Here is a 72,089-nt window from a genome sequence, read left to right on the forward strand (position 1 = left end):
GTAGTTCACTAAAACAAATATTTAAAAATCATGTCATTTTTCTATTTTGGGTGTATGGTTAGGTACATTAGCATATTTACTCACAAACATAAAACCTTCCAAAGAATACAAGCTTTGAACATGTTGCAATATAAAAAATTGGGAAATCGGTAAATAAAAAATTAAAAAAAAACTTGCAATGACGTGGGTGCAGATCAGACAACCATAGAGTAGATTCAATTCTTAGTTTTAGGTTAACTTCAGTTCTCAGTTTCAGGTCAATTTCAGTTATCAGTTTTAGGTGCAATCCTGGACTCCTGGTAGTTATCCCAACAATGAAGACTTTAATGGGTTAAAGACCTATCTAACAAGTGTCTAAACTATCAAGTTGCAATAAAATTTCAGAGTTCGGACAAAAATTCAGAGTTTGAGCTTTATTCATCTGTTATCAGTGCGAAAGAGAAAGAAATCATTGGTGGGGGAGATGGATGGCAATGGGCTTTGGTTCTGCATGAATACTTGGTGGCAAAGTTGGCCCCCGAATCATAGAATTAAGAATAGTAATCACATACCTCACAGCAGGTGATGGCAACGTCGCTGTTGCGCTGGCCCCCGCTGGTCGTGGCTGAGGAACTGAGGCGTCGCAGTGGCGGCGGCTGGGTGAGGTCGTCCGACGGCTTTGCGGTCGCAGGCGCAGGGACCGTAGGTGCCGCGTCGCGTCTGGTAGTGGCCCGTTCGACGGCGGCAGCGGCTTTGCGTGGTCATCCTCGGTCGTCCGATGGCTTCGTGGTCACGGGCGTAGGGGTCGCAGGCGCCTTGTCGCGTCCGACAGTGCCCCGTCTGATGGCGGCAGCGGCTTGGCGAGGTCGCCCGGTGGCTTCACGGTCTCGGGCGTAGGGATCGCAGGCGTAGCGGACGGTGGCGGCAGGGCGGGGCAAGGAGCGACGTAGGGAGGACCGGGGAGCGACGGTGGGGCAAGGGAGGCCGGCGGTGGCTGGGGGCATGGGGCGACGGCCAGGGGCACGAGGCATAGCGTGGGACGGCGGCGGCGTGGCGTGGCGCAGGCACGGGAGGGCGTGGCGTGGCGGGCATGGGACAGCGGCGGCATGGCGTGTATGTGCGGGCACGGCTGTGTGTGTGAGTGTGTGCGTTTGTGTGCGGCCGAGGGTTGTTATGAGGGAAGTTTGCCGAGTGCTAGATCGCGGGCACTCGGCAAACCTGTTTTGGTTTTTTTCATTTTCAAACCCTAAACTTCTGCGCATATGTGGGGCCCGATGAAATGGTTTGCCGAGTCTCCCAGGTTTTACACTCGGCAAACCCAGGTTTGTCGAGTGCCAAATCAGGGGCACTCGGCAAACTTTTTTTTCCATTTTTCCTTCTTTTCCATACGTGTTTTCCTTAATTTGTTCTGATGTACTTTGAAAATAACTTCGCAAATTCACTCAACAATATATATTTAATTTTTCTAGAAATATTATTCTATTATTTTATGCAGTTATAGCTCAAATTCAATTTATATCAATTAAAATTATATAATTGCACTTAATAAATTAAAATTATCAAACGGATCTAAAAATTTACCAAAATTTCACATGAAACAATCTTTGTTCTCTATTGCCTATACAAAAAGTGTTGAAGTCAAACCCCAATTCGACCGTTACTTTGACTCCAAATCTTATCGAATCCTTCTCAACGCTACGATTCTTCTTCTAAGATACTTCGATTTGTAAACATCGTACATGATAGATTGTGCGAAACATTCTTAATTTTTTACCACAGCCTCCATGTATGATATCATGAGATCTGGACAAATTTCATGATTTTCATATTTCATTTGTTTTTTTAGAATTTAAAAATCATTCGGCCACACATTCGTGGTCGTGTTTACTGAACAAGATGTTCGAAATTTCTTTTTATTTCCCGGGTAAGGCCTCACACTGGACTCAATAACATGAATATCATTTTTCTACTCATTTTATTCTATTATTTGAATCACTTGCGGTTCAAATTTGACTTATACCAAAAAATTTCTTGAAATGCAATAAATTAATTAAATATAGCAAACAGATCCAGAAATATACCAAATCTTAACATGGAGTAACATATGTTGTATGTGGAGAGTAGAAAAAGTTTCAAGGTCAGAAGAGAAAAAAACTTATTATTTTATGTAGTTATAGCTCAAATTCAATTTATATCAATTAAAATTCTATAATTGCACTTAATAAATTAAAATTGTCAAACAGATCCAAAAAATTACCAAAATTACATATGAATCAATCTATGTTCTCTATTGCCTATACAAAAAGTTTTGAAGTCAAACCCCAATTCGACCATTCACTTTGACTCCAAATCTTACCGAATCATTCTCAACGCTACGATTCTTCTTCTGAGATACTTCGGTTTGTAAATATCTCGTACACGACAGATTGTGCAAAATCTTGTCAATTTTTTACCACAGCCTCCACGTATGATATCATGAGGTCTTGACAAATCTCATGATTTTCAGACTTCGTTTGCTTTTTTTAGAATTTAAAAACCATTCGGCCACACGTTCGTGGTCGTGTTTCCTGAACGAGATGTTTGAAATTTCTTTTCATTTCCCGGATAAGGCCTCACACTGGACTCAATAATATGAATATCATTTTTCTACTCATTTTATTCTATTATTTGAATCACTTGCAGTTCAAATTTGGCTTATACCAAAAAATCCTTGAAATATAATAAATTAATTAAATATAGCAAACAGATCCAGAAATATATCAAATCTTAACATGGAGTAACACATGTTGTATGTGGAGAGTAGAAAAAGTTTCAAGGTCAGAAGAGAAAAAAACTTATTTATTTGCCGAGTGCCAAAAAAAAATACTCGGCAAACTTATTCCTTTGCCGAGTGCAAAAAAACACTCGGCAAACTTACTTCTTTGCCGAGTGCCACTAACGGACACTCGGCAAACTCCTAACGGTCGGCACACTAACTGACGGATGTCCATGTGGCGGTTTGTTGCCGAGTGTCTCTATTTTGCCGAATATTTTTTTCTAGTTTGCTGGGTGTTTTTTTCAGCACTCGGCAAAGAGTTTGTTTGCCGAGTGCCATTATTTTGTCGAGTGTGTTGTTTCAGCACTCGGCAAAGATCTTGTTTGCCGAGCGCCCGATAGAATGCACTCGGCAAATCTGTTGTTTCCGGTAGTGGTGGGGATTAGCTTTATAAGAGATATAGATATAGATATGTGATATACAATATATAGGGGGAAACAAATGTTTCAAAAAACTACAGTGGGAAATAATTATTAATAATTTATGGAAACTTTCAATTCTGAAACCAATTTTTGAGGTGGTCTTAACCTAGGTACGTCTGAAAATCAATTTGTAAAGACTATTTTCTTATCAGTATCCTCTAAAAATATATATATTTCCACCCATCATGTATTGTCATGACAACTCACCTCTAGAAATCTGTTTTCAAATTAAGATTGCGTGGCTGGCTGTTCAAATTTTCCATTTCTATAGGTATTTTGTTAGATGAGAGATTGTGCCCGCCATACATGAAATGTTATTTCAGCCGCGTAAAAACATTTTTCAGTAGCGGTACGTAGTTGAATAATTAATTTAAAACAAGCATATGATTAGTGACGTACGTCAGTCAGCATCACCGCCGTCCGGCATGTCTGAAATAAAAAAGAGAGCCAGCTGCTCTTAATTTGGAGGATCACCTCCATCTCTTTTTTTTAATAAGTAAACAAAGTTCTAGTCTGTACCATCCGATCTCCATTTCATATTCATTACCTATAGAAAAGAAAAAGGATATATTTTTTGCAACCAGGTCCAGTACTGATGAGCAGTACGAGTTAGCACTTCCTTAAATACACTAGTGAGGGAAGGCACCAGTACGTGTAGACTACTGCGTACGTACCAACAATTCAGCAGTAGATATATACTAGTTCTTCACTTCATAACTCAAGCATGCCTTGTTCAACCCACGCTATGTTCATCCCCTACCCGGCGCAGGGCCACGTCCTTCCACTGCTCGAGCTCGCGCACCGCTTCGCCGACCATGGCTTCGCCGTCACTTTCGTCAACACGGACCACATCCACGGCCAGCTCGTAGCCGCGTCGCCAGAGCTGGTGGCAGCAGGACAAGATGATGGAGCGCCACCACCTGAATCAGGCCAGGTGCGCTTTGTCTCCGTCTCCGACGGCTTCCCATCGGACGGCGACCGTAACGACCTCGGCACGCTAACCAGCGCGCTGATGAGCTCCCTGCCGGCGGCCGTCGAGCACATGATCCAAAACGGCCAGTTTCGCTGCATGGTCGTTGACTACGGCCTGGCGTGGGTGCTCGGCGTCGCCAAGAAGGCTGGCATGCGCACGGCGACGCTCTGGCCGTCGTGCGCTGCGGTGATGGCCGCAGGGTTAGACTTGCCGGAGCTGATCGCTGATGGCATGCTCGACAAGGATGGTAGGAACTATGTATAGAAACATTAATAAGATTTTTGATTTGTTCAAAATTATTGGTAGCAGATCCAAGCTAATTAAATCCTCTGGTGTTGCAGGTTTACCGACGGGCAAACAGATACCCCCGGTAGGCGACCTGCAGATGAACCTGGCACCGCTCGCATGGAACGCCGCCGGCACGGAGGAGGCGCAGAAGCAGATATTCCGGTGCCTCAACAACATCCTCAAGGCGCTAGGGCAGGGCACTGTCGACCTCCTGCTGTGCAACACGGCCAAGGAGCTCGAGGAAGGCATCCTGTCCCTGCACCGCAGCATCCTCCCCATCGGGCCATTGCCGACAGGTCTCCGTCAGGGAAAGCCCGTCGGGAATTTCTGGGCAGAGGACTACAGCTGCCTGTCGTGGCTGGACGCACAACCCGACAGGTCAGTTGTCTACGTGGCCTTCGGTAGCATCGCTGTGCTTGACGAGGAACAATTTCATGTGCTCGCTCGTGGGCTGGAGCTGTCAGGGAGACCATTCCTTTGGGTTGTCCGTCCTGGCCTGGCCAATACCGCCAATTTCCCTGACGGTTTCCTCGAAACCGTCGAGAAAACGGGCAAGGTTGTGACATGGTCACCTCAGCACAGGGTTCTCGCCCACCCCGCCGTCGCCTGCTTCGTGTCGCACTGCGGGTGGAACTCGGTGATGGAGGGGGTTAGGAACGGGCTGCCGTTCCTGACCTGGCCGTACTTCGCTGACCAGTTCATCAACGAGAGCTACATCTGCGACGTGTGGAAGACCGGCCTGCGTCTGGTGAAGGACGCCACCGGCGGCCTGGTGACGAGCGAGCACATCGCTGCGCGCATAGAGAACCTGCTGAACGATCCGGCGACCGTGTCTAGGGCGTTGGAGTTGCAGAAGGTTGCATCCAGGAGCATCGGCAACGATGGCACGTCGTTCAACAATCTGACGGCCGTTATTAAGGCCATGAAAGGCTGATGAGACTAGATGCACTCATCATCACCCCGTAGCAATGCCGCGTCAAAAGGCTGAAAATGAAAGAGCCTTTCATTCGCCAAAAGAAAGGCTACGATCAGTTTCCTATATATCCAGCAATATACAGTATTGTTTTGCTCGGAACACAAGCAACAGTAACGACTGCATATCCGTCAGTTTCATGGCATTCGTCATTCGAATTCTTAAACCATTTTTCTCTCAACAACTGATATGAGAGTACAAATATGATGACTCACGAACTAAACTTAGTTTTCAAAGTCACTAAGATTCCAAATGATTTGCACAATGAAACGTAAACCAATTAGGAAAGTGGCATCATGAAATTATTGTGTGGTTATCAGACTGTTTAACCCCTATAGTACAACTTAATATATAATCTTCACCCATGTTTCATCACAAGTCATATTATTAAATCTATAACTTCATAAATAATTTATATAGAAGTAGGTGTGTTCCACCAGACCACCATCAATGATTTTGCATGGTCTGCATGCATTGCTCTTATATTTGGCAGGCAGCACGACTTCGATATATAGAGTCACGGAATAAATTATCTGCTTGTTCCTTCAATCACTTTTTAAATTTTGGAAAACCTCAGTGAAAAATATGTTAACATATAAAAGTTCAAATGAACTGAACTACAAAGAGATATTACATGTATAGTCAATTTGATATTGTACACAATGTCAATGCATTTTTTATAAATGGCATGAAAATAAAAAAGTTTTTACTTAAACAATGCTAAAGTGACATAAAATTAATTTCGATCGGAAGGAGTATATGTATCACTGGTGTTTGGTGTTAGAGCAACTCTAAGAGACTCTCTATATCTTTTCTATAGGAATATAGATTTTATGAAGAAAAAAAATCATTTTTGACTAAATATTTTATGAAGATCATTTTTATGTAACCATTTCTGAAGATCATTTTTGACCGTGAGTAAAAACCTTTTCTATACTAGTGCTAATTACTAGGAATAGAGATTTTATGAAAAAATACACTCCAACAACTTCTTTATCTAGTTATTCAAATATAGTCATCTTCTATTCTAGATTTCTTGCTAGCCAAAGATAGAAAATGAGAATGGCTCTCTAGAGTGCACACAAGATATAAAAAAGCTGTTGGACAGCGGAAAGATATAGAAAATTTGGTTGGGAGGATTTCCAGAGTGAGGATTGTATGGACCTATTTTTCGTGGTGTTTGGTTCACAAACTCCTGGAGTCAAGGACATCTCACTTGGGATATTTCTTGAAGATTCTGTGACTCTACGTCCCTCTTTTTTGAGCAGACAGAGTCATCCCCAGGTGGGATGGGTGGCCCAACAGGAGTAGTGTGAGCAAGAAGGGGAGAGGTTATCGGCGTTGAGGAAGAAGGGAGAGCCGTGCGAGCTTGGGGTCCAGCATACCACCGCCGTGCAACCTCTGGGTCCGGCCCTGCCGCCATTTCACTCATGCGAGCTCTAGGTCCTGCCCTGCCGCCGCGCGGAGGAGGCGCCATGCGCAAAGGAGGCGTCGGGCGGCGCACGGCCAGGCTCGCCGACAGAGGAGAAGGGGGCAACGCGCGGCCGAGCTCGCTGGCGTGCGGCAGTGTGCGGCGGATGAGGCGCGAGGCGACGCGCGGACAGGCTCGCCAATGGAAGAAACGGCTCCGTAGTGCGAGCGCTTTGTTGTGTTGGGTAGCTGGGGAAGAAAGAGACAAGGAGAAGAGAAAGGAAAAGAAAAAACATAAAAAATTGATAAATGGGCCCCACCCATAAGTGGCTGGTTCCACTTTTGATGTCTTTACACCAAACAGAAAATGGGTTGGTCCCATCTCTCCCCAACCAAACAGAAAATAGAGTCGTCCCGTTCTACGAACCAGAGACAGGACCATCCTACTCCACATTGTCTCACAACCAAACACTACCTTACAAAGTTTTTTGGAGATGCTCTTAGTATAATCAAAATACATAGTACATATTCAAATAACGTCCTTTTTTGCCACTTCATGTGAGCACATCCCTACCACAATATGATTTAAATATTTGTACCAATATGTTCGTTGTGACAATGACACATTCACCACTTAGTTTCTACGATCCGAGCTTTGTTTTTAATTTGCCGCTCGATAGATGACCCATGCACATGATAAAAAGCTTTGTTTTCTCCACAAATGTAACCATAACGCGAACGCGCCGACTATCACTGCTACAACTAGCATTTTTAAAGGCGGCTGTAGATAATTCGTAGATGTGGTTGTTCCAGCCACCTCTAGAATGATTTCTAGATGCGAGCTACAGAGGCTACCCGGCTCAAGAAATTGATTTTAGAGGCAAACTCAATCTCAAACGTCTTTATAAATTGATTTTTAGAATTTGCAAAATGGGCCAAAAAACAGCAAAAAAAACAAAGAGAAGCCCACCCAATAGCCTCACTATGGCAAGTCACAAGCCATGCAATTCTTCATACGTATTCGGTTGTGGGGTTGGAACTTAAGACCTCGCCCTCACTTGTTGCTTCCTTAGGCACTACATCTCAAAGTTACTTGTAACTAAATAATTGATACAGCCCTTTTAATATTCAATTTAGTCAATATTGTAATACATATTTAAATTTTTAAGTGAATTCAAAATAAAGACTTTGCTACAACTTTGGTTTCCATCTGACATTATTTAAAAATTCAGAAAATGTAAGAGTAAAATATGTTGGCGGTCCCTAAACTTTAGATAGGTCCCATTTTTTTATTTCTAGGTCCCTAAACTTGTCCCGGCCTTTAGTACTGGTCCAAACGGGTTTCAACCCGCTCCATACGCTGACGTGACATGCAGACTTAATTAACGCTCATGTGGGTCTGACATGTTTGGTCTAGTATCTAACTTGCACGGCTTTGCCACCTAGGTCCTAAACTTACAACATTGCATATCTAGATACTCAAACTTGCTGAACTGGACGTAGTAGATATCTAAACTTGCACGATAGTGCCATCGAGGTCCCTAACTTCCAAAACTATAGTCTAAATCCCCAAACTTGCAAATCAAGCGAGGTCCGAATTACTATTGTTTGCGATAAGTTGTCTACGTGGCTGCTAATTGTGCACCGGGCATGTGGGGCCCATATGTCATCTCTCCCTCATCTTCTTCCCCACTCCCTCCTATGTGCACGCCCACATGTCATCCCTCGATCTCCCATCTTCTTCCCTCCCTAATGTCTCTGTTCAGACAGGGACAACACTCCCTGCCCTTGATCCAAGGGCGAGGAGTCTCGACTTGCCCATGACCGGCCACCATTGGACCTTGGGCATGGCCCATGGACAAGCTCGGCAAGTGTGTTGGAACGGTGACACGACTTGCTGCTTTTGTAGTAAGCCAGAAACCATCCACCACCTCTTTCTTCGAGTGTTAAGTTCCTGTGGAGAGCAGTTCATATGGTGCAAGGTCTTAGTCCACCTCTGAATGTCCAAAACTATTTTGATGATAGGTATCCCACCAGGGGTAAATCTTTTCGATCCTTTTTATTGACAAGATCATCCATGATTTGTTGGTTTATTTGGCTAACCAGGAACGAAGTTATATTTGACAAATGTCGACCAAATGCTCTTATGTAGCATGTCCTCTTCAAGGGAACACATTGGCTTCGATCTTGGGTCCAATTGCAACTATCTGAGGAGCAGAATAAAATGATATTACAGGCGTGCCGCCAGCTAGGGAATTTGTATGTGTTTTTTCGTGTTAGGCCTTGTTTAGTTCCTCACTCTAAAATTTACTCTATATCCCATCGAATGTTTGACACATGCATAGAGTATTAAATATATACTAAAAATAATTAATTGCACAGTTTGCGACTAATTTGCGACACGAATCTTTTAAACCTAATTAGTCCACGATTTGACAATGTGGTGCTAGAGTAACACATGTGCTAATGATGGATTAATTATGCTTAATAAATTCGTCCTGCGGATTACTGACGAATTCTATAATTTATTTTTTTATTAGTATCCGAACACCCCATGCGACCACCGATGTGACACCTCAAAACTTTACCCCCTAAATTTAAACAAGGTCTTATTTGGATTGCCTTTTATGTCAAGAATTGAGTTATGAGTTGACTTTTGTTATGCAAACTCGTTCCGGTCGTTATGACGTGAGTCTTGTAATAAGATGATCCGATTCCTTTTTTTTTAGAGGATGAAGCTGGATATTTTCCCATTATAAAAAAACGGATAATGTCGCGGTTACGCGCAGTTGTTTTCTAGAGATCAACGTGTTATGGACCATGGACGTACGGAGTATGGTACCAACTTCAATCGGTCACAGTAATAAGCTATGCAGCAAGCAAGGTGGAGTCCAGCTGGTACATCGCGACGATCAAGGTCCACTCACTTGGGGCTCGTGAAGTCAGCAATCTTCATTTCTGACTTTGCTTTGTCAAAGACTCAAAGTCAGATACAGTGCATTATATATATTTTTATTGGCACGTCCTTCTTTCCATGAAGCTGCGAGAAACCATGTTCGCTTATCATGGAATTTTGGCTTATGTTGATGCTATGCTGATTTGTTGTGAAAGAAAAACGCGATTTGTTGGACGGAAAAGCAGTTCAAGCGAACAGGGCTCCGTATCCCTTGTTGGTAGTTGATTCTTTTGTCACTGTTCTTGGCAGGGCCTTGCAGCATCGTTGCTCACAGAATGCAACTCCTCCAACTCTGACGACGAGGTTGACAGTGGCTAGAGCAAGGCCAGATCCGCACTACATGCTTGTTTTCTAGCTTACCCAATGTTCAGGTACACCATTGCAGCTCACGGTTTGTTCAATGTTAGTTCCAAATAAAGTTTCCATTGATTACCTGAAACAAACTCTGAATATTTAGTTGGTTTGTCAGGTTTAGCTTTGGTGGTCACGGTCTTGCTTACACTTTATCACTCTAAGAACTCAAGCAAGCGCACGCAACGCAACCACCATGGCTGAGGCTGTTGTCGGGGCACTGATTGGCAAGCTAGGTGCAGCCGTGGCGAAAGAAGCAGCAACCTATGGTGCATCCCTGCTTTACAAGGATGCCTCTGCCCTCAAGGGTCTTTTTGGCGAGATCTGCAGAGCTTTGAGGGAGTTGGAGAGCATGAAGACCTACTTGCGTGAGTCAGAGAAATTCATGGATACTGATGAGACCATGGGCATCTTCATCAAGACTATCCGGGAACTATCTTTCCGGATAGAGGATGTTGTTGACGAGTTCATGTACAAGCTTCATGGCAATAAACATGGAGGATTTGCAGCCAGGATAAAGAAGAAGGTAAAACAAGTCAAGGTTTGGCGCCGCCTATCTCGCCAACTTTGTGATATCAATATCGAGCTTGAAGACACTGTGAAAAGGAGGGACCGTTATGTAACTCCTATAATGGGGAGACATACTGGAAGCGCCCATCATTTTGCAAGGGAAGATACCAATCAAGCTTCGTGTTTTGCAAGGGAAGAGGAACTAGTGGGTATTGAAGATGATGCAGCGAAGCTCATGGAGTGGCTAGTCCATGATTTGGAACAAACACTGGTAGAGAACCGAGCTTTACTCCCGGTGGGGAACCCCCTCTAGTCCCGGTTCCCCACCCGGGAGCAAGCATCCGGGACTAAAGGGGGGGTCCTTTAGTCCCGGGTCAGGAACCGAGACTAAAGGAGGACCTTTAGTCCCGGTGGGTAACACCAACCGGGACTAAAGGTGCCTCCTGACATGCCACGATGGCCGGCACCTTTAGTCCCGGTTGGTAATACGAACCGGGACTAAAGGTTTTTTTTCTTTTTTCTTTTCTTTTCATTTTTTTGTTTTCTTTTCAAAATAGGTTTTCGAAGTCGTATTGTACGCTGCTAATTATACATTTATACGCGCATATAGTATGTTTCGGTTCAAGCACAATGAACGTATTAAATCACACAATTCAAGCATAGAAATATATATATATATATATATATATATATATATATATGCATATGTGTATTTTACATTATATTATTTCATGTGCATATATTACAAAAGATTGCATTATAGTTGTTGTGACATAACAAGTTTCTTCTCATCCTCTAGCTTGGCTTCAATGGCAGTGTTGGGTCGAAGTAGAACTCGCCCTTGGAATCGATGACCTGCTCATTAAAAAATCCGGCTATAGACTCTTGAATTGCTTTGATTTGGTCTTGCCGTATGACCTTTTCCTCCAATCATCGAGTCTACAGGTTTGAATTAAAGGAAAATAAATTAATATATGTACATATATATATATAAAGACATAGTAACACAATCAATAATAATAATTAAATGAATATATAGTGTATTTTTAACGTACTTTGAGTCTCTCTGTAGGAGTTCTTTGGGAGAGCACCTTGATAAACTTGCAAACATAGTAACCACAGTAGTTGTTCCCCTGTTCCTGCCTCAGACACCACTTTACGAGAAAAAGATTTGTCATCCAATCTGGTGATCCGGTGAAAGCTATATGTTTAATTAATAAAGATGATGCGATTCAGGGAACTTACTTTCAATGGGATTACATTCAGTGGCGCTTTGCATTTTTCCATGTGTTGCTTCTCAATAAAGGTTTTCCAAACACTGCCCAATAAAAAATTTGCCACGTCATCAGATATAGTTAATCATCATATTTGTGTGTATATATAGTTGCTAGAGATCCCGAAATTACCTCTGGATAATATCTATCATATCTTGGTAGTCTTGTTGTGGTTTTCTCATCGAGTCATAGATTATCAAGTGACTTTTCACCAGATCGATGTCCATCAATATCCAGTGATTGCTGCATGTGTTTATAGGATATAACGCATAACACTCATTAATTAACTAGAATCAACATATGAGCCATTAAGGCTATGATCGACATGATTAACACTCACTTGAAGTTATAGGGAAAGAGTATATCCTTCTTGTGGCGTTGGTTCACTAAGAAGTTCATGATGTTACTCTCTGACTCAGACTTCCAATTAGTCATTAGAGTAATTGGGTCTTTGAATACTATATGGGGATCAACAAAACCAATTTCATTGCAGCCTTCCTTTCTGAGCTCTGTCATTGTAAATCTGCATATATATAGTACTTGTTAGGATAATTTATATGCATATACAAACATATGATGAGTTTAATAATAGATCGAAAGAATTATTACTTACAGGCAATAGCAGCTAATGATAACTTTGTCCAGAGAGGTCAGGTGGCATAGTTGATGAAATTCTGCAAAGTCAACATACATAACATCATCGCCACGGAACCAATGTTCGTCTCTAATTCTGACACCAACGCAGAAGTCTCCACTGGTAGACGCCTGCATGTACCACTTGTTTAGCAGGTACATTTGCGTCCCCAGATCAGATAAGGCTTGAGGGTTGTATAGACTCTGGCCTAGTACAAATTTTTTCTTCCAAATATCAACCTCCGCCGCACTCTCAATGTTTCCATCACCAAACATCTGGTAAAGGTCGAGACCAGTCTCATCAAGAAATTCACCAAGGTGATCCAAATCGACATCCGGAGGTATGTTTGCCTGATGCATTAATCCTAAATTCGAACCATATTCATTACCAACAACTAGCGGGGGGATTGATTGGTGCGCTTGTTGTCCGAGTTGGGCAACTCCTTTCCCTGCCCGCTTCTTTTTCTGTGCCGCCTCAATTGACTTGGTGAGAGTGCGGTCATAGTCTGATAACGTTGATTTGGACGGCTTACGAGATTCCCGCTGTTGTTGCTGGTAAGAAGTCACCTTTTTTCTTAAAATATCCGGAGCTACGAAGAAGTACGGTTTCTCTGGGTTTCTCCTTGCTTCTTGATTCATTTTAAGTTTGTCATAGAATCTAGACATGTCTTTTTTATATGCATCAGTACCTTCTTCCTTCTCTTCAGATATTATTTTGGGAATAGCCCTTGGTTTCACGGTGGCTTTCTTTGCAGGCGGGGACTAGTTCTTCGTTTGAGGGGCTGGCCTCTTGCTAGGCTTCTTGGTAGGCGGGGGCGGGGGAGGCGTTGGAGACCTCCTTGGAGGTGTTGGCAGCGGCGTTGGAGACCTCCTTGGAGGTGGCGGCTGCGGCGTTGGAGACCTCCTTGGAGAGGGTGTGGATGCAGCCTCGTCTTCCAACACAATGTCATCGTACAGAGCACTATGATGATCTGGCGATTGAACAATTGGATTTAGGTTGGGGGAGGATCTGCTACAAAAAAAAGGAATGACATATTATTATGAGCAGATTGTTAATTATTTAAGCCAATACAAATTAATGATGTAGTGTTTTCATCCGCACGTACCTATGGTGAGGTAGTTCAGGAGGAGGTGGAGCCGACATCCCTGGAATGATGATGTAGCGCTTGCGCCATAGAATGAATGTCTTCTCCGCTTCTCCTAGAGTCTTCTCGCCATCACCTCCAGGAATGTCAAGAGGCAAATCACTAAAACCTTTTTCAGCTTTATCTACCGAGATGGTAGCATATCCTTCTTGGATTATATTCCCATGAATCCTTGGTGTCTTGGTTCGGTCGATAGGATTAACAAGACCGATAGCCACCTTGATTGTGGAATTCTCCTTCGGAATGTGTAGCTCACACGTTGTACAAGGTTCAGTGACGTCATCCACAGGGAAGCGCAGTCCTGTGTCCCCTTGATTTGGTATCTCCGTGGAAGCGCAGCTGCTTTTCAACTGAACAGATTGGCTAATGTTGATTCCTGGCTCTGATGCCTGCTTGCTTGCACTCACTGCTATTTGCACTTGCCTTTTGATTTCCTCCTGCATTCTCGCTTCAAGGTTTTTTTCCCGCTCCTGTGCTTCACGCACCGCTTCCTCCAACCTCTGGAGCCGTTGTGCCTCTTCTTCCTTCTTTCTCTGGCGACTTCTGTAGGAAGGTCTGTCCTGAGGGAATCCATGCTCCCACGAGACACTTCCTTTGCCTCTAGTTCGGCCACCATGTTCAATAGTCCCGATGGCGTATGTCAGCTCATCCTTCTCTCTGTTGGGCCTGAACGCACCACTAGCAGTAGCTCTCTGAGCATAAAACAATCTTTCTGCTGCTTCTTGCAGTCTTGCGCCAAAAACGCACTTCCCTGTCTCCTGGTCTAGTGTTCCCCCATGAGCGAAAAACCAATTCTTTGCACGTTCTCCCCACTCGAGTGATTCTGGTCTGATACCCTTGGCAAGAAGGTCTGCTTCCATTTTGTTCCACTTCTTAATGGCAGTCGGGTAGCCACCTGATCCCAAGGTATGGTGGTATGTCTTCTGTTGGGCATTACGTTGGTTCTTTATCACCCGACTCACACCCTCTTCCGAAGTCTTGTACTGTACAAACTCATCCCAATAGGGCCTCTGCTTTGAGATCGGGCCTGGGACAGTAAAATCTGGTGCTATGTTCTTCTTGACATACGTCGTGTATAGGTGTTTCTTCCAAGTCTGAAACTGGGTGGCCATCTTCTTCATTGCCCAATCCCTAACTCGCTCCTTCAATTCATCACCATCTATTATATCATCATAATCATCTGTTTGGAGCGTGAAATGTACCAAGACATCATTCCAAATTAACGTCTTGTCACGATCGGAGACAAAACTGATATGAGGAGCATTGGTCTTCTTCTTCCATTCACGGGTACTAATCGGGAGCCGGTCCCGTACAAGGTAACCACAGTGGTGCACAAATTTCATTTTATTCGGCCCCCCCGGTTCTCCTGTATCCACATTGAACTCCGAGATGATGAAGCGACCCTCCAATGGCTTTTTGGGACCTCGAACATTTTTACTCTTCGTTGTAGTTGTTGATGTCGATCCAGAGGGCTACAAAACATAAACATTATTTTTAATATCATGAGCACACATAAGACATATGATAATATATATATATAGCTAATAATAAAAAATATATACTTGGCCAATATGTTGTTGCTCATTTTGTTCAAGAGCTAAGTACTGACTCCCGTCATCTACATCCTCTTGCACGTTATTTTTAGCACCATCATCGCTGGCAACTTGAGTGCCAGTGTTGATCAAATTCATCATCAACTCCTCCTCATCCATATTTCTCGGGTCGGCCATCTAGCTTCAAAAAACAAAACCAATATATAGTACGTCAAATCTTTGCTTATTACATGCGTAAAATCTACAAACAATATGCATTATTAAATCTTGCCCCTCGATCACGGACGCAATTCGCCACACTAGGACGAACTACGTCGGTACTAGGGCGAATTAGGGCACGAGAAAGGGCGGTGTGACAAGAGTGGCGGTGCTCCACTCCGCCGTATATATGTCTGTACACATGGGTGAACGAGGGCGGCGGTGCTCCGCCGTATACATAGAAACGCATGGACGAAATGCATATGAATACAAATGACGTATATATACGTGTCGGCGCGGTGGCCGGTGTGCTGACGACGATGACGTGAGGCGGGCCGGCGTGCTGACGACGACGACGACGTGAGGCGGGCCGGGGCGGTGTCGGTGCGTGATGTTGTGATCCTATGTACCATGTGAACCATGTAGTCATTCATCATATGAGAAAATTCTATGTTAATAATGTAAGTATAAGTCATTATGAAATGTAAGTATATGTGTCTTATTGCTCATATAACCATTACTATTTCCGAAATGATAAGAATTTATTTTCTTCTTCTACAGGCGATCTCTGATGCTATGATATAAAGTTTGAAGATAGTCTTCCCGGAAAAAAATATGTAATGCTCATATTACTTTAGCAACATTAATATATTATATCTGTATATTCAAAGTTCACAAATGAAGAAACATTGAAGTTTTCCTTCATTTGTCTGTAGCCATGCATGCAAGTCCAATAAAAACTGCTAACATCATCACATGTGATATTTTTGATAAACTCAAAAACGCTTAGTTTACAAACTGGGTATCAAAATTGAGTTCCTATTTGACCATTATATATCCTACAACAAATCCTTCAAAAAAAAGACCCTACATGAATATATTTGGATAAAATTTTGTTAACAAACATTGATCTATGAAGATAGAAAAAATTCTTCTATTGAAACTGCATCTTGAAATAATGGCATATCATATAGTGATGAATATATGGCGGTTGATGGGCTGGATCATTAGCGGATGGTTCGTAGCGTTGTTTCCAAATAATATATAGCGTGTTTATTATACAAGCCATGGATTTACATCGATCTAATTAATTTCTAAAGTAATTTCATTGGTGATCCTTAATTATACTTGTCATGAGTTCAGGTCCCAGTGATCTTAAAATGTATTTTTGTACCATAAAATGCAGTTTTTGACACTCTAATTAAACTTGCTAATTTATCCATATAATATCCAAATATTCAAAACTTGCCTTAAGATATGTTTTTATTTAAAATCATTTAGAGTTCCAAATATTCATTTTTAGTTTCTAGATTTTGTGATTCAAAATTTGGAATTTTCAATCGACCTCGACCGTTGACATGGCTTACACCAAAGTTGTAGTTTTCGACGTGATCTATAACTCGGCAGTGGAGGGCTCGGACGAATGTACAAAGAGATCGATGAATATATCACCTCGATCAAGCTCGGCAGTGTACTGGAGGGCCTCGGGCCGGCGCGGTGGGGCAACGCGCGGTGGAGGGCCTCGGGCGCGGAGGAGGGCGCGGTGGAGGGCCACGGGCAAGCGCGGAGGAGGGGCACGGGCGCGCGCGGTGGAGGCCGCACGAGGAAGAAGACGGCGGCGCCGGTGTCACGGAAGGCGAACGGACGCGGCGCGAGGAAGAAGAGGGCGGCGGTGTTCGACGAGGAAGAAGACGAGCGGATCGATCTGCCAGGCGCTGGAGGTTATATAGCAGAGAGAATTACTCCCGGTGCCAGCCACCAACCGGGAGTAAAAACCCTTTACTCCCGGTGCGTATTACCAACCGGGAGTAAAGGTTCCTTTACTCCCGGTGCGTGTTACCAACCGGGAGTAAAGGTATACCTTTACTCCCGGTTGGTAACACGCACCGGGAGTAAAGGCTTTTTTTGGCGGGCCACGAAACTGCAGCCCACCTTTACTCCCGGGTGGGCTTCCCACCCGGGAGTAAAGGTGGCCTGCAGTTTCGTTTCCCGCCTGTTTTAAGCAATAGTCTTGTTAAATACAATAGAAATGCAATAGTTTTTATTAAATACATAGTAAATTAAATAAAAGGCATAAAATTATTTTGTTAAAAATATGAATTTTATTTTTGTTTATTGCACATAGGAAAAATCGATAACCTAACTTTTTTTATTTTTTGTTAGAATTATAAAACATAATGTAACTAATATTTATTATTTCGTTAATGCAAAAATGTAGTGTTTAATTAAAATTATTAAAATTATTGGTTTTGGACAGAAAATTTGTTTTCACATCATTTTAACGTTAATATTTTAATTTTTCATCACTCAGTATCCTAATTTACCTTTTTGAGAGAGAAATCCCACCAAATCAAACATTGATTTAATTTGAAACATGACATAATAAACATCTGAATTCACAATTATTACATAATATCTCAAACACACACTATATTAAATCACTATATCATCAAGTGGGCACAGCAGTGAACTTCTTCTTTACGTATGTCCCTTGGTTATGATCGCTTCGTAACCATGGAGTGTCCTCATCATTTACCAAGATGCTAGGGTCTTTGTTCACTTTGAAGGGCGGAATTCGATCATCCTTTTCATATTCTTCTGACATGTCCGACTTGTCCTCAATTCCCACGATGACTCTTTTCCCTGAAAGAACTATGTGGCGCTTTGGCTCTTTGGTTGAGTCATTATCGTTTTTCCCTCTTTTTGGTTTGGTAGACATATCATTGACATAGAACACCTGATTCACATCCTTGGCAAGGACGAATGGTTCGTCTTTGTACCCAATATTACTAAGGTCTACTGTTGTCATTCCATACTCGTTGTCTACTGTTACCCCGCCTCCGGTCACCTTGACCCATTGGCACTTGAACAATGGGATCTTCAAAGTAGGTGCATATTCTAGTTCCCATATTTCATCTATGCGTCCATAATATGTCTGCTTATTCCCATTCGGGTCTGTGGCATCTATGCGGACACCACTGTTTTGGTTGGTACTCCTTTTATCTTGGGCTACTGTGTAGAATATGTTCCCATTTATCTCGTACCCTTTGTATGTGACGATATGCCATGATGGTTGCATAGCCAATAAATACAGTTGCTCATGGATGCTCTCATCACCTTGACATTTTTTTCGCAACCAACCGCCGAAAGTTTCCATGTGCTTATGCGTAATCCAAGCTTCAGTCTTCCCTGGAAACTCGGATCATAAGAGATCCTTGTGTGTCTCAATATACGGATCTACCAAAGAGGAGTTCTATAGAACTGTGTAGTGCGCTTTATTGAAATAATCATCATCCGTACCAATATATGTTTTTCTCCCTAGTGTCCCCTTTCCGCTTAGTCTCCCCTCATGTCTCGATTCAGGAACACCAATCGAGTCAAGGTCGGGAATAAAGTCAACACAGAACTCAATGACCTCTTCTGTTCCATAGCCCTTGGCGATGCTTCCTTCTGGGCGAGCACGGTTGTGAACATATTTCTTCAGGACTCCCATGAATCTCTCTAAGGGGAACATGTTGTGTAGGAACACAGGACCGAGAGTGAAAATCTCCTTGACTAGGTGAACTAGGAGGTGTGTCATAATATCAAAGAAGGAAGGAGGGAACACTAACTCAAAGCTGACGAGACATTGAACCACATCATTCTGTAGTTTAGCTAGATCAGTTGGATCAATTGCCTTCTGAGAAATTGCATTGAGGAATGCACATAGCTTTACGGTGGCTAGACGTACATTTGGAGGTAGAATTCCTCTTAATGCAACTGGAAGTAATTGCGTCATGAGAACGTGACAGTCATGGGACTTTAAGTTACAGAATTTCTTCTCTGGCACATTTATAATACCCTTTATATTCGAGGAGAATCCAGATGGTACCTTGATGTTGTTTAAGCATTCAAACATGATTTCCTTCTCCTCTTTGCTTAGAGTGTAGCTAGCAGGACGTAAGTAATGGCGTCCATCATCTGTCTTCTCTGGATGCAGGTTGTCTCTTTCTCTCAAACAACGCAGGTCCTGTCGTGCTTCAAATGTGTCCTTAGGCTTTCCATACACACCCATAAAGCCTAGCAGGTTCACACAAAGATTCTTCGTCAGGTGCATCACGTCGATCGAGCTATGGACCTCCAGGACTTGCCAATAGGGTAGGTCCCAAAATATGGACTTTTTCTTCCACATGGGTGCGTGACCGTTAGCGTCTTTCGGAATAGGTTGGCTTCCATGTCCTTTTCCAAAGACGACTTTCACATCATTGACCATATCGAGTACATCCTCACCGGTTCGGTTGCGAGGCTTGGTCAGGTGGTCTGCCTTCCCTTTAAAATGCTTACCTTTCTTTCTTACGGGGTGATTTGCAGGAAGAAATCGACGATGGCCAAGGTACACGACCTTTCGACATTTTTTCAAGAATACACCTCTAATATCACCGAAGCAGTGTGTGCATGCATTATATCCCTTGTTTGACTGTCCTGAAAGATTACTTAGAGCAGGCCAATCATTGATTGTTACGAACAACAATGCTCGCAGATCAAAGTGTTCCTGTTTGTACTCATCCCACACACGTACACCTTCTTTATTCCACAAAATGAGAAGTTCGTCAATAAGCGGTCTCAGGTACACATCGATGTCATTGCCAGGTTGCTTCGGGCCTTGGATGAGCACAGGCATCATAATGAACTTCCGCTTCATGCATAACCAAGGAGGAATGTTGTAGATACTTAGAGTAACAGGCCAAGTGCTATGACTACTGTTCTGCTCTCCAAAAGGATTGATACCATCTGTACTTAAAGCAAACCTTAAGTTTCTTGCGTCATTTGCAAACTCCGGGAATTCTCTGTCGATTGCTCTCCACTGGGACCCATCAGCAGGGTGTCTCAACATATTGTCTACCTTACGGTCTTCTTTGTGCCATCGTAACAATTTTGCATGTTCTTTGTTTCTGAACAGACGTTTCAAGCGTGGTATTATAGGAGCATACCACATAACCTTGGCAGGGATTTTCTTACGCGGACGTTCGCCCTCAACATCACCAGGGTCATCTCGCCTGATCTTATACCACGACGCATGGCATACCGGGCATGCATCCAATTTCTCGTACTCTTTGCCACGGTATAGGATGCAGTCATTAGGACATGCATGTATCTTCTCTATTTCTAGCCCCATAGGACAGACAACTTGTTTTGCTTCGTAGGTAGTGGCGGGCAATTCATTGTACTTCGGAAGCATCTTCTTTTGGATTTTTAGTAACTCTCCAAATCCCTTGTCAGATACACCATTCTTTGCCTTCCATTGCAGCAATTCTAGTGTGGTTCCCAATTTTTTCTGCCCTGCATCACAAGTTGGGTACAACAATTTCTTGTGATCTTCTAGCATCCGCTCGAACTTGATCTTCTCCTTTTCACTTTCACATTCTCTTTGTGCATCACGAATGACCTGACAAAGATCATCAGCCGGCTCATCTTCTGCGGCTACCTCTTCTTCAGCTTCTCCCATTGCAGTATCATTGAAGCACGCACCATCAGGAATAATATCATTGTCGTCCCATTGTTCTTCTTCACCTTCTTCCATTACAACACCGGTTTCTCCGTGCTTTGCCCAACAAATATAGTTTGGCATGAAACCCGACTTGAACAAGTGTGAATGAAGAGTCCTTGAGCAAGGATATTCCACCGTATTCTTACATATGGCACATGGGCAGCACATGAAACCGTCGCGTTTGTTTGCCTCGGCCGCACGTAACAAAGAATGCACGCCGTCAATGAACTCTTGGGAGCGGCGATCAGCATTATACATCCAATAACGGCTCATCTACATTACATGACATAAATATCATATTAAAACCTAGATCATAATTAATTATTTATACAACATGCGTGCCACCACAAAAGATATAAATTTATGAAAGCATCGCTACAATGTAGACAATCCCAACTACCACTAAAAGAACTAAAGCTAAAATACATTTCAGGAGCACAAGGATTTCGCGACCAATCTCAACTAAAACAGACAGATCCCCCGATTGTGCAACATCTTTGGGCTTCTTCGGCTGGATCACTGCCTCATTAGCCGCCGTATCTGCCTGTTGTGCAAGATATTTTTGCACGAGTTCAACATACTCTTCCTCCCAGTAGAAGCCTGAACATCGTCCACTGCCATCCCACTGAAATTAAAACAAAAAATTAGAACTTTAATCACAACCATCATGAAAATAGGTATAAACTAACCATAATCATTAAATACGATAAAATAACTCACATTGCGATCCGGACACTTGTAGAAGATACGATCTTTGTTGGGACCCTCCTTCTTCACTCGGTACTCCATCACAATCTTCGTCTCATCACGACACTTGCCGCATGGAATGAGAGGAAGGCCCGGCCTAAGTCGCTTTGGAAACCCATGAGAGGCCGAGGACCCGGAAGCAGTTGCCATCTACTCTCTATACTCATTTTTTAATACACTATAAATTTCTCCTTTTATAAACAAATAAAATTAACAAACTATAAAATTATCTAGATCTCTAAACAATGATATTTTTAATGGTCATTGTGTTCTCGTCTTTTACTGCGGCAGGTAAGTAATTCATATGATATTTCCGCAAATTAACAGAAGAATGGGAATGTACACACATAACAGACTACTACGTTTAGGTACGGTGATTGACATACTACTGCGACGATATCGGGACATGTGAATAAATAACCATCCGTACTAGTTGACCTTGCTTACGTGATCAGCTCGGCGAGCATGTCTCCACCGGACGGCACCGTACTTGGTCAAGGAAGAGCTCCGATTCTACGAGGAAGGGAACACGGTCTTCCACGACCGTTGTCGCTCTCCCTCGTAGAATCAAAGCTCCTCCTTGACGTCCGTTACCGCTCGGCAGAGAACATCCTCGCCGACCTGAACACGGTCCGCAAGTTCAACTAGTAAGGATTTGCTATAATTTTCTAACTATTTTCTAACTTTATATTTATATATACTACGTTTAGGTACGGTGATTGACAGACTACTACGACGATATCGGGACATGTGAATAAATAACCATCCGTACTAATTGACCTTGCTTACATGATCAGCTCGGCGAGCATTTCTCCACCGAACGACACCGTACTTGGTCAAGGAAGAGCTCCGATTCTACAAGGAAGGGAACACGGTCTTCCACGACCGTTGTCGCTCTCCCTCGTAGAATCAAAGCTCCTCCTTGACGTCCGTTACCGCTCGGTAGAGAACATCCTCGCCGACCTGAACACGGTCCGCAAGTTCAACTAGTAAGGATTTGCTATAATTTTCTAACTATTTTCTAACTTTATATTTATATATACTTTAACCTTCTTTCATGTAAATATACAAGCTTGAAGTGATTTTGAGCTCAAATTGCTTATAAATGAAAAAAACCACAATAAAGAACCATAAATATATATAGTGAACAAAACGGCATAAGATAATGGTAAAAAATGAGAGTATGAGATTGGTAACCTTTACAATTGAAGAATCGACGGAGGAATCGAAGAAATCGACGGAGGAATCCAAGAATGGATGGAGGAACAATGGAGGGAGGGAGGAAGCAAGAACACTACTGCAGTGAGCTTCAAAATGTGCTGAGCTCGGGCTCGGGGCCGGGAGGAAGGAGGAGACGGCCGATTTATAAAGGGAGAACATTTAGTCCCGGTTGATGGATCCAACCGGGACTAAAGGTAACTTTCCAACCCCGGGCGCAGCCACGGCCCGGGAGTAGACCTTTACTCCCGGTTGGAGCCACCAACCGGGAGTAAAAGTATACCTTTAGTCCCGGTTGGTGGCTCCAACCGGGACTAAAGGTCCCTGCCACCTCTGTCTGGCGCAGTAGCCGTTGGGCAGGGACCTTTAGTTCCGGTTGGAGCCTCCAACCGGGACTAAAGGTATTTCTAGTCCCGGGGGCAAAAAATTCCGGGACTAGAGCCCATTTTGGTCGAGGATCAAAGGTCTGTTCTCTACTAGTGAAAGGAACACCAAAATCAGCACAGTGTGGGGGATGGCTGGAGTAGGCAAAACTACTTTAGTTGACCATGTCTATAAGAGTGTGAAATTAGATTTTGATGCTTCTGCATGGGTAACTGTGTCCAAGAACTTGCTGAAGAAAATTTGTACAGAGTTCAACGTGCCAGTTGATTCTAGCTTTATGGATATGAGAAGATTAGTTTATGCCATCCGTAGACATCTTGAAGGTAAAAGGTTTATCTTGGTATTGGATGATGTCTGGGAAAAAGAGCTGTGGATAAACAATATCATGCCTGTATTCCCGGCTAATTGTACTAGCCGATTTGTTCTTACATCAAGATTATCTGAAGTTGCATCTTTGGCAAGTAGTAACTGTGCAATTGAGCTGAAACCGCTACAAGGCCATCAATCTTTTATGCTATTTTGCAAGTTAGCCTTTTGGGATAATGATGATAAAAGGTGTCCTCCGGAGTTATCGGATTTGGCCACAAAGTTCTTACAAAAGTGTGAAGGTTTGCCTATTGCTATTGCATGCTTAGGCCGCCTGCTATCCTGTAAACCCCCAACATACACTGAATGGAAAATTTTGTTCGACGAGTTAAGAGTTGTAGTGGGTTAGAAACACAATCCCTGGTGTTGAAACAATTCTGAAAGTCAGCTGGGAGGATCTTCCATATGAACTGAAGAATTGTTTCTTGCATTGTGCACTATTTCCTGAGGATTATAAACTTAAGAGGAGGAGGTTAATTAGGCATTGGATTACTTCTGGATTCATCAAGAAAAAGGAAAATAAAACACTGGAACAAGTGGCAGAGGGCTACTTGAATGATCTTGTGAACCGAAGCCTACTACAAGTTGTGATGAACAATGAGTTTGGACGAGTAAAATGTTGCCGAATGCATGACGTCATCCGCCATATTGCCATTGAAAAAGCCGAGAAAGAATGCTTTGGTAAAGTTTATGAGGGCAATTGGACTTTTTTGGTACACCCAACACGTAGACTGTCAATACAGAGCACCAATATTGAACTGTTAAATCTATCCAGTGCGACACATCTTCGCCAAATACATGTTTTTACAAGGTTTGTTGATATTGATCGGCTCAGGCCAATCCTTTCATCTTCAGTTTTGTTGTCAACATTGGATCTGCAAGGTACTGAAATCAAGGTGCTGCCTAATGAGATCTTTAGCTTGTTTAATCTGCGTTTCTTGGGTCTTTGAAATACCAAAATGGAGGTTCTGCCAGAGGCCATTGGAAGATTGGCAAACTTAGAAGTACTGGATACATGGTTTACTTGTCTGCTATCTTTACCAAATGATGTAGTTAAAGTGTTAAACTGATAAAGCTTAGATACCTATATGCAACTGTAAAGGTCACTGAAGGATCTTTCTCGCGTAATCATGAGTGAAGATGCCTAGGGGCATAAAGAACTTGACAGGACTGCATGCTCTGCAAAATGTTAAAGCTACCTCAGAGACTCTATGTGATGTTGCAGCGTTGATAGAGTTACGGACATTTTCAGTTGACGATGTTACATGTGAACACTCATTAATCTTGAGGAATGCTCTCCTGAAGATGAGCAATCTTGTCAGTTTGTCAATTACTACTATGTCAAACGAAAATGAGGTATTGCCACTGGAAGAACTCTGTTTACCAGAAAGTCTTTGCAAACTTGGATGGCAGGGAAGCTCAAAAAGAAACGAATGCCTCATATTTTGTCATCTTGGTTGCACCTTAACAATCTCACTGAACTCTATCTGATGTCCTCCAAACTTGATGAAAATTCATTTCCTACCCTCATGGTGTTGCGTAGTTTATGCTTAATTACCCTTGTCAAGGCTTATGATGAACAGACATTATGCTTTCCTTCGCAGTCATTCCCAAGACTGAAAGAATTACGAGTGTGGTGTGCTCCACAGCTCAACCGAGTTGAAATAGAAAAAGATGCACTGGGAAGCCTTGCTAAGCTATGATTTGTGGAGTGCCTAGAACTCAAGCGCCTCCCTCATGGCCTCAAGTATCTTGCGATCCTTGATGAATTACATTTGGTAAATACGGCAGTTGAGCTTATAGAGTTGGCAAATGAATGCGAGGAAGAACTTATGAAGATTAGCCACATTAGAAAGTTTACTATCATATCAAATGAGAAAAACTTTACGCGAAGAATTGTTTCCAGCGAAGGGAATGAATTCGCTGGCTGAAGGCTAGATACTGTTCCCAGATTTCACGCACAAGAGGTATGGTTTTTTGTGGCTTCTTTTGTTTTAACGTATTTTTTTTGTGGCTTTCTTGGGGTCCTTTGGGACGCGGCAACATGCTATCACTCCTAAATATCTTGTTGGTTTTTACTTTCCTCAGATCCAGTTCGTTGGTGGCTGAACATGTATTGAGCTATCGATTGAGGCGACACATCGACACGTCCAGCAGCGAAGGGAATGGCATAAATTCTGCATGGTTTCAGATTGAAGAATGGAGTGTGTCCGTACAGATATACTTAAGCAAATTAGCATGAGAATTAAGCTCAAACATTTCTTTTATTTAGGTGCTACATGTCATTTGGGAATTGGGATTTTTGTTAATTTAAAAATACTAGTCCATCAATCTACTGCACGAGCTAGAATCTCATGCATAAGTATTAGATGCTAATGCTTAATACCTACTACTAATAAAAATTATTTATTTTAATTTGCATGTTTCTTTCTTTTTGTTCATTTCCTAACACAATATATATAAGATACTCTATTGTCTCTCGTCAATTGTGATAAACTCATCGATCACAGATATATTTTTATCAATATATAGTTTTTTCTTTTTTTTAAATACCTCCGTATATGTTTAGTATGCATTTAATTTACATGTTACACAAATTGTAGTGGCTCTTCTTAGAGCCATGTCTCATGACTTGTGAGGCCAAAGAGTAAACACATAGGGAGCTGTGTGGGGAATAAAAGCTACTCCCTCCGTTCCAAAATAGAAGTCGTTATGGGATATATACAGGTCGAACTTTCTCAACTTTAACTAGGTTTGCACAAAATACGTGCAACATTTATATCTCCAAATAAGTTTATTATGAAAGTGTATTCAACGATCTACCCTAATAATACTAATTAAGTATTATAAATATATATATATATATATATATATATATATATATATATATATATATTTAATCAAAGTTAAAAATGTTTGACTTCTCAGAATGTGAGAATGACATCTATTTTGGGACGGAGTGAGTACTCGGAGAAGTGGCAGTAGATCAGAGTGCTTTTGATCTACTTTGACGAGATGGGACGGAACTCAAGATGTCAACAATATTTCTATAATTGCGGGGGCATCACAAGCCATTTCGCCACACCGAGTCAAAGTCAAGTTTGATTATCGGGCAGTGGCCTCTCTGGCACCAGCCTTCGGCTGATTGATCCTTTGATGCCTCGCCCAAGTTCTCGCGACCATGAATTCTGCTTGCGACCTTCACGACATTGTAGCCTTCGCACGAGATCTTCCGGCTTCACCATTGCTCCCTCGTTCTGAGCGAAGAGGGCTTCCTCGGTACCATTGGGGTGGGAAAGCTTCGCACAATGAGACATTCTTGGTGTCTTTGCGACGAGGAGTTTCCCGTTGAGCCTTTTACATGTATGTTATTAAGAAAGTTTGTAATTATACAGAAGCCATTAAAAGAGTGACTGCACACATATGCCACCGCTCTAAACTTCTTTGTCTTACATGCCATTTCGTCCTTGTCCTACGCTAACGTTGGGTAACGGAGGAGGAAAAAGACCAGCATGCCCTCAGGAAGAAAGATGCAATGTCTTCCGGAGGCAGCAACGGCGAAGATGACACGCTCAATCTTCCTCCCAGCAACATAAACGTCCTCATACAGCACCTCCGCCCACACGGATCTTCGGACCTCATACGCCGCCATGCCATCTATCGTCTGCATTTCCTGCGCCTGTGGATTATTCCTCAGAGCTTGCACCTAAAGTCATTCGAAACAAATTAACAAAGCTGCAGCCATTTTTTCTTGTATAAAGTTAGAATATGTTCCTGCATGTAGGTTTCAACAACCGAGATGGCGAGATCACGCACTGACCTGCTGCCACACTTCATCTACGACCTTCTTCCCTTGCGCCACCCCCGTGCTGTCAACGACCCATTGACGCAGCGACGACGAACCACCTCTCGAGCTCTCTACCACCAGGCTCTGCAATGCCTCGTTAGCAAGGTCGAACAGCATCCTGTGATCCGTTGCCGCAGTTGTTCCTCCGGCAGTTCCATCGTACCTGCCGCCGCCGACGATGTAGTCGCCGCGGTAGTAGTACATGTCCTCGAAGACGTCGTCGCAGATGGGCATCGGCCTCGCCATCGAGTCCACCCTAGCATTGGCCGACGACGGTCCGTCGTCGTCGTCGTATAAGCCGGCGGCGATTAGAACCTCTGTTATGTAGTCTCGGCTGCACGCTGCTTCGACGTCGGTGATGTCTGTCCTGAATGATGATTCACTGGCAGTGGCAGGTGCCTCGAATTCTGACAGGAATTTTGGACTCAGCTCTGCATATAGGAGACTATATCATGTTAAAAAACAGAAACTAATTAATCAGAGGATTGCTTGTGGTTTTGTTGCTACATTGAAGCTACTAAGCCTGTCATATATATACATGTACATTCATTACCTGACAAGGTGAAGTGCAAATCGCTGAAGAAATGGCGGGAACTGTGGCCCGCTGCAACCTCCAATGGGGACACTGGGCTCGGAGGCAGCTCGCTGAGATTTGCCTAACATAATAGCAGCAAGCGAAAAGCAACAGAATTTCAGTCAGTCCATTTTCCCTTGCTGAAACATACATCATTCATATTACAGTAGCAGCAAGTAAATAAAGTAATAAGTAATTTGATGCTGATATTTACTGTTAGTAGATATATCTACTTGCCTGTGCAACCTTGAACAGGTTGAAAGTTTCATGAGATGGAGGTGACGCTGCGCAGACGGACATCTCCATTAGCAGGATGGATCTCTGCAAGAGACGCCTTGTGTTTAAGCGAAGCAACTTTGTGCGCTGCTAACAGACATCTCCCGTCGACTCTCGGGCCGCTGAGCTAGCCCCGGTGGCCACCGCCGAAAACCGCCGCTGGCTGCTCCGGCCACAGACTCTCCGCCCGCTGGGCTAGCCTGCTGCCAAGGGAGGAGAAGGAGAACCCTGATTCTGGTGCAGAGAAGGACCGGAACAGCAGCCGTGGTGACGGCACAGCGTCGTCGTCCTTGTGCTTCGTCAGGGTCAGGCACTCGCTTCTGAAGCTCTGGCCGTCGTCAGGAACGCCGCCGACGCCTGGCCGGAGTACTGAAAGAGATGCATCCGACGTCGTCATCGATTCTTCATGGGCTGGTGACACGGTTTGGCTCTTCGTCAGAATGTAAGCCTCTGGAGATGCATGTGTTGTGGTTGTGGCGGCGTTGCGCTTGCGATCGCTTCTGAAAGCGCGAAAGGACTGTGACCGGCAGTGAGTACTGTGAGCTCTCTCTGAACCCTGTCCTTGACCTCCTGAAGAAGCACGCTCATGTTGGCATCCATGTGGAGCTTCGGCAGACCAAGCAAGACGGGGGTTTTCTGACCACCACCAATGGCAACACCACCTGTAGCTGTAGTATCAGATTCAGAACAAGTGGCAGGCTTGAGGAGCACTATCGGCGTGTGCCTGTGCTGTGTGACGGCAGCTCTTGAGCTTGAGCAGCAGGCGCGCCGTGGCCGTGGCCATGTCCATGTCCATCCCTGCGCGGCGGTCAATCGAGCGAGATGGGGAGAGTGAGGGACCGGTGGCGGTCAATCGTATTCTACACGGTCTCCACCGTCCAAGGGCAACACGGACAATTTCCCTGGCCGGTCCCACCTGTAAGGCCTACCAAACGGCGAAAATGAGACAGACCAAGGACGGAATGGCATGTAAAGCAAAGAAGTTTAGAGCAGTGACACCTGTGTGCGGTCACCTTTTTTAATGGCTTCTGTGTAATTACAAATTTCTTAATGGCATACATGTAAAAGGCTCTTTCCCATTCCCTAGGAACACAAAGAGCGTCGACACATCTAGAAACCTTGATAAGGTTTTTAAACAATGGAAAATGTCTTTAAGCTTTTAAAAATATGAAGAAAAAATTCTAGATATATATTGAGACACGAAAAATCCAAATAAACTATTTAGAGTTCTGAAAATATCCTAGATTCTTTAAAAATAGATTAGCTCTACAAAAATGGAAGTATCAAAAATCTATAAAATTCCGAAAACATTGTAATTGATATGCAAACTTGTTTTGAAAACTTTTCACAACAAAAAAACACAACCAGTATGAATGCATTTATCATTAATGTATGTTACATCTGTGCTTGTTGCATTTTATATTTTTGCTGAGCAAAATTTTTAAAACATGTTTATACAAGGAAAAAATATTTTGGGAATTTTTCTAGATCTTTCTGGATGTGTTTTCATTTTCATAAAGCTAAATATTTTATTTAGATTCGTCGTATCCCAATCGATCTCTAGGAACTTTGTTTTGGAAGTTTTAAAGGTTAGAGTCATGTTCTATGGTTTAAAAACCTATCAAATATTTACTGACCTTTTTAACAAAAAAAAAAGACAAAACCACTCCAAACCAGAGCAGAGAATATGTAAACGGTTTTAAGAGTTTAGAGGTAAGATGTTTGATTTTAGAGTTCAATAAAAAAAACCAAACTATAACGATAGCTCAGGAGGTAGAATTGACTTTTTCTTTTTCTTTACGTAACCATTTGCTAGCTGGGTCATGTCGCCAAACCTACAAAAGCCATGGTCTGTAGGGGTTGTGGGCTCCGCTCGAGCGCAGCCGCATAAGAGTAGGCTTAACAGATAGCTGGATGCCGAACAGACTCTCACTTAGTCTTTGGCTGCACATAAATTCACCCTAACCCATATAGTTTGGAAGGGATTAAGACGAAATTTAATTAAAATTTCATCTCAATCCCTCCCAACCCACGTAAATTGTGTAAAGTCAAACGAGCCCTTAGGTGAGCCAGCAGAAGAAACCCGAAGCTGTGCAGCACACAGCTGCCCATCCGTGTCCCCACGGCATAACAACGCCCAACGCTACTCTGCCTTCTTGAAACAGAGCAAGCTCATGCTTGCTACTCTGTTTTGCTGCAGCAGATGTTTTGGCGTGAAGATATCATATCCCAATCCACAGAAGGACGGCTCTTGCTCCAAGCAGCAGGGCAATCCATGTAGACGTACAACTTCGTTGAAAAATAAATAAGCTATATGTAAAGCATCATCACTCCTGTGACATGGTACGAAGTACGCTATTTTCAAAAAATGATCCACAACCACAAATATGCTACCCCTCTGCCTCTTTTCTCGAGGTAGTCCCAAAACGAAACCTATAGAGATATCATCCCAAGAAACCCTAGAAATAGAAAGAGGCATATAAAGACCAAGTCGATTCAAACGACACTCAAATTTGTTGCAAGTGGAGCAACGAGACACGTAGCGCGCAACATCACGCACACATCTTGGGCTAAAAGAAATGGTTGTCCAGCACATCCACCGATTTCTTCACCCTAAAATGTTCCATCAAATCTCCTCCATGCGCCTCCGGCAAAAAATAACAAACATGCAGAGCTAGCTGGAACGCATAGCTTTTAGCACGATAAAGAAGGCCATCATTAAGCACATATTTATTCCATGTTCTTCCAACTTTAAAATTTTCAAAAGCATCTTTAAAATCCACATCAGTAGCATACAACTCTTTTATTGTTTTCAAGCTAAAGATTTTTTGATCAAATTGGGACAACATGGTATAATACCTAGATAATGCATGAGAAATGACATTGTTCTTATCTTTCTTATGCTTAATTATGTACAGAAAAGATTCTATGAACTCTACCCATTTAGCATGTCGTTATTTAGTTTTGATTGATTTCTGTTGATGCAAAGATCGGTCACACACCACAAGTGCTAGATCGCACAGATCACGAACGGACCGAAGAATATAGCAGAGCATACACGACTAGTCTGGCAGATCTAGACCTGGCACGGGCCGTAAACGCCGGCCTAGCCGACTTGTATAGACAGCTTAGCCCACCTGTCCTGGGCAGATTAGGAATTCTCCGGGTTTCACCCATGGAACGATAGCTGTCACGCTTACGTAGTGAACAACGACAAAGTTTACAGGCAAACTAGCAGAGGATAACCAATCGTGCTTATGTGATGAAGAACGTTTAGTTTTGGGGCAAACTAGCAAAGGAGCCTAGGAGGAATCCCATTAGCACAAGAACGTTGACGGTTACCCTAGGTCATCCAGCAACCCTAGGTCGTCAACGTATGTCCCCTTGGCTTTTTAGTATAAAGTTTGCGTACTAAAGAGATGCCTCCAGAACCAAAATTAACTCATCATGGTGATCATTTCCGGTGTATTCGCCACATCTTCGCTTCCAAGGACAACATAAGTACATAACTCAATTGACCTTAAAACAAAAAAAAAATCGAGGTGACAAAACCTGCCTTTTGACTTCAAGAAGTGCTAGGTAAGGGTGTGAATAAAATTCCTCAATTTATTCACTAGCTAGTGCATATTATTTTAGAAAAAACACAACTTTTCCGTATAACCTCGTGTAGGCATAATTTGTATATAAAATACTGTAGATACCTAAGAGATCTATAATTTAATAGTTTACAATAATTTTATTTAAAGCTATCGGTACCTAAATAATCAATTTAATGATTATATCTACAAATGAACATTTGAATATTATTTATATTTTTTAGGTATCAAAGCGATCTCTAATAAAAAAGTCATAAACTATAAAGTTATAGATCTATTTTTTTTTCTCTACAACTTTTTTTTTTTATAAATTTTATCTTCATTCGATTTTATACGTAGAAGTTATGATTTTTTACGACAAGCTCACAGAGAAAAGAAAATTGCGCCAATACAACCGACGGTAAGTACTGCGGCCATTCAATGGGCTGTAGTAGTATAGTGTTGCAATTTTTTGATTTGGATAAACATTTTTTGCAGAAAAAATGAATGTAAATTTTTTTTTTCCTCATCCGCGTGCGTCTGAATAATGTGTTGATGGCCCAGATGGCCAGAATACGTTCAAGCTTGCTCGCTCTGCAGCGCCAGTTTCTGATGGTCTGTATCCGGCTTGTCCAACCTGGGCCCCGGCCCAGAAATGGCTGAAGGATACTGAGGTCTCGGCCGTCGGATGCAAATCTACGGCACAGGCACGTTACGGCACGAGCAAATGTCCGTCAGCCCTCACAGCATTTCTGGGCTTTGCCTCTCTTCTCCAAGCGGCGGCGCCATTCCTCTCGTCTCTCTCATGCTCTGCTCACCTTCTTCTCCCCGTGCGGCTAGGCTGCACGCGGCTCCGTCGAGGGGCTCCACTGCGGTGCCCTTGGGGCGGAGGCGCGGAGCCACACACGCGTGCAACAAGGCGACGACGCAGTGACGACGGCGGTCCAGCTCACGACCGCTGAGGCGCACTAGGCGCGCGCGTGCTGGGTTTAATGGCGTGCACGTGTTGGGTCAGATCCGGCCGGGCGTGCGCGGCGCGCATGGCAACATTCTTACGTCGCTCGTGCCGTTAGGGTCAACTCCGGCCGGCTCAGGGGCGCCGGTGATCCACGTCCGGCGACTTCGACTCATGCCGCGTGCGGCTACATGGTGAGTAGAGGTGAGTTCGCTCAACTTGGGGTTACGGTTAGCTTCAAAACTGAGCAAGAGTAGCTTCGGAGCTTTGGGGAATTTTATTTGAGGATTCTTGGACTTTTCTCTGGATTTGTCCAATCACCTCGTTCTAAATGCTTATCCCAGGCTAAAAAAAATTGTTGATCAGTGACGAACTTTTAATTGTGTAATACTTAAACTTCAAATTAGACCAATTTCACACAGATTTGCATCTAATATGCCATCTTAGAAACTTAGTAGCATAAAAGGAATTACCATTGTGCCTAATTCAGGATTTAAATCCATGGAAACAGTAAGCCTTAAAGCCTAATTACTCTAAAACACGCTTTTTGCGTACTGATTTATCATAGAGTAGATCTGATGCACTATGCACACCTTACATCTTCATATCTTAGGTTTATAGCATCCAAGAATTTGACTTTGGCATGCACTGAAAACAGAGCTATGATAAACTTAATCATGCTTTATTGAAACCCTAGAAAGCTTAGGAGAGTGCCGATTATTTAATAATTATTGCCAAACTAATATGTTGGCTTGAGATCACATCCCAACAGTAGGATCCCTTAAGCTTTCAACTGTCTAGCTGAATGGAGGCCTCCTCCAGTCAATGGAACCCTTTCATTTTGCTTTCATGTCTATGCGTTTCTGTTGCTTCATAGAGTTAGCATTGTTTTAGGACATGCTGTTAGTGTTAGCTATAAGAATCAGAAATAGAATTGCACAATAATTGAAAGCTGAACAAAACTAAAATAAACGAATTTGTACTGTGGACCACAGATGGTTTACAATGTTTTGATATTCTACAGTTTTAATCACTACACTGAATAGATTTTTCTAGGATGGAATGCTAAATTCTGTACACAGATAAATTGCTCGCAGTCTCTCACCTTGGGCCTGACACAACTGAGGCTAGAGGTGGAGCTGACAAATCCACAATTCCAGAAGCACCAAAGTTTGCTGGATTTGTTACGACAAAGTTATGATCTATTTCATTTTCGGCGGTCATAGTGCCTTCCAAGACTTTTACGATCTCAAACATTTTATGTCTTCATTTGCAATCAATCTGCAAACACCACATTGCCAGCTTCATCGTCTGAACTGCTTCTTGCTTGTGTGCATGACTGTCACTACTACTGCACATATCAATCAAATCTACCATCAGATCACTCTTCAACTTCTCTTCCAATAAGGTAATAAGATGAAAGCTGTTTTCAGATCGAGAAGTGTCCACGTTCTTTCTTCCACTGATGATTTCCATCACCATTACACCAAAGCAATAGACATCAGCCTTTTCTGTGATGTGCGAAGTCAACCATCTTGGAGCTAAATATCCAGGTGTGCCTCTCATTCTAGTAACCAGTTGGCTCTTATCCCAATCAATGAGCTTGCATAGTCCAAAATCAGAAAGTTTAGCATTGAAGTTGTCATCTAAGAGGATGTTTTGTGGTTTTACATCCAAGTGAGCAACTCCAAGATGGTTGACTTCATGTTCCTTGGCTTGTGGTGCGCAGGTGTGGAGCTCGGAGGCGGTGGTCGATGGCGAAGGTGAACGTCAAGCGGGTTCGTGCCGAGGGACTAGGAGCGGTGAAGGACGGACGTCGGAGGCTTGGACTGAGGGACTGGAGAAGCCAGGTGACTAGTCACGGTGGTTGACATCTGGGGATATCGACAAGCGCAAGTGTACATAGAGGAGTGACGGTGTTGATCGAGTCAAGACGGCGGTCGAGCAAGTCGAGCAGAGGCTCTGTAAGACTTGACGGTCGAGCGGTCAAGGACGGCGGTGACACGTGTTGAGGTGCGGGGGACCGTATGGAGTACGCTACTCGCGGACGGTTTGGTGGTTTGGGCCTCAAAACCACCAAATGCACGGTTTCTAGGTTTGGGCTTCAAAACCTGGGCGGAGGTTCCGAGGAGGAACAATGGCGGCACGTGACGGCATCGAGGAGTTTGCGTCGAGGCGAAGCTATGTCATGAAGGCCGCGTGGCCGTCGGATGCTTTTATCTCGGGTTGGACCATAACGCCCCCAGGATCAAGTGGTTCGACTTAAAATATTTAGGGGCAAGTTGGTCATGTGTAATAGCCCTATAAATAAAGGAGGGGATGATTCAACCATCCTTACCTCTTGAGCAATTTCATTTCTTCCTTCTAGTTTTCTCCTCTCCTAGGGTTTGTTCTTGAGGTCCACAGAAACAAATTCATGTCTGTGTAAGCTGAGATTTTTCGAGTTGGGAATGGAGGTCCTAACCTCCTCGTGCCCTCCGGGATTCAAAATTCAAAATTTTGTGTCTGATTTTATTTTCGTAGCTCTGTGTTCTTTGTTTTCCCCCTCCCCCGTTCTTGCTTCGATTCGTCGATTTGAGGTCGTTTTGATTCATTTCTTTTGGTTTGATTCGTGCTATGACATGTGTTGATGCTTCCCTATGAATGAATTTGATTGAATCAACACGAGCATGATGAGTCGAACTGATTTCGGATTTTGGGGATTTTTCGAGTTCTTGCACACGATCTGAAATTCACGGAGGTAGAGTTTGATTTGAGTGTTGATTTCTTGGGAATAGCTTATCTACCTTGTGGTGATTGCCTGGGCAAGTTTTGGGAATGATTCATGCGGTTTTGATTGAGCTTTGGTTGATTTTTTGGCTGTCCCTTTTCTGTTCTAGGCGTCGATCTCCCTCTCTTTCTTTTCTATTCATGTGACACGGCTTCTGTTCGCTGGATTGGTGGCACAGACACATGGGGCCAGGTAGCAGTGCTACCAGAGCTAGTGCTCAAGCGCCGAGCTTGCTCGGCTGAGCAGCGCTCGCCCTGCTCGTCGATGTCCTTGCCGCTCGCCCCCCTTCCAATTCTCTCTATGTTCGGTGCTCAGGTGCTAGGTTCTGTTGGAGCCTGAGCAGTGCCGGGCCGAGCTCTCAAGCACCTGTGTGGTGCTCGCCCAGGGAGCACACGCTGCAGTCAGGCAGTGCCCGCCAGGAAGGCTGGTGGCGCCCGCTCTCTCTCCTCTTCTGTTGGTGCTACGGTTCTTTCCTCTCTCCTCTCTCAGTTTTTCTCTATCTCCCAAAATTTTCGGTGCAACCCCTTGGTAATTCTGACCTATTTTCTTATTGTGTTCACTTCTTCCGCGTTTGAGCTTCGATTGAAGTTTTATCTTTTGCGTTGTCTTTCCATCGATCCAAAGGTACTCTTGTCACCAGTTGGCTTGGGTATTTTAGATTTAGAAACTCCCTTCTTCTCTATAGGAATTGAGTATCTCATTTTCTGTCCTTCGGTTCGGGAGTGGTTCGTGCTTGTAGTGGTGTCCCGCTGTGTTCCTAGAGAACATCCACCCACTAGTTGGGTCAAGGGCATCACAGTTATCGTGTTTTGTTTTTGGAGGTGATTTTGGGATAGCGGTTGAATATTTCTAAAGAAATTTGAGGCTCCCATTCAACCCCCGCCCCCGTCTGGTCGTCGTTTTCGGTCCTTCAATTGGTATCAGAGACGGTTAAGGATCATTCCACCTTAATCGGTCCGTGATCCATGAAGGTGACATAGAGCGTGGTTTCGGCAAGCCGTTGTTCTTCGATGGAACAAATTACCCATATTGGAAGATACGCATGTCTGCGCATCTTCAGAGCATGGGCTCGTGGGTTTAGGAGATTTGTAGGATCCTAATTACGAGGTTCTTGCCGCTCGAGTTGGCCAGGAGTAGATTGACCAGCACGATGCCAATAGCAGGGCGCGTAATGCTCTGTTTTCGAATCTTTCGCTTTCTGAGTTCGAGCAGGTTTTAGATCTCACCATGGCTCGAGAGATCTGGGTGAAGCTTTAGAGCTATCAGGAGGGGACCACTCAGGTCAAGACCAGACTCTATGAGATGTACAAACGTGAGTATGAGAACTTTGTCCAGTTGAATGGAGAGTCTGTCGATCCTATGTTCTCTCGCTTTCAGTCGATTGTGAATAAGACGTGGGCAAACAAACCGCAACTACCCTATGACGATCATGAGAGGGCTCTCAATTTACTATATGCCCTTGATCGAAGGGTTTGGGATGTGAAGGTGTCCGCTATCATTGAGTCCACCAACTACGAGACCCTCACAGTGGATGAGCTTTTCAGCAAGCTCAAGTCCATCGAGATCGACTACCAGACTCGAGCTAAGATTGAGAATCCCCCTGCACCGACCACGGCTTTGGTCTCAGGTACTGGTTCAAGTTCTTCAGCTAACCCTTCACAGATGTCCTTTTCCTTGTCTTCTTCGGTGTCTGTCATAGAGGAGCAGATGGAGGCACATGGGGACGATGAGCTGGCAATGGTTATCAGTCGGTTCTCGCGGTTTCACAACAACCACATGAACCGCCGCCATGGTGGTTCGAACCAGGGTTGCTTTGGCTGTGGAGACACTTAAGAGGCCGCCACACGTCCCTTCCCTCACTCGCTCCCCTCACTCGCTCTCGCTCTGTCGATTGGCGTCGTCGCCATTGTTGAGCTTCACCGACAGCGCTCGCCGCCCACGCAGCACCACCACCCAATCCACCTCGCCCACAGCTCTACCGTGAGCCGCTCTACCTCCCCAACCCGCTAGTGCCACCATCCAAGCCGAGGTAAAGCCACATTTCATGTCGTCATCGTTGCCATGGCCGTGGAGCGCCGTCGAGCTCCGAGCTCACCCATGGCTAGCCACCACCGTAGCATCTTCGACCTCTCTCTCCCTCGTCTAGTCATCGCCGTAGGGACTAGTTGCTAAGACTGTAGTCGGCTTAACTGCTACCGCTGCCGTCGCGCGGGAACGCACCGTCGCACCGAGCGCGCTCGCCATGGTCGCGAGCTCAAGCTTGCCGCGGCTAGCCCTCGCTAGATTCCATCTTCCCCCTCCTATGTTTGTTTCTGCAACACCATGACCCGTAGCACCTTCTCCTATGATGGAGACCCATCACCCACCACCATCACGTCGGAACGGTAAGCGCCGCCGTGTGCGCTGTGCGCCGCCGTGCCTCCATGCACGTGGCTGGAGCTCACTGCCGGGCCACAGTAGCTCGATCTGCACCGAAGAGCTCCATTAGGGTTAGTAGAAGCTATAGCCACGCTTACCTAACCGTGCCATCACTGGAGACGGCGAGTCTGCTGCCGCGCATCGCTGCCGAGCCACCATGCTCGCCGGCGAGGTCGCTCCGGTGAACCGCCAAGCTAACCATGGGTACCATTCGACGCGGGGTGTCCTAGGGAGCATGATGGTGAAAGACCTCGTTGCCGGTGACCTCACTGACGACGAGTTCTTACTGGTCAAAGGCCGCGCTCTGCGCTGGTCTCACTGACGGGTGGGACCCATTGACCGTAGGGCCCAGCTATCAGTCAGAGTTGAAATGATTTTCTTGATTTATTTTCATAGATTTGAATGCAAACTTCAAAAATTGATATCGTGAGCTAGGATTATCCAATTTAGGTGAACCAAATTTTGTTTAATTCATCTTGTAGTGTACTATTTGATCAAAATATGAAACCTACTGTTTGAGATATTTTTCTGGGAGAATTAAATTGAGCTAGATAAGTGCTTTTAAATTTGTTTATATCTTGTAAAATGCATAACTTGAGCTAGAGAAGTGATAAAATTGTAACTTTAATTTTGCTGGTCTTATGTTAGCATGCTCTAGCTAGAAAAAATACTAAACCTACAGAAGACATACTTGAAATATGGTCTTTCTATTTAACCTTGATTATTTGCTAGTTTCTAGTGAAAATAAATAGGGTAAAAATATATAACATATGACAATGCACATTTTTACACAGTATTCTTATGCTAGGACGAAAGTACAGAAAATATTAAATCTGTTATTTGACACTTTTCACTAGGCTAAACTATTTTTACTAAAATAAGACTATGGAACTTATTATTTTTGTAGAGGTGGCTATACTTATCCAAATAGCATGAGATTTGTATAGTAGACTATTAATCTCATATGTATGCTACTATAATTTTCTCAGAATTTATTGAGTATTGGAAATTTTTATCCTTTAAATCACCTTATTATATAAGGAAATTAATAAATATATATAAATAAATTAGTTAGGTTAACCATGATGTTTTCTGTGGTGCTCGTGATGCATATGATCTGTTGGTATTATTAATTGGGCTTAGAAGTAATTGGTTATAGGCAGCTAGTTAATTATTGCTTTATAATTCAACTAAATGGCTGCATGAGTAGTTTCTATTGTGTTGATAAATTCATGATGATAATGACCTCTTCTGTGAAACTTGTTAATAACAAAGTTGTAGATAACTTGTTCATCTATCTTATCCTAAAATTTCATAGTCATAGGCCTAATGATTTAAGAGTTATAGCTGTTAGATGTCTGCTGTCAGATTTGTTTATCCTTTAGACAGATCTGAAAGATTCAATTGTTTGGCCTAAATAGATACTGAATCACCTTAAGGTCATTACAAGAAAATTGTAGGAAATTTTATAGGCTTTCTAAAAAGTCTAAGATCATATTATTTGGGTGTATAAAACTTCAGTTATGGTGAAAACAAGTAGCTGCTGTCTTGTAGTCCAGAAAATGCTTTAAATGGATGTTTGTTTAATTACTAGAGAAGAGATATGCACCTACTCAGTAAAAGAAGTTAATATTGTTATCACCCTAATACCTTGTTGTTAAGGACATTTATGTTTATGCATCATATCATATCATCCATATCATTACCCGTGTATTCTTGTATCTTATTTTGCGCTCATGCATATAGGATCACCAGAAGAAATCACACTCTTGGAGTTTGAGGCAGGGAAGGAGGAGAATCAGGAGGCACCACATCAGGTAGCCCCCGAAAGCGAGGAGCAGGCTCCTGAGGAATTACCGGAGTGCTCCGATCATAGGCCTACCTCCTTTTTAAAAGGCAAGCCTCGGAGCATTCTAAACTTTCTATGTTTTTTACAAATATCACTTGAGTCCTTCATGTTTGATGCATTAGGTTATAAGAGTTGGTTGAAAACACTTGATGCATAGAACTACCTTGTCCAGAAATATACCTTGAACCCTATGTAGGTCCAGAATCGAACATATGCTTAGCCATGCTTGGATCGGTAGAAGTCGGATGATTTTCTATCACCTGCGAGATATAGGTGGATACCGGAGCACGGTTGGTTATGTTTGCTATCGTGAAAAATAACCATAGGGTGTTATTAAGTGGAGACCAGGCGTGAACTTATATGCAATGGTGTTGGTTTGGCTATGTTGGTCCCGTCCATGTCGATTAAGGATCATACCGTTGTTGGCGTTTCTATCGAGATTGAACAGATGCCTCTCACTTAGCTGGCCGGATAACTTGTTCCGACCGCGAAGCCGAGTAGCTCAACTCAGGCCAGGCCTCGTTCTATTAGAGTGCGCACTCTGGATGGTAGTAAGGATGTGTCGGGCCTGAACGTCCTGATAGCTGGTTGTCCTTGGTTGTGCGACGCTGATTGAACCCGTAAAATGTGTACCTGAGTTGTACCAAAGGTGATCTGACGCGATCCCAATGGAAAAAGTGTGGGTTTGTGTTAGGAATAACTGCTCAGCTGGTTGCAACCGATTTGAATCACCGTCTCTCTCGGATAGTGAGAAACTCGACTAGTCTCAGCATCTTAGTAACTGGACTATGGAATTTGATTGTTATATTGGACATGGGAATGCTACGCCGGCTATGGTTATTATTGTGATGCTACATAATGATATATCATATGTTTGACACAGGTTAGTTGTTAATCCAGAGGTGAATAGCTATAATTAACTTGATACCTGAATTATAAAATGTATAGTTGAACTAGTGGTTTTTTTATGCAAAATATTGTCAAGTTAGCTCCACTTATAAAGCCTTGCATGATCCTTGGAGTCACATTATTTTTGGTTTATGACGAGTAAGTCTAGTTGAGTATCTTCTTGTACTCAGAGTTTATTTTCTCACTTGTTGCATATAATACAGTCTATCATGAATATTATAAGAACTGCTTCTGTCCCGCCGTGGACGAGGAGTAGACCCTGGGCAATGCGCTTCTCATTAACTCCTATATGATGTTTTTGTGGGTTGTGATCGTAAACCGGCAAAGTATTTGAACGATGGTGTGAGATGTTCGTTTCAAATATATTTGCTTCTGCTACTACTTCATTTGAACTTGGTTTGTAATAACTTTAATTGTACTCCGATGTATGGAGAGGTAATTATGAACTTTATGTAATATGTGGCATGTATATTGAATCATATATGATCTTGGTTGTATGTTGGTGATGAATCGAGACTTTTCGTGGTACTCAATGGACTACCGAGTTTATATAGGCTCAAGTATGATAGTGCGATCATTTCGGTGGTTACTATTGTACTTGTACTTTTATAAATTGATTGGTTCAATCACATGACACTTGATCCTGATCCGGACCATCGGCCCTCGATCCGGTTGGACACCCTGTGACACGTGGCGTGGGCTGAGCAGCAGGAGACATCGCGGATGCTCCGGACTCTACCGTGCTCGGTCCGGACGGTTGCCTGGGCTCATGAGGTATTTAGAGACTGGTTGCCTGAGCCGTCTGTAGGCCCAGTAAGCGAAGCGTTCGTGCGGACGCACACCCTGAGCCTGTCATTATCGTTACAATAATTGCCCGAGGAGTCTTGCGTGAATGCTTTCCATCCTTTACTACGAGTCTATGACCAGCTGGAGCGCACTGTGTCTTTTCCCCACACACCAGGTCACCAGCTCGCCAGAGTTCTGAGTTCTGACGCCGCACTAGTGTCCGGGCTTGGCGGCTCACGAGATCGCCTCGCCGGATTCCAAGAGATCGCCGGCTACCGCACGGGCAACACGATGCCTTGGCGTCCTCCGCGCTCTGCTTGGCAGGCTTCTAACTCCATATGCTTGGCGGAAGGTGATATGGGCTCCTACACACTCTTCCCCTGCCCACAACGCCATTCTACCTCCCTCCACAAATGCGTCCTTGTATCATAATTTCATACCCACGAACATCCACATTCTGCTTTTTAATCGAACAAGCAACTTTTTTTTTCTTTCTTCCCCGGTTTCTTACCTTCCATTAAGCCTCGGAGCAGTACAGCGCTGTTTCTCGCCACCAGATGTAACTCCTCCGGGCTCGATCTGGCCCGTGTCGAAGGAAGCTGACCGTGACCTGAAACAAAGTCCCGATCTGCAACACTGCTTGTTTTGTTCGCCTATTGAGGTAATCCTTAGCAAGATTTCATCATTCCAAGTCTGCAACATTATTGTTGGTTTGGCCGTTCACACTGATTAGCTTAATTTGAAGATCGTGTTGATTCCTGAACTCTGTTATGGGCTTTTGGCTGCAGCCTGCAGTTATGCAACTACACTTGTATCTCCTAATAACTCGGAGTCCTCTAGCATAGCAAGCGCACACAACCACCATGGCGGAGGCTGTTGCTCGAGTCCTGATTGGCAAGCTAGGTGCAGCCTCGGCGAAAGAAGCAGCAGCCTGTGGTGCATCCCTGCTTTGCAAGGAAGCTACTGCTCTCAAGGGTCTCTTTGGCGAGATCCGAAAAGCCAAGGAGGAGCTGGAGAGCATGAGTGCCTACATGCATGAGTCAGAGAAGTTCAAGGATACTGACAAGATCACTGGCATCTTCGTCGACAAGATCGGGGAATTATCTTTCCAGATCGAGGATGTCATCGACGAGTTCATGTCCAAGCTTGAGGATGGCAAGCATGGAGGATTTGCAGCAAAGATCAAGAAGAGGATCAAGCATCTCGAGGTTTGGCACCGTCTAGCTCACAAGCTCTGTGATATCAATGCCCAGCTTAAAGACGATGCGGAAAGGAGGGCCCGTTATGTCATCCCAGAAATGCATGGACACGCTGGAAGCAGTGATCATCATACTAGATCAACCCATCAAAATTTGTGTTTTGCAAGGGAAGATGATCTAGTGGGTATTGGAGATAATGCAACCAAGCTCAAACAGTGGCTAGTAGATGATCTGGAAGAAAAGAACAACAAAATAGCCACAGTTTGGGGAATGGGTGGTGTAGGTAAAACTACTTTGGTTGAGCATGTCTACAATATTGTGAAACTAGATTTTGATGCTGCAGCCTGGGTAACTGTGTCACAGAGTTACCAAGTTGAAGACCTTCTAAAGAGGACTGCAAGAGAGTTTGGCATCATAACTGATGCTACTAACATGGAAATGAGAGGCTTAGTTGAGATCATCCGGAAACATCTTGAAGGTAAAAGGTATATCTTGGTTCTAGATGATGTTTGGGAAAAGGACGTATGGATTAACAATATCATGGAAGTCTTTCCAACTAAGGGCGTGTTTAGTTCCGGTCCAAGTTGGCGGCGCCTGAAAAGCAGAAACACTGTAGCGCACGGTAGCGTTTTGTTTGTATTTGGTAATAATTGTCCAATCGTTGACTAATTAGGCTCAAAACGTTCGTCTCGCAAAGTACAACCAAACTGTGCAATTAGTTTTTGATTTCGTCAACATTTAATACTCCATGCATGTACCGCAAGTTTGATGTGACGGGGAATCTTCTTTTTGCATAGTGTCAAAATTAGGAATTTGGTGGAACTAAACAAGGGCTAACTGTACCAGCCGGTTTGTTCTCACATCGAGGAAGTTTGAAGTTGCATCATTGGCAACTAGTAATTGTAGAATTGAGCTGGAACCTCTAGGAGATAAGTACTCTTGGGAGTTATTCTGCAAAGCAGCTTTCCGGAATAGTGATGACAAAAGGTGCCCGTCAGACTTACAGGATTTGGCTGTAAAGTTCTTCCAAAAGTGTGAAGGCTTGCCTATTGCCATTACATGCATAGGCCATCTATTGTCTTTCAAACAACCAACACACTCTGACTGGGATGGTGTGTACAAGGAGTTAGAATTGCAGTCCGCTAATAATGTGATCCATGGTGTCGATAGTATTCTAAAACTCAGTTTGGAGGACCATCCATATGAACTAAAGAATTGCTTCTTACATTGTGCAATATTTCCGGAGGATTATGAATTGATGAGGCGAAGATTAATTAGGCACTGGATTACTTCTGGATTCATCTAGGAAAAGGAGAACAAAACACTAGAACAAGTGGCAGAGGGATACTTGAATGATCTTGTAAATCGAAGCTTAGTACAAGTTGTGAAGAAGAATGAGTTTGGACGACTGAAGAGTTGCCGAATGCATGATGTTATCGGGCATCTTGCCCTTGACAAAGCTGCAAAAGAATGCTTTGGTAAAGTTTATGAGGGCCATGTGACATTCACGATACATGGAACACGTAGACTGTCAATTAACAACACCAATATTGTACCATTGAATCAATCTGGTGCGACACATCTCCGTGTAGTCTATTAGCCTGTTCGTTTCAGCTGAATTAGCTTATAAGCCATGGCTAAAAGTACTGCTGGCTGGTTTGGTGTGAGAGAAAAATACTGTTCAAGCCGTGGATTATAAGCCAGATACGAGCGAATAAGCCGAAACGAACAGGCTGTATGTTTCTACAGGTACTGTCGATATTGAATTGCTAAGGTCTATCCTTATACCCTCAACATTGCTGTCAATATTGGATCTGCAAGGTACTAAAATAAAGATGCTCCCTAATAAGGTCTTCAGCTTGTTTAATCTGCGTTTCTCGGGTATCCCGAATACTGGAATTGAGACTCTACCAGAGACCATCGGAAGATTACAAAACTTAGAAGTACTGGATGCAGCAAAGACTTGTCTACTATCTTTACCAAAGGATGTAGCAAAACTGAAGAAGCTTAGGTACTATATGCATCTGTGAGGGTCAATGAGGGATCTTTCTGGCGTTACCGTGGAGTAAAGGTGCCTAGGGGCATAATGAAGAATCTGACAGGACTGCATGCTCTGCAAAATGTTAAAGCTACCTCAGAGACTCCGCGTGATGTTGCAGCTCTGACGGATTTACGAACGTTTGCAGTTGACGATGTGACAAGTGAGGACTCGTTAGTCCTGGGCAGTGCTATCATGAACATGGGCAATCTTGTCAATTGCTATGTCAGGCCTGGTTTAGAAGTTTTTTCACTCTCTCTCCATCACATCAAATCTTTGGACACATGCATAGAGTATTAAATATAGATAAAAAAATAACTAATTACACAGTTTAATTGTAAATTACGAGACGAATCTTTTGAGCCTAGTTAGGTCATGATTGGACAATAATTGTTAAATATAAACGAAAATGCTACAATACCAAATACTGATTCCTAACCTCAATCTAAACAAGGCCTCAAACGAAAATGAGGCGTTGCCATTGGAACAACTTACCAGAAACTCTTTCTAAACTCGGACTGAATGGGCAGCTCGAGAAGAAACGGATGCCTGAGATTCTCTCTTCCTGGTTGCACCTTAACTACCTCACTCATTTATCTCTGATTTTCTACAAACTTGATGAGAACTCATTTCCTAACCTCATGGTGCTGCGTAGTCATTTCCTAGACTAAAAGAACTATATATATGCGGACCTCCGCAACTCAGCCAAGTAGAAATAGAAGAAGATGCACTGGGAAGTCTTGTTAAGCTGTGGTTTTCAGGGTGCCCAGAACTGAAGCAGCTCCCTCCTGGCATTGAGTACCTTAGGACGCTTGATGAATTGTATTTGGAACATGCTTCTGATGAGCTTATAAAGATCCTTAGGCAGGAAGGTGAAGTAAATGAATGCAGGGAAGAGCTAACGAAGATTAGCCACATTAGAATGGTTGGTTTTAGTGCAACGGGGGAAAACTTTTTCCGAAGAATTGTAACCAGAGAAGGGAATGCATTTGCTGGCTGAAGGCTTGATCCTAGCTACTATAGACTATTTCAGGAGTTCACGTACAAGGCAAAGGTATTCGTTTTACGCTGCTTCTTGTTTATTGGACCGGCCAGAACGCACTTCCATTCCTCTTAAAATGCCACGTTCGTTACATTTCCTCAGGCTGCTGCTGCTGGCTTTGTTGTTCTGCTTTGGACCTTTGGTGGTTCTGTTCAGCGATTAGTGAACATGTATTGAGCCCGCAGGGACGGCGGAAGCACAGGACATCAGCCCATCAGCAAGTGAAATGCCTGAATTCTGCATGGGTGCAGATTACAAAATAGAGTGTCATTACGAATTTACTAAATCAGTTTGCGAATTAAGCCCAAGCACTGTTGTGACTTTATTTGCTCCCTCATGTTATTTGTGGTGTATATCTAAAAATAAAAATTTGTGCCTGGTGCAGAGACTAGAGAGTGCTTGCTTTGGATTTTCTTTTAGTCTGTCTGGTCGGAATGGATTGGCCTGATGACCTTTATGGGTAAGGCATCTCCCAGGTCTGTAACAAGCTTGACAGAGTCTTTGCTTCTCGTTTTGCAGAACTTAACCTTTTTATTTGGTGGTGCTTTCTGATGTATGGATCCAAAACTTTTAAGTTTCAACCAGCAATTTGTTTACGAATGATTTGATCAGGTGAATGGAATCTAATGGGTGTGATTAGCCTAAAAGGCTACTCCTATGACATTATCATTTTAATTGTCATAAAGATACATTGTAGTATAAATTAAGGGCTCAATTCGTAGGTTTAGGCTGCACCATTGTTCAGAATTTGGCAATTTGTATGTTCTTTTTAATTGGCAGCGGGAGTATATGACTTCGTTTCTAGCTATATTATGCCTAATAACATTTCTTAAATGCATGTAACACGTCTTGGATATGAAACACTGAGGCAATGGGCGCCAACATCATACTAGCACGGTGAGCAAAAGGCGACGTGGCAGCGCGAGGAAAACCGGACCCTGCGTCTGGGTCCGATCGGGGGAAACCAGACTCGGTCCGAACGCCCCAGAACCTCTCTGTGTGAATTTCGACGTGACCGGACTCTGGTGTCCTACGAGTCCGGTCATCAGGACTGGACTGGGTTCGGTCATGTTTTAGTGCTCTGGGAGCTCTCTGGAAGTGACCGGACTTTGGGTGGCGCTGGGTTCGGTCAGTCAAGCTACGGGTTCATCTGTGCACGTGGGCGACAACGGTAGGATTCAAATTGGTGCTGACATGGCTTGCTCTGGTTGGGCGGTTGGAGGACCTGACTCACCAAGTCTGGACTCTGGCTGGGTCCGATCACTAGGTCCGGTCGACTGCTCGAGGCACCAACGGCTCTTTGAGCTTGGGCCTCTATAAATAGAACTTGGGCGCTTTGGGTTCACTCTCTTGGACATTTTTCACCTCTGATACATCCTTGTAAGCCTAAGCAAACTCCTTCCACTCATCTTCATCATTGATTCATCATCATAGTGAGATTGGGAGTGATTCCTAGTGCATTTGCTTGAGTGATTGCATCTAGTGGCACTTGAAGATTGTTGTGGCTGCGGATTTCTTGTTACTCTTGGTGGTTGTCGCCACCTAGACGGCTTGGAGCAGTGGAGGCGCATTGGCATGAGTTGGTGATTGTTCGTGGCCATCTCCTGGTGATTGTGTGGGGTCTTGTACCTTCTCCGGCAGAGAGCGAAAAGGTAACTCTAGTGGATTGCTCGTGTCATTAAGTTACCTCACTTGTGGGTAGGTTCTTACGGCGCCCAAGTGTTGGGCTAGGTTTGTGAAACACCTATTAGCCGCCAAACCACTAAGTATTGGTCGACACAACGGGGACTAGCATGCCGGCAAGCACGTGAACCTCAGGAGAAAATCTTGTGTCTATTGTGATTGGCATTCTCACGGTGATTGATTGGTTTTCATATTGCGATTGGTTCATTCCTCGATAAGGCGGTATAATCACCCTACTCACTCTCTTACATTCTTTGCAAACTAGTTGAGTAGCAAGCTCTTTAGTGTAGCTAGTTTTGAGAGCTTGCTTGCTAGTTTAGTTTCACCTAGTGGAGCTCTTTAGTGTAGCTTGTTTGAAGAGCTCGTAGTGAGTAGTGACTTAGCCTCTTATGTGCCTAGTGATCATAGTAACTAGAATTATTGGGTAGGTGGCTTGCAACCCTTGTAGAGCTAGAGCTAAATTGCATTTCGCCGTTTAGTTTACTAACCTCTTGCTCTAGCATATTTATAGAGATTTTTATAGGCTATTCGCCCTCCCTCTAGCCATATTAGGACCTTTCAAGTGGTATCAGAGTCGTGGTCACCGTTTGATTGAAGGCTTAACAACCTCGGTGTCAAAAGATGACTCAAGTTGTGTTCAACCATGTGGGGGAAAAACCACTGTTCTTTGATGACACATGCTATGACTATTGGAAGAGAAAGATAAAGATGTATCTTGGTTCAATCAATGATCAAGTGTGGGATGTGACCGGGAGTGATTATATGATTCTTGATCCCACCAATCTCACTAACCAAGACAAGGCAAACAAGCAATGCAATACAATGGCTCTCAACACCATATGCAATGCCATTGATTCAAAGATGTTTAAGTAAATCAAGGATTGTGATAGAGCTAGTGAAGTGTGGAAGAGATTGGAAGAAACTTATAAGGGCACACCGACGGTCAAGAGTGCCAAGTTGTACATTCTAAAGGATAAGTTGACAAGCTTCAAGATGAAGGATGATGAGAGCATTCCGGAGATGTTCCATAGATTGCAACTGATCATCAATGACTTGAAGGCTTTGGGTGAGAAGAAAAGTGATGATGATGTCTCTCATCAGTTCTTGATGCGCTTACCTCCAAGATTTGAGACATTGAGATTGATCATCATTAGAGAAGGATTGAAGGACATAACCCCTAACCAAGTACTAGGTGATGTCATGACACAAGAGACATACCTTGTGGAAAGGGAACACTACTACACTCAGACCTTTTACAGCCACGTCGTAACCCCCATCACAGTCCAATTTCAGCCTCGGCAGTAAGCTGTCGGCAGTGTTGGTCATAGACTTCACCGTCAGCATCTGGGACCGACTGCAATGTACACTAACACCACTGTATTGTCTTATGATCCGTCCGTGATTAGGTCCTTACTTTCATCGCATTGGAGCACGACCCGACTGTGGATGTACACTAACACCGCCACATTGGCAAATGATCCGCCTGTGTCAAGGCTATCAAAACTATTGTGTGGGCACATCAACCGCCTGTGTAGTGGTCACCAGCACCGTCGCCTTGTACTTTGATCAAACTGTTAGCGGTGCGGGTTCACTATCGCTTCGACGGCCGAGACGCCTATGTAGAGGTTAACACCACCATTGCTTCAACATATGATCCGCCAGTACAAAGGTCATGGTCACCGTCGCCTTGCACCATGATCCGCCTTTGATGATCATTTAGTCGATGTAGGGTTACTAAAGGATTCAGCGGTGATATACTTTTAATCTCTGCCGCATCATACGTATAGCGACGGTGGTGATAACAAAACAATGAACAGTGCTTACATCCAATGGTGACAAAATTTCATCCGGTTTCACAATAGTTACTAATTCAGCTAGGACCTTAATAGCTTCATGAACACAAAGCATACAGATATATAATCATTACATCCATAAATCATGTTCACAAATAAGAGTACTTTTTACAATAACAATGGACGCTACCATAACATCTTTCGCAACCGATGTCCTAACACAAGCGGTACATAGAGCATACTAAAGGTACTAATGTATACAGACTTACATAACGAAATGACGTAGTTGTGCTCCTTCTATGTGGCACTCCTGCTTGAAAGGCAAAATGAATATAATTAGTGCATTCTTCGGACTGATAGCCAATGCACCATGGAACCCCTCTTATTCATCTCTGATCCACAACCTGAATAAAGCAGCAGAATTAATAATATTGAACATACTATTCCTTTAGTTAACAAGGCAAAATTGGCATATACATTCATAGAATGAAAACAACTCCCTACCTGAACAATGACTGTCGTGATAACAAAATGCAGGAAATGCATCTTTACTGCTCTGCTAATGACTCTATGAACAAGGGAACATAAGGAAGATAGTAAGGCCTGTTCATATGGAAACACCCTCTTGATCTACAAAAGCGTATGACATGGGCATGGAGGACATGAACCATTCTGCGGTCCATGTCATATGCAATCAATGTTCTATCCTTCCCAACAAGAAAAATAAAATTCCATTCTAGGTGAACTATAATCACTCTGTACTCCTCATCACAAAGCTCATAACCAAGTTTAATATTCATGTATCCAAACAGTTCCTCCGTGTCCACAACATGCTTCAAACTCCAGTTATCAGTACCATAGTCTTCAAGTATCTACACTAAAAGCCATGACCTATTGCGAAAATTAGCACAACACACACAGGTTACCCTGAGCTTAATGGATAGACATTTTATCACCACCTGGTTTACGATTGTCCTCCATGTCTTTCCCTCCATATCCACAGCAACATCACAAAGTACTCAACCATGTGCATAAAACCATTAAGAAAACACTTCTCGATTTTGAACGTAGAACAATACTACCCTCGCCCCATTCAGATTCTTTAAAGATCCATGCTACAGTTTTAGATGAGTAGATCTCCACACCTACGCACGCACCCTTCACCTCAACAAATTCAATCACATAGAAGTGCGAGGATGTTGGGTCGAAACCTAAGCGAGCTTGACCAACAGAATAGATGCTATGCGGCACTACATGCCATTTGTGGGTCGCCGGATTACAGACAACATAGCGCCGTAATCCATTAGGCCTAGGACACCAGCAAAGGATGAGGCCGCTACAACAATTTGAGACTAGGACTTTTTGAAGGGGGAAAGGCAAGAAGGACAAGGAGGGTCATTCATCGGTGAAGCTAGTGAAGTGGCGATTGTCCTTCCACTAGCTGCCATAGAAGAAGCCAACGACAGTCTGTGAAAGCTTCTTACGGTGATAGGAGTCAGAGATGACGTGATTCCAGGAGCGATAGACACACTTGCAGCAGCACAAGGACCGAGCGGGGAGGTAGCGAAAGATGTCAGCAACCACATCATCTAAAAGGATGTCCACTGCGTTCCTTATCATGTTGGGGGCCTCCTTCATCTGGAAGGACACCACCAGCCGAAGAGATGAGGCCGCTCTGGCATGGAACTGCATCAATAAACATTAGTAAGGAGATGAGTTTCTAGAAGAAGGGACGGCGATGCAAGTAAGACCTTATTACACTTGCGTTTAGATCTGGCGACGAAGAGCACGAGTGGCAACGCCGGTGACAGTAGCAGCTCGTTCAGCAGTGGATCTGTGTGGGCAATCCGGCGATGTGCACCGGCGTGGAGCAAGAGCTAAGCAGTGCTGATGAGCATGAACGGCGATGATGAACAACAACAATGAGGAAAAGAAAAGCTATGTGTGTGGGGGGAGGGAGGGCAGCGGCAGGGTGGGGGTGCCGGGGGTGGGTGGGTTAGGGGGATGTTGGAGTAGGGGTTACTTGCTCTCTGCATAACTTTTATAGCACGCGGGAATCGAACTTTCATTAGTTCCGCGCGGGAGGGTTCAAATGCGGGATTGGAAATTTTGCAACTAAGCGGTGGTATGTACGCCCTACATGGTTTGGATGTACTTTTTTGTCTAATTACAATCATTTCCCTATGTGCGGGCCTGGTGCAAGCGGTAGAGTCTTACCGCCTGTGACCGGAAGGTCCCGGGTTCGAGTCGCGGTCTTCTCACATTGCACACAGAGCGAGAGCTTTTTGCACTGGGTACGCCCCTTTACAATCATTTCCCTATGTGTAACTTTTGATCAATTAGCCAATTTTGCTATTGAATGCAATTTTGGATTTGCCTTCTGCTATAGAATATACGTATGTGTGCAAGCAACAAAATGAATCAGACATGTCATGTCACAATTCTTCTGTGTCAGCCTTAAGTCAGATCATTGCGCACCTTCTTTGCCATGGTTGCAGTTAGGCCCTGTTTAGTTCCTAAAAAATTTTGCGTAGTACTCGTCACATCGAATCTTGCGATACATGCATGGAGTACTAAATGTAGACGAAAAAAAAAACTAACTGCACAGTTGGGTGAGAAATCACGAGACGAAACTTTCGAACCTAATTAGTCCATAATTAAACACTAATTGCCAAATACAAATAAACGGGCTACAGTACCCAACACCAAAAATTTTTGGCTTCTAAACGCGGCCTTAGCTGCTGAAACAAAATGATAAATAATGGCATCACACGATGGGGGCAACTAACTTAAATGCAAGCTGGGACATTCAGTGGGGGTGTTTAGTTACCCTAAATTTCAAACTTTGATACTATGCAAAAAGAAGATTCCCTGTCATATCAAACTTGCGGTACATGCATGGAGTACTAAATGTTGATGAAATCAAAAACTAATTGCACAGTTTGGTTATACTTTGCGAGACGAACGTTTTGAGCCTAATTAGTCAACGTTTGGACAATTATTACAAAATACAAACGAAATACTACAGTAGCTGCTTGTGGCTACAGTAACTTTGCCGGCGCCGAATTCGGGCCGAACTAAACGAGGGCCTAGTGAATAACCATAACTTCTCAAATTCTGCAGGTTTGTGATGAATGCTTTGAAGGCAAAAGTGTTCTACCGAAGGGATGTCCAGTATATTGTCACGGATGGGAAAGCTATAATAATTAATGAGGTACTCCCTGAGTTTCAGTATTTCTGAAAAGAATGCCATTAGTTTCTTAGTAGCTGTTCTTATTTGTATATGTTCCTAGTTGTACTTAGCAGCTTGTGCAGGGGAGGCTTTGCATATGTACACACACACATGCACTTGTATATCTGCCTATTTGAGTTTTTGGAAGGGATATTGACACTTTAAATGCTCATGCAAGCTCATTAATGTTTTTTAAAGCAAGTTATAAATGTTCACTGGGATACCAGATTTCTTCTCAATGATGATACATTTTGTCCACATGGGTTTTTTCAAGTTGATAAAAATTGGAACCAATAAAGGTAGATCATATCGTCCTATCCAATCAGCTTTTAGCGGTCCCATTTAATTGGCAATACACCAGAGAAAATATGTTTGGACTATCCTACAAAAAAAATATCAATTAAAACGTCAGGACAATAACACAGTCCTCTTCCTGGTATATATCCACTAGCTATCGAGTCCATCCTGGAGCTGGTATTCTGTCTTAGAGGCTCTTTCATTTTCATAATCCTGGGCAACTGAGCAGTTAGTAGCAAAAGGTTTCTATGACAACACAATCAATTTCACAAGCACAATGTAACGAATACTGATCGATGATGATGTGTTGTCTGATGTGCCAATGAAAATGTCCATGCAAACTAGTCGCTTGTTATCAGTTTTTGCATGAACAAGCCATTCATGAACACTCATAACGAATACTGATTAACTCATTTTTTTTATCATGCTTTTATCAATTATGTCTTAGAAATTTTTTATGTGTTGAAGAAATTTTCTGTGTACCTAACGTCCTAACTAAGATAACATTCATCCATACTGATCCAGTGATCCTTCAAGTCAGAATGTCCTTCAGCACATGCACTTTTTTTTGTAACATAACATCAGAACTATTTCTTTTCATCACATTTGTGAACTTTCATTGATGTCTATCATATATCTATTATGTTCTCTTGATAATATAATTCACATTGCCTATTAGTTCATAACAATTGCATGCTTTGGAAATCCTGTCGTTGGATGATAATATTAATTCTTTTCCAGCTAACCGGCCGAGTTGAACCCAAAAGAAGATGGTCTGATGGTATCCACCAAGCAGTAGAAGCAAAAGAAATCCTAAAAATCCAGGTCATTATTGACTTACACATTGCTACTTGACATTGATGGAGCTACTATTTTTATAATTCTCTGAAAGTTTATGATAGTTTCTGGTGTGCAATGCTAATTGCAATTTAATCAGGCAGACTCAGTAATTGTGGCTCAAATCACATATCAGTCACTGTTTAAGCTTTATCCTAAGCTTTCTGGGATGACAGGAACTGCAAAGACAGAGGTATGGTGTTTATTAGGTTGCTTTCTAAATAATCTATTCATCTGTACAGTTTATTATTCCAAGCTGACAGGATCATGCTGGTTTTCCAGGAAAAAGATTTTTTAAAGATGTTCAAGATGCCTGTTATTGAAGTACCTACGAATCTGCCAAATATACGGGTGGACTTGCCTATCCAAGCTTTTGCGGTGAGTCTTGTGGAAGTGGCTCCTCCCTTTGGTACTAGAAAAAAAATTGATTGATTTTGTTGCTTTCGTAGACTGCAAGAGGCAAATGGCAATATGTACGGGCTGAAGTAGAGTCTATGTTCCAATTAGGCCGCCCTGTTTTAGTTGGAACTACAAGGTGAATTCTATTTTTTGTTTTAATAGTTAATGCAGATTTTATCTCATCCCCACCATATAACACGCCTCCATGCCTACTGGAAAATTTGGTTGTATCAGTATGAGATTATTAGTATTAGATATTTGTTTCGCCTATTGTGATTTATAATACTTCAGGAGCTAATGAAACTGAAAACTACAAAAGGTTTGTTCTGTTCGAATATGTTTTTTAGCAAATTCAAAAAAATTGCTTGTTATGACTGCGGGCAAGAAAAAACTTACTAATTAGGTTTCTTCAACACTTTTATCTCCATTTGTTGTTGTTTGTGATTTTATGCTTCTAGGAATTTGGTTTTTAGCAACAGTACCTTTCGATGGATGCTGACAAAGTAAATTAGCTAGTTCCTTCTTTGCATTAGCGAAAATGATGTGAACTGAGAAAGCAGAAATCATTATTTTTACTACTGCCTTTGTCCCTTGCCACCTGTTTATTAGAAAATAAAGAAGTAAATTTGGGCATGAATTTGTGGGAATGCACCCTTATTTACTTTGGAGAAAACATCCAAATTTAAAGGGGCAGTGCAGGCTCCGTTCGGCTTGCTGAATCTTGGCTGAAATTGGTTGGAAAATACTGTTCTGGCTGAAATGTTGTGAGAGAAAAACACTGTTCCAGCTGAAAAAAAGAAGCTGAACAAGCCGGATATGGGGTAAGCCACAGTAGCAACAGCTCAAAGATACCTGTCTGTTTCTGTTTTTTTTTTTTTAGTAGATAAACTGCTGAAGATAAGATTTTGATATGTTTATTTTGGCCGTAAGATGCTAGGAGATAAAATTTGGTTTAGAGATCTTTTCGTAGGATGAAAACCTGTTCATAAAGATGTAGGGTATGCCCTTTAGTCCTTTACCGTCTTGGGATGCTTTTCATACAGCTATCTAAATAAATGGTGTCTATATCTTTTGCAGTGTCGAGAGTTCTGAATACTTGTCAGAGCTACTTAAAGTTCGCAATATTCCACACAATGTCCTTAATGCAAGACCAAAGGTTTGTAAAATGTTGCTTTAGTTTAACTTCTTGTCTTGTTCTTTTCCATTGATAAAGCTAATTGCCTTATTCCTGACAGTATGCTGCAAGAGAAGCCGAAATAATTGCCCAAGCTGGAAGAAAACATGCTATTACAATTTCAACTAATATGGCTGGCAGAGGAACTGACATTATTTTAGGTGGTAATCCAAAAGTAAGTTCATGCATATGTTTAGCACTGCTCACCAGGACTCCTTTAAGAAAATGTACGAAAAGTCAAAACTGATAGCAGCATTGTTGGTATTTTTGTTGTACACACTTAACAGAAATATGATCCATCTTTTCGTTGCCAGATGCTTGCAAAAGAAATAGTAGAAGATAACATACTTCCGTTTTTGACCCATGAACCTCCTGATATTGACATGGAAGGGGAATCCACATCCCACAAGGTGGTTCATTCAGATCCTTTTCTCTGACCCAAGAACTTTGCAGGGTGTTTCTCACTATTTCCTTTTATCATGGGTAGGGTCTCTCAATATAGAACTTGGTTCATCATTAGTAGGTCTGCTGGCCAAAGCTGCAATCATGTGTAAGTACTTGAGTGTTAATGGTTGTATAGTAACATATAACGACTTATCTTTTTGTTGTTTGGCTAACTCTTTCACTCTTTTCACATATGCTTCCAGCAAAATATATTCACAACAGCGAGAGAAATGAATGGTCTTTTAGTAAGGCAAAATCCACTATTGCCGAATCTATAGAAATGGGTCAAATGCTTGGGATGGAGAAACTGCAAGAGCGCATGACTGAAGAGTCTGAGATATACCCTCTTTCTGATGCAATAGGACTTGCTTATCTCAGTGTCTTAAGGGATTGCGAAATTCATTGTTCTGCTGAAGGTGCTGCAGTGAAGAGATTAGGTGGGCTCCATGTAGTAGGAACTTCTTTGCATGAGTCACGCCGAATTGATAACCAAGTAAGATGCTGCTGATGTAGCAGGAAGCACCTGAGCCATTGCATGCTGCTTAGCCCTTTATAGTTTATATCATATAGTATATAATCCTATGATTCTGGATTAAAATAGATTTCTTATCCATTAGCAGCAACTTTCATTATCTTACACTGCATGCATCGATGGACTGATGCAGTACATGTATTCTTGGCCTTCAAATCAACGCAGAGAAATATTTTTTTGGAATAAGGAAAAGTCTTGTTGAGTTCGATGAAGTCCTGGAGGTATGCAATTGCCCCAAATTGCAGTACATGTATTCTGTAGTATGACATTTTGCTATTCACTTGCACGAACAATAACCTCAGATAGCAATCTCCTTTTTCTTTGGCAGGCACTCTTCTTTTACTATCATTTCTATTGTGAATACCCTTTTTTACTCTTGTTATCTTTCTCTTCAAATCATGATTGACAGATCTTGTTGTAGGGGTGCAAATTGGTGCCCCTAAGGGTCTTGACTAATCCTCTTTAGTTTAATTATTCTTGCTAACTTTCCAAATTTAGTCTCATTTTGGAAAACTTGTATTCACGAGGATTGGCAATAGAAATTATAGTAAAAAGGTATTCATAGTAGAAATGATTGTGAATGCCTTTCAGTTTCTAATAGCATCACGAATATTCATGTGGATTCTTTTGCTCATACCTTCGATAGGTCCAAAGAAAGCATGTATACAACCTTAGGCAGGTGATATTATCTGGTGACTCTGAAAGCTGCAGTGAACAAATTTTTCAGTAAGTTTACTAGTGCCTCTAGCATGAAGCTTTTCAATGTTGTTTGTGAAATGGTAGAGCTATAAAGCATATCCTTTTGAATCAAAATTGTGGTGTAGAAAGAATTAATAATCCATCTTACTTTAAAGTCATTGCTTTTCCTCACTTTGTCAACACACCTTTCCAAAACGATGTTTGGCTTTTACTTGAATCATTGCATGTAGTCACTTTTTTTGTTCAAAATGCTGCTATTTTATTTTACTTTTTTTTTCATGGACATGCCTTTAATTGAAATTCTATTAGGTACATGCAAGCGGTAGCTGATGAAATTGTTTTGCTAAATATTGATTCCCAAAAGGTACTTGCTCTGTCCTGATCCTTAAGTTCATTTCTGAAAGCATTTATTTTCAGTGCTATGTCAGTTGTCAAAATTATATATTTCTTTCAGCCACCCAAGGCATGGAATCTGGTAAAGCTTTTGGATGAATTTGTCAGTCTAGGAGGGAAACTACTGAGTGGTAATATACACAAATTATTTTTAGTTCATGTTATTCTATAATGGGTATTCTGATTTCTGAGATGCTCTGCAGAATCATTCAAGGACATCCAAGAGCAAAACCTACAATCAGCACTTGAAGAAATGCAAGGTTGGGACCCAGTGAAGGCTGATAGTTTTGCTCTTCCAAACATGCCAGTGCCGCCTGATTCACTTAGAGGAATTCGAAAAAAAAAACATCTTCTATAATGCGGTGGTTTGCCATTTGTGTTGATGATACGTCAAAGTATGTTGTGATATGATACACCTATATATTTTATAGATGGCACAATATAGCATTCACAACAATAGTTAATGATTTGAAAGTTTGTATGTTGCTTTTTTCGATAAACAATCTAGGAAAGGGAGATACACAAACACTGTCAATCTGCTCCGGAAATATTTTGGGGATTTTCTAATAGCTACCTACTTGAATGCTGTGCAAGAGTCCCGTTGCGATGATGGATATATAAGTGGAATTGAGGTATGATTCTCTTTTGAATTTGTTCACAAAGTTTGTCTGGCCATAAACCCCAACAAAACGATATCCATATTTTCCCCTACATGAAACATATTTGATTGTTTAAACATCAACTCTGTAAATTTGGTATAGCATATTTGATTTATCTATAAACATATTTCCTCTGTTTAATTGCAGCGGGAAGTACTTTTGAAGACTCTTGATACATTATGGAAAGACCATTTGGTAAACATGAACAAGCTTAGTTCTGCCGTAAGTCGCGCCTTGAGATGTTTTGCTTTCGAAATATTTACATCTGCCTTTCTTTTTCTGCAAATTAAATCTAAAAGGAAAATACTGTAAATGAAAGAATGTTGTCTTTGCCTTAATTGTCTGCTGATGTCTTATTCTGAACTCTGTGGTGTTGACTGGGTTTTGAACTTTTGGGTTTTGAACTTTTTTGCTAGGTCAACGTTCGGAGTTTTGGACACAGAAATCCTCTGGAAGAATACAAGATCGATGGCTGCCGCTTCTTCATCTCAATGTTGAGCGCCACACGACGTCTCACCGTGGAATCCCTACTGCACTACTGGTCGTCTCGCATGGAATCCGAAGAGATCTTCAACACAGAGGATCAATAGCAGAAGACATCACGTCAAGTGTAGACTTCTGCTGCAAGTCGAAGACAGGTTAGGCACTAACATAGGCCTTATTCGCTTCGCTGAAAAGCCATGACTGAAATTACCGTTCGCTGATTTGTTGGGAGAGAAAAATATTGTTCCTTCGCTTAAACAGTATGGCTCATAAGACAAGCGAACATGGCCATAGTTAATTAGCAAAACCACAAGTATAAACAGGAACTGTTAACCCTGTAAAATCGCAAGCTGGCATGGCCAGTGCCCAGTGGCATCGATTTCGCGCTGTGGCTGTGCCCCTACATGATACATCTCAACGCACAAGAGGATAACTGGATAAGTGTGGACTGCAAGACAGTGCACCCTGTACTGTAACGCCGCAAAGTTGGAGCTTGTTTGCACGCTACAGCTTGGAAGTGGCTTAATCTCGTCCACATTGTACTGTGGTCCTTGGATTAGATCGTGATGATGATGACTGTTCTCTCCACAAAGTCCGCTCCGTACCTTTTTCTGGGAGCGACAATATTTGCCAACCCTGCCCGACTGCCCGAGTATATGAACTGGTGTGGTGAACAGGAGTGCGTGCGGAATCTCTTGCTTGTGGACGAGGAACTCTTCGTGCGCGCAGGTAGGTACGCAGCACCCTAGTGCCCACGCTTTGACATTGCCAAGTTGATGTTTTAATTTTTTTTTTGACGTGAACTTTGATTGTTTCTGTTGGGTTTTAGCTCTAGCCTATTCTAGCTTGTTTAGGACTTAAATGTTTTGTTGTTGTGTGACGGTGGCAATTTGTAAGTCAACTCTCCGGAGTCCGGTAAGGCGGTAACGATTTGGGCTTGTGGCCAATGTATATGCTGCTGTTCCTTGCTTTTTTCCCACTGGATGGATAGCACAGTGATACCGTGCACTAGTTAGTTACGCACTTACACACGTGGGAAAAAGGATGGTGCTGCTGCGTGCACGAACCCATGCAGGTGCGATGCATCGAAACATATGGGCCAGGTTTCAAGTAGCCTTTTCTGCTGGATGGGTCCTGCCAATCTGCATCGCACACACACTGACGCACACCCAGCCAAACAACGCACCTTTGCATTGCATATTTTGCATTTCACGCGCCTGTTTCGCGTGGGCGGCTCCACTTGTGTGCCGCCTTTTCAGGCAGCGTCGCCGTCGCCATCAGCCCGTCGTCGCGACGCCGACGAACGCCCGCAGGCCAGCCAGTGGCGGTACCTGACGTGCGCGCGCAACCACCGGCGTTGCGTACGCTTCGCTTCGGCTTTTTTTTAATGCCCCGTCGTCGTCGGATCGACCGGCGACACACACGGGCTGGATGCACGAGCTGATGTGCTGTTTGTCGCCGAGACACAGTGCTCCTCCATGGCTCCAAGCGTAGGCCAGTGCAGTGCAGATTACCTTGCCATCCACACCACACGCAGACATTGACTTGGACCTACCGACCTACCTACTGTACCACTACCACCTGCGTGCTTGATGCTCAGGTACTCGAGACTTGAGCCTTCACCGGTCAGGGACATTGACTTGGACCAAGACCGACTGGGTGCGAGTGCCGCCCGTGCTGTGGCTGGCACTCAAGTAAACGTAGGCCCTGTTTTAACGGAGGGACTAATTTTTAGTCTTTTTTTAGTCTATTTGAACTAAACAGGAGGACCGACAGAGGGACTTGTAGTCTCTAGTCCATTAGTTCTTTTGGGATAGGCTTATTGGGACTAATGGCCCATACCCCTCCCTCTCCCTCTCTCCCCTCGCGCGCCCCGCCCCCGCCCGATGCGGCGCCCTGGCAGCCACGCCCGCCTCAGGCTCGCCCGGTGGTGGTGGCCCTCCCCTCCCCTCTCCGATGGTTGCGGCGATGGGCTCCCCTTCCCCTCCGATGGCGCCGGTGGTGGCGGCCCTCCACTCCCCTCTCCGATGGCTGCAGTGAAGGGCAGCAGAGAAGATAAAGTCAAGGGTGTTTTAGTCTTTGTTCAATCTTTTAATCCCTTTTAGTCCGTGGAACCGAACATGCCTCTAGACTACTGAATCAGTGAATCTCAGTAATGGCGCAGCCGCGCAGATTTCCTTCTCTGTTGAACGAAGACCCTTTCACACCACATCTCTTGCCCATGTGGCCATGTGGTCAAACCCAAGCAAGGATCCGTTCCAACTCAGCTCTCTCTCTCTCTCTCTCTCTCTCTCTCTCTCTCTAGAAGTCTTGTGTTGTACGACCTACTCCCAAAAAAATGTACTTCCCACTTTCCATGAAGTTAAATGTATCAAATCTATACAAAAAAAATATTAACATTTATAGCACGGAATAAAGTAGCATTAGATTAATTATGAAATATAATTGCATATGAAACCTATTTAGAGATATAAATGCTGATATTATTTATCATAAACTTTATCAAACTTAAGAAAATTTAACTGACACTAAATCTTTAATTACATTCATTTTAGGATGGATGTAGTAGAATCAAACCTGATTAAAATATTTTTAATAAGCCGAATGAGCACCTGAATACAGTCATTATCGTTGATGAACACAGATATTATTTAATAGAGTCATTATAGACTTGTTTGGTTGTGAACTTGCCGAAGCTGCCTGACTAGCCATCATTCCCAGGTGTTGTTGGATTTTTCCACGCCTGGGGCTCAGATAGATGCCGGGCTATAACTGTTTGACTCAGAGTCCCAACCAAACACGTCCTATGTCGTTCATTGTAAAAAGGAAATAGAAAAAAATAGAGGTAGTATACTAGTATGTGTAGTCTTTATTGGTGATTTAATGTGACCAAACTTTAGAAAACGAGATGGTATAAAATTGTTACTTTTCACCATATATATATGCTTTCACGACTTTATTTACAGCTTTCATGAAGATGCCTAAAAAAGTTGATACCTTCACCTACGTCGATCTAGACACTAGAGTCTAGAGGCTTTGGAGCCTTATTCTTGGTGCATAAGCACAACTATATAAAAGAAAAAAAACTGTTACTCAAAAAGGGTATCGCAAATGTTTGATATCTTTGTTATTGCCCCTATAAGATGTGATGGCACTCAGTGTCGGTCCTAGGATTTTGAGGGCCCTCTGGCGAACTTGTCGCGACGGTCTCTCTCGACAAATGTTTCTTAGGTAACATTCTAAAATTCTAACACCTGACCTAAATTACAAGAAAAACATAACTATATGAGTACAAAGTACTAGACAAAAATTGAACAAGGAAAAAAAACCTAGGGCCTAGACAATTTGGATATGAACTTATTCAGAACCAAGATTCACAAATCACAAAAAGGGCAGAAGGCAATAACTAAGATCAGATGTTGTCGTCTTCGTCGAGCCCTGCTTCAGCTGCCTGGTCGCCGTCATCGTTTGGAACGCCGTCGTCTGGCTTCTGGAAGACTGGAACTCGAGCATCGGTGTCTCGGTGATCTGCGCTGGTGATCGCGTGGTGAACTGGTGATCAGCGCTGCGTGTCTCGCAGTCTCCCATCTCGCCAGAAGTCCGGAAGTCGCGACTCGCAATCGCTATGTGCGCGTGTACGGGTGTTGGCGGCTCGGCTCCTTGCCTCTCGGAAAGAAAGAGGCCCACGACTCCTTTTGCTGATGGACCGCTGCATCTTCTCATTAATCTTAAATCATAATGGACTATAGCTAAAGAGTACGGAGTATTATATACTTGGGCTTGGGCCCCCATCCCGCGAGGGCCCTCGGCCGTCGCACCTCCTGCCCACCCCTTAGGGCCGGCACTGATGGCACTTAAGATTTCCACTATGAAGCCAGCTGTTAGCGCACAAACATGAAAAGATTATATTATATTGACACATGCACAAACAAAAAGGTAGTGGACAATAGTAGAATAACAAGAGGTGCACAAAGATCAAGCTTTCCTTATCAGCAGTAAAGTGCTTTTTACTGCATACAAAAGTGCTGCAAGTTACAGCTCAATTAGGCTTTACTAGTATCTTATTATAAAGCTTTCAGCTCAATATGCTACAATATATATATAATAAAGCAAGGGTACGGTGTGCTAAATCTTGAGGTTTACAAAATTTCGTAACAAGGCAATTGAAACACAGGCCTGCTATATATGCATGGGAATAGATATATAGATGCCGCATAGTGCCACAGGAGGAACCACTTGCACGTGGGAAAACGATTGATGAGCCTTGGAAATAGATAGATACCACCCACGACCACGAATCACAAGATGCAACATCATCTGGTTTAGTACGTTGTAGCTGCGTTTTCTTTTGAGAAGTATGTAGCCTTGGGAATATATGCTGCGTACTATCTATTTAAAGTTATAAATATTGTTTTTTTCTATATATATATATTCGATCGGAGTATGTGTATGTGTCTATAGAAGTAGAACCCTGCTTCGTCTATAAAGAGTGTCATTCTAAGTCAAATATTTTTAACTTTGACTAAATAGACACATGATATTATTAATAGTTGTGGCGCACAATAGATATCAGTTATATTAATTGTTTAAAATATATAGTAAATTTATTGAAAGATATAAATATTGTTAATATTTTATATAGACCAAGTCAAATTTAAGAAAATTTAACCTAAGGTGACTTTCTTTTTGAGAGTGGGAGTATATATGTCATTGTTCACAAGATATTGACAGGTGCCACTGTGACTGGTGCCTATAGCTGTGTCACCCGGGTGACGTTACATACGCCGGATCGGATGCGCCACACCTACTGTAGCTAGCTAGCGTAGGTAGCCTAACAGAAGCGAAGGACGACGGAGATCTCACCGTGACCCTGACACAGAGCCGTTTTGGCAGATCACTCAGTGAGATCGTGTCAACTCACTAATTGATCTCATACTCCTGGCGTAAGAAAATCAATGAGTGTGAGTCTATACCTCAATTAACTAGGGTGGAAGGTATGATCAAGATTTGATGGCATTGTTCTTTGAGTAATAGACGACGTGCTCGTAGATAACTACACATATGTGATGACCTCATTAATTTTGAGATCTACTGCCTCCATGTTTTTGAAGTGTTCATAAAAGCAGTGGCGGATCCAGCGGGTAGTCTGGGTGGTCCACCGACCACCCTGTGGCCCGCCCGTCAGTCAAATATAATAGAAAAAATGAAAAAAAACAAGCCGTCCTGTTCATAGTACGTGAGTGCGGCGTCCGTTCGACGTTCGTAGTACGTGAGTGCGGCGTAAATGCGCGCTCGTGCACGATGGGCCGGCCTAGCTAGCAGGGAGAGTTGGATCGGCAGACGTCGAACTGTCCAGGGAGGCCGAGACTCGGGAGGGAGTCGGATCGCCAGACTCCGCTCACGGCCGCGGAGCGTTCTCGACGCAAGCCTGTCGCGGACGCCGCCATCGCCCTTTGGCCTTCGCGGATCGGCATTGCGGCACCAGGCAGCCGATCAGCGATCAGGTGACAGGTGATCCTCGTTCCTCCCCGTCCATCTCCAGTTCTCCAGTCTCCACCCTTCCTCAGTTCCTGGCGTCCGTTCATTAGTTTTGCTAATTGGTGAGTTTTTTTAAATTTTCAGAACTCTTGAATAGTTGAATTATGAAGAGAAACGGAGATATTCGATCGCTTTTTCAGAATGCAGCAAAGAAGGTGGCTGCTGTTGCTTTGAACCCTGACCCACCTCTGGCTCCGGATCAAAGTAGTGTGGAAGAGCACAATCAAGAAGAAGATAGAGTACAAGTTGAAGAAATTGCAGATCCTTTGCCCTCGCCCCCGCTAGCATCACCGCCACCCCCCGCATCAAAGCCGCCGGTGTATGACATCAATCGCCTTCCATATGATCCAGGTGAAAGGCTGCCCATTGAAAATTATCATGTTAATGATCAAGATGCAATCCGTAGAGCATATATTACTAAAGGTGCTTGCAAACCTTATATACATGATTTTCCATACCAAAACATTGGAGGTGTACCTCGTCGATTCAGTATACAATGGTTGTATAATTAGGAGTGGCTTGAATATAGTGTCAAGAAGGATTCTGCATTTTGCTTCATATGCTACTTGTTCAAGAAGGGCAGTGGGTCAAATACTTTTGTGGTTGATGGATGGAATAATTGGAATATAGGAAACACAACACTTCTTAAACATTGTGGTTCTAGGGCACATAAAGCAGCTCAAGAGAGGTACATTGGTTTTATTAATCCCAAGGTTGCAATTGATTATCACATTGACAAGTGGAGTGAGGAGGAGCTTCGTCTTTACAAGAAAAGATTGACATATTCACTTAGATGTATCAAGTTTCTTTTGCATCAAGGATTGGCATTCCGTGGACATGATGAAAGTGAAGAGTCTAGCAATAGAGGCAACTTCATTGAACTTTTGAAGTTTCTTGCAGGAAATAGTGAAGAAGTGAACAAGTATGTCTTGAACAATGCACCAGGTAATTGCACTTTGACTAGCCCAAACATACAAAAGGAAATTATTCATTGTTGTGCCATAGAAACTAGAAAGAAAATAATTGGGGAACTTGGTGATGAGCCCTATGCAATTCTAGCTAATGAGTCTAGTGATATATCACATAAAGAACAACTAGCTCTTTGCTTGCGTTATGTTGATAAACTTAGAAGGCCATGTGAGCACTTCATTGGAGTTGTTCATGTAGATGATACTACCTCTTTGTCACTTAAAAAAGCAATTGAAGGTTTACTTGATATTAATAGATTGAGTCTGCAGCAGATTAGAGGCCAAGGTTATGATGGGGCTAGCAATATGAAAGGAAAAAAATAAAGGGCTCAAAACTTTAATCATGCAAGAATCACCTTCTGCTTATTATATTTATTGCTTTGCACATCAACTCCAACTAGTTCTTGCCGCTGTTGCCAAGGGAAATACTGACTGCAAGACTTTTTTTGATCAAGTATCTATCTTGTTGAACATTGTTGGGGTTTCTTGCAAGCGTCACGATATGCTTCGAAATGCAATGCTTGAGAATGTTAAGAAAGCACTAGAGTGTGGTGAGCTTGAAATAGGGAGGGGATTAAATCAAGAGATGAGTTTGCCTAGGCCTGGTGACACTCGGTGGGGCTCTCATTACAAAACTATATGTAGCATCATCACTATATATTCCTCAATCCATGATGAGCTCATTGAACTTGGTGCTGATATTGCATATAAGGAAGATTGGACAAAGATACATTTTGTGCTTGGAGCATTTGAAACCTTTGAGTTTATTTTCTTTGTGCACTTAATGTATGTTATTCTTGGATACACAAATGAGTTATCCGAGTGCTTGCAGAGAAGGGATCAAGATATTCTTAATGCAATCTCACTTGTTAATGTGGCAAAGAGCAGAATGCAGGAGTTGAGGTCTGATGGTTGGGATAATTTTCTTCAGAAGGTCACTTCTTTTTGTATTAAACATGGTGTTGAAGTTCCTGCTATGGATGGTGCTTATGTGCCTTATGGAAAATCAGCGCGGTATGCCCGTGCCTGAAACCAAACAAATGATGACCATTTCAGAAGAGAAGTATACATTGGTGTCATTGATCAAATTAGTAAGAGTTTGATAATCAGTTTGATGAGATCAATATGGAGCTACTCTCTTGTATGGCAGCCTTCAGTCCTTCCAACTCCTTTGCTTCTTTTGATGCACGGAAGGTACGTAGATTGGCTGAATTTTATCCTAAGGATTTCTCCAACAATGATTTGTTAAAACTTGAGTTGCAACTTGATAATTATATTGATGATATGCGACAAGATGCTAGCTTCCAAGGTCTAGACAACATTGTTGATCTTTCAGTTAAGCTTGTTGAAACAAAGAGGCACAAAGTGTATGATATGGTGTACTTGCTTCTCAAATTGATATTGCTTTTACCGGTGGCAACTGCGAGTGTTGAAAGGGTATTTTCTGCATTGGTTATAGTGAAAACAAAGACAAGGAATATGATAGGTGATACTGTTTTGGATGATTGTCTAGTCACATTTATTGAGCGGGATATTTTTCTTCCAAGTTGATGAAGATGATATAATTGAGACATTTATGTCATTGAGAAAGCGGCGGATAAACAAGTAATATTGTAAGTCTCTCTTGTTGCTATATTTTAAAGTATTTGTATTTCATTTGAACAATTTATATCAAGATTTGGCTCGTTCGTAGCTTAATATTTGAATTTAAATCTTATTATGTTATTTAATGTAACCGGTTTTAATGAATTATAATATGGTTTTACCAAATTATAAATGGTTTACCGAATTGTATTAGAAATTTTTTTTGCGGCGCATCCCCAGAGGTAAAATCCTGGGTCCGCCACTGCATAAAAGTAGAATGTATATGCGTGCGTTTACAGGAGTGAATATATCTTCTATATGTACAAGTATCTATGCCAAACCCATGTAATTTGCAAAAAAGAAAACACTCCGTTCAACTCCTTTTAAATTTATTTTGTATATCAGTTTTTATTTCTTTTTATTGAAAAACCACTTAGTAACATGAGCTGGTCACATCTTAACAATCCATGCTCACAGTGTAACATATTATATGCTCCTACTTTTCTTTAGGATCACTGTTTGAGGTTAACCTTCCAACCAGCCTTTTGGTGGCCAGTGAGTCATCGCTCATGGAATGCGCGCAAACCAAAATGCCGGTCGTCGCGGCCCCAGCAGGCTTCGTTTTCGGTTGAAACGAAGACCGCGACCACGTGTTCATCTTCTGAAAAAAATAATAATATTTGAATAATCCTTGCCTTGAAATTCGGCAGCTCTCTCGTGTGGTTTAGTTTTGCTGTGTTTATTATACCGTGTGATGTGAAGATGAACGCCAAAAAATTTGCATCATTTTAAAATAGGTGAATTTGATAATTATATATTTTGTGTGTATGTAAACTTAGAAAAATAATATTTTTTGTTAAATTAAAATCAACTATAAGATCTAGTTATATACTTGTGCATACATGCTGCTACATATTTATTTTTGTGATATTTGGGTTTGATCAAAACTGTAAAAGAATTTAAATTTAATTCGAATTTAGATTTGAAAATATGTTTAAGAAAAAGAAAAGATTTTTTTACTCTCTCTCTCACTCCCCCTGGTTTTGGTGCGCTCCCCCACCTCCATCCCGCCGGCCCACTTCCTCCAATCTCTTTCTTCCCCTTGGGCCATCCTGCCCTCGCTCGCAGCCCAGCAAGCGGCCCTGCCGAAGCCCCTTTTCTCCTTCCGCCTCTCTGCCGAGTCGGCCCCGCGTCTGGAGTCGCTGACACACCAGGCCCGTGTGTCAGTAGCGTCTTTCTCCTCTCGTTCGTGTCCGAGTAGGACTCTGCTCCACCGGGAGTCCGCCTTTGCCCCGTTTTCGCCCGATTGGCGTGCGCTGCAAGCCACCCCGCCCCTTAAATAGCGCCCTATGCCCACGCCGCCTCCCTATCTAACCCGAGAGCAAGCCGCTGCCGCACCCAGAGACCATAGTGCCGCCGCAACCCTAAGCCGTTGCCGCCGAGTTTGCTTCACCGCGCCGCTGCTTCTCCGCCACCTCGACCGCACGGCTGAACACCTTCGTGAGGTAAGCATTCCTTGAGTACCACCTGAAGAGACCGTGACGCCTAAGAGGGGGGGGGTGAATTAGGCAACTTAAAAAATCTAACTCTAAACTATAGACTCCTTTTCTAACCCTAGCAAAACCTATACAATAGATAAACTATCTAGATGTGCAACTATAGTTTTGCTAGTGTGTTGCTATCTCTATCGCAAACGTAGTAAAGTAATCAATGTAAATGCGGAAGCTAAAGAGCAAGGTAGAGATATGCAAACTCCCGTCGACGACTCCGGTATTTTTACCGATGTATCGAGAAGCGTGCATGCTTCCCCCTAGTCCTCATTGGAGCCCCTCGCAAGGAATCCCTCGCAAGGGCCAAGCTTCCGGTCGGGTAACTCCGTGGATAGCCTCGGGCCTTCCCCACGCGCAAGTGGGTCTCCGACGTGCCTTCCAGCAAGCCTTTCCCAGATGCTTCCCACCATCTTCACTATCAAGCTTTCGGCCGAAACGCCGCGGGCCTTGTTCCCTCCGGTACACAGTGGCGGCCACACCACAAACACGGTTGGTGTGATCTCGCAATACTTCAAGCCCCTCTGATGTACAACAATGGTGCTTGCAAGCACCGAGTGGTAAGAGGTATGCAAACCTCACTAAACACTAGGCCTAAACCTAGAGCAAGCGCATAAGCGGTGGTCTAATCAACCTAAGCACTTCGCAAAGCACCTACACTAATCACCTGATGAATCACTAAGCACTATGCAAGTGGAGATCACTAAAATGGTGTATCAACACCCTTGGTATGTTTTCTTAGCTCCACACCCCTCAAATGGTCGGTTGGGGGGTCTATTTATAAGCTCCACTGAGAAAGTAGCCGTTGGGGACGAAATCCCGCTTTTCTGCTACTGACCGAACTCTAACCAGCGTCCTGTCAGCACTGACCGGACGCGTCCGGTCACGAAAACGGCTCTCTGGAACCTTACTGATGTTGACCGAACTCTGGCACTCAGTGTCCTGTGCAGCGTCTAGTGCAGCGTCCTGTGCATCGGAGCGTCTGGTGCAGCGTCCTGTGCAGAGTCCGGTCGCTGCTGTTGACTCTGCTATTGCTTGATCGGAGCATCCGGTGCAGTGTCCTGTGCAGCGTCCAGTGCAGCGTCCTATGCATCGGAGCGTCCTGTGTTGCGTCCGGTGCAGCGTCCTGTGCATCGGAGCGTCCTGTGCAGCGTCCTGTGCCCTCTGTGAGCTCGTTTCTTCATGATCTTGCGTCTGGATTGGTTTCTATCTTCGTGCTTGGACTTTGCTTGATATCTTGTGTCTTTTCTTGTGCTCCTAAGGTCTTGCTTATGATGTTGATCATCGGATCATCACGTCGCCTTTGTTCAAGTCACGTCTTGCACCCTATTGAACTACAAAACAAACACTTACAAATTCATTAGTCCAAATTGGTTGTGTTAGTCATCAAACACCAAAATCCAAAGTAAATGGGCCTAGGGTCCATTTTCCTTACAATGTCCCCCTTTTTGGTGATTGATGACAACACGACCAAAACAAGCAAATAATAAAATTTTTGAAATTGAAAAACTATCTACTTGCTAGGATGCAATGCAAGGGACAAGATTATGTGATGCTAAAAGATACTATATATAAGATACTATATGCAACCTTATCTTGCCCTTGCAAATGTCCCCATGTGGCATTATGGATTTAAGCCTTGTTTCCTACAAGTTCTCCCCATTACTTAGACTAATCCATAATCCACTATCCTCCCTTTCTCGAACCATTACCACTTGTAGACCAATAGGTCCAATAAATAATGCTTGCTTTTGGTTCTCTAAATTCTCCCCCTTTGGAATCAAACACTGAAAAGGAAGACATTAGTAGCACAAGGGAGGGTCAAACTTCGTGATCCTTTGTATGTAGAGTGGAATAGATCACAAAGTTTGACTCTCGCATTATATAGATTAAGCTCCCCCTAAATATATGCACACAAGTATTGAATACTTGTAAAATTTGTGCACATTGATTTAATTATCAAAATACCACTTGAAAGATGATATTTGGAAGAGATTATCTATAATTTGGACTTTGGCACATATTAGATAAATAATTATAAAACAAGCTATGTGTCGTGCTCCTAAACAATTTTAAACCATATAGGTTTGCTCCAAGGGTTGATAATGAAACCGAGCAAGCCTACCATATGATATACCTATTGAATGCATGACAAAAGATTTAAGCATGTAAATGCAAACATAGGCATAAAAGATAACTAGATGCTTTAAGAGTATATCAATGGAAAAACAATACCAATTGAAATGAATACTAATTGAAAGTAATGACATCTAGTTACCTAACATGGGAAGGGGAATTTAGCTCCATAGTATTCACTAACCTACTTGGCAATGACTTTGTCCATCATGATGCACCCCATGAAATGCACCCAAACTTTGCCAAGTCTCCAAATTCCCCGAAGTCCGACGGACTTCTTACTTCCCTTTCAGGATCCAAACCTTCTTGGTGCTTTTCATGTTTGAAATGATTTCCTTTGGCACCCAAAAGCATTTGACCCCATTGTTGGCTTGCTTGTTCACCTTGATGGCCACCACCTTGTCATTTTTCTTCTTCTTCAAAAGATAAGGTATGGAGGCCTTCTTGTCCACCTTGTTGGTGTAGGTGTTGGAGAACTTGCTTGTTTGCTTTTTCTCCTTCTTCTTTGTTCCTCCCCCATTCTTCACCTTGCACTCATAGGACTTGTGACCTTCCTTGTGGCACACGTAATAAACCACGATTTGTCCTTCATCAAGCTTCTTCACTCCCTTGATGGTGTTATCTTGATGAAGTTGGGTTTGCTTTGCCTTGCCTTTCACTTGAGTCAAGTCCTTGGTGAGGCGAGCTACTTCTTGCTTGAGTTGCTCATTCTCCTTTGCAACCTCTTGTGTGCATGTATCTACAACAACTTTCTCAACACAAACTTGGTTGCACAAAGGTGAGTCTAAACATAAATCATTACAAGAAGTAGAGGCATCCTTTTTAGACATGTTAAAGATAGGACTTTTCTTTTTAGATGCCTTGGTGGGGGTTGTGCTAACGGCTTCAAGATTAGCAACTTTATTAGTTAGCTCATCACAATGTTTGCACATGGTTTCCATTTTAGCAAGCAAACTATTATATGCTTCTTATGAGCTAGCTAACTTTTCTTTTAATTTTTCATTTTTCTTTAAGAGTTGCTCATCATTGATTGTGCATGCATTTGTTGTTGCACTAGTCTCAAGTTTCTCAATTTTAGTAGATAGTTCAACATTGAGATTAGCAAAGTTCTCATATTATTCAAGCAAGGTTTTGTATACTTTTTGTGAACTATCTAGCTTTTCTTTTAAACTTTTGAGCTTCTTTTATTGACTAGTGCAAGCTTTAGCATAATTAAGATTTTCTTGCACAAGTTTATGATAAGAAGGCATATCATCATCACTATCACTCTCACTAGAGGAAGAGCTTTCATTACCTCGTGCCATAAGGCACACACGAGAAGAGCTTGATGATGAGTGCTTGCGGCCTCACCTCTTGTGATAGGGTTCTTCTTCACTTGAAGAATCATCCCATGATCTTATTGATGTGAGGGCTTGGTTCTTGCATGCCTTCTTCTTTGTCTTGGGTGTGGGCTTGTTTGGACAAACTTCCACAAAGTGCCCCAACTCGTCGCATCCATAGCATCCTCTCTTTCTTTGCTCATTTCTTTGATTTGTGAAAATGAAATCTTGAATTTGGATGGGCACACCCTTGACATTGAGCCTTTGGATCATCTTCTCCACCTTGTTGATCACTTTGATTGATTCTTCATCAAGATCGGAGGTGGAGGAGGAAGATTGATCTTCACTTGAATCTTCATCATCATCATCATCATCGTCCTCATCTTCTTCTTCATCTTCATCTTCACTTGAG

The 72,089-nt window shown here is 42.9% G+C and overlaps 2 protein-coding genes and 3 pseudogenes across 2 annotated transcripts; 4 read left to right on the forward strand and 1 right to left on the reverse strand.

Moving 5' to 3' along the window:
• The first annotated feature begins 4,228 nt into the window (after positions 1-4,228).
• Positions 4,229-5,411, forward strand: LOC136481975 (UDP-glycosyltransferase 83A1-like). The gene is made up of 2 exons (XM_066479237.1): positions 4,229-4,436; positions 4,531-5,411. Exons 1-2 carry the CDS (start codon positions 4,229-4,231, stop codon positions 5,409-5,411), a joined length of 1,089 nt encoding a protein of 362 aa, XP_066335334.1.
• A 4,952-nt stretch (positions 5,412-10,363) lies between these two features.
• Positions 10,364-25,653, forward strand: LOC136481677 (disease resistance protein RPM1-like; annotated as a pseudogene).
• Positions 25,654-26,817: 1,164 nt separating this feature from the next.
• LOC136479608 (uncharacterized) lies at positions 26,818-27,993 on the reverse strand. The gene is made up of 3 exons (XM_066477417.1): positions 27,543-27,993; positions 27,205-27,428; positions 26,818-27,076 (listed from the first exon to the last, which is right to left on the reverse strand). Exons 1-3 carry the CDS (start codon positions 27,813-27,815, stop codon positions 26,818-26,820), a joined length of 756 nt encoding a protein of 251 aa, XP_066333514.1. The 5' UTR covers positions 27,816-27,993.
• Positions 27,994-41,852: 13,859 nt separating this feature from the next.
• LOC136481678 (disease resistance protein RPM1-like) lies at positions 41,853-45,918 on the forward strand (annotated as a pseudogene).
• Positions 45,919-46,831: 913 nt separating this feature from the next.
• On the forward strand, positions 46,832-58,692 carry LOC136479609 (protein translocase subunit SECA2, chloroplastic-like; annotated as a pseudogene).
• Positions 58,693-72,089: the final 13,397 nt, after the last annotated feature.

The sequence above is a fragment of the Miscanthus floridulus genome, chromosome 9 (assembly GCF_019320115.1).
Source record: "Miscanthus floridulus cultivar M001 chromosome 9, ASM1932011v1, whole genome shotgun sequence".
In the NCBI taxonomy this organism is placed as follows: Eukaryota; Viridiplantae; Streptophyta; class Magnoliopsida; order Poales; family Poaceae; genus Miscanthus; species Miscanthus floridulus.

Bases quoted from the DNA above. Each gene is read 5' to 3' on its own strand.
- LOC136481975 (XM_066479237.1), top strand. From the start codon at position 4,229: ATGAGCTCCCTGCCGGCGGCCGTCGAGCACATGATCCAAAACGGCCAG. The intron at 4,437-4,530 runs GTAGGAACTATG...CTGGTGTTGCAG, and splicing joins TGGCATGCTCGACAAGGATG to GTTTACCGACGGGCAAACAG.
- LOC136479608 (XM_066477417.1), bottom strand. From the start codon at position 27,815: ATGGCGAGGCCGATGCCCATCTGCGACGACGTCTTCGAGGACATGTAC. The intron at 27,429-27,542 runs GTCAGTGCGTGA...GAATGACTTTAG, and splicing joins TAGATGAAGTGTGGCAGCAG to GTGCAAGCTCTGAGGAATAA. The intron at 27,077-27,204 runs GTTAGCGTAGGA...TACATGTAAAAG, and splicing joins TTCCTCCTCCGTTACCCAAC to GCTCAACGGGAAACTCCTCG.